Source organism: Hemibagrus wyckioides, linkage group LG17 (assembly GCF_019097595.1).
Source record: "Hemibagrus wyckioides isolate EC202008001 linkage group LG17, SWU_Hwy_1.0, whole genome shotgun sequence".
NCBI lineage: Eukaryota > Metazoa > Chordata > Actinopteri > Siluriformes > Bagridae > Hemibagrus > Hemibagrus wyckioides.
Genome location: NC_080726.1, coordinates 23,864,997 through 23,937,085, shown reverse-complemented (window position 1 = coordinate 23,937,085; position 72,089 = coordinate 23,864,997). Strand labels below are relative to the sequence as shown.

At 42.3% G+C, this 72,089-nt stretch overlaps 3 protein-coding genes across 6 annotated transcripts in view; 2 read left to right on the top strand and 1 right to left on the bottom strand.

Annotated features, from left to right (window-relative positions):
• Positions 1-7,055: 7,055 nt before the first annotated feature.
• On the top strand, positions 7,056-24,006 carry ypel2b (yippee-like 2b). The gene is made up of 5 exons (XM_058414480.1): positions 7,056-7,624; positions 19,604-19,835; positions 20,152-20,195; positions 20,461-20,569; positions 21,885-24,006. Exons 2-5 carry the CDS (start codon positions 19,719-19,721, stop codon positions 21,972-21,974), a joined length of 360 nt encoding a protein of 119 aa, XP_058270463.1. The 5' UTR covers positions 7,056-7,624; positions 19,604-19,718; the 3' UTR covers positions 21,975-24,006.
• A 5,065-nt stretch (positions 24,007-29,071) lies between these two features.
• Positions 29,072-69,001, bottom strand: hip1 (huntingtin interacting protein 1). Of its 4 annotated transcripts, none has more exons than XM_058413767.1 (31): positions 68,679-69,001; positions 50,494-50,557; positions 49,083-49,225; positions 48,199-48,255; positions 47,265-47,345; positions 46,997-47,073; positions 46,704-46,765; positions 45,961-46,101; positions 45,131-45,188; positions 44,959-45,034; positions 44,667-44,810; positions 44,243-44,340; positions 43,316-43,388; positions 42,997-43,180; positions 41,563-41,651; positions 41,094-41,210; positions 40,792-40,893; positions 39,426-39,620; positions 39,141-39,288; positions 38,744-38,830; positions 38,386-38,493; positions 37,643-37,782; positions 36,285-36,395; positions 36,131-36,189; positions 35,855-35,948; positions 35,659-35,759; positions 34,477-34,582; positions 34,262-34,385; positions 32,802-32,863; positions 32,591-32,708; positions 29,072-31,274 (listed from the first exon to the last, which is right to left on the bottom strand). In XM_058413767.1, the coding sequence occupies exons 1-31, from the start codon at positions 68,796-68,798 to the stop codon at positions 31,264-31,266; spliced, it is 3,150 nt and encodes a 1,049-aa protein (XP_058269750.1). In that variant the 5' UTR covers positions 68,799-69,001; the 3' UTR covers positions 29,072-31,263. The 4 variants fall into 4 exon arrangements, with proteins under 4 accessions (XP_058269750.1, XP_058269751.1, XP_058269754.1 ...); XM_058413768.1 differs by having other exon boundaries at positions 37,643-37,779; XM_058413771.1 differs by lacking the exon at positions 68,679-69,001 and adding an exon at positions 58,036-58,504.
• Positions 69,002-71,759: 2,758 nt separating this feature from the next.
• The window catches only part of clptm1 (CLPTM1 regulator of GABA type A receptor forward trafficking), a 16,887-nt gene continuing 16,557 nt past the window's right edge, over positions 71,760-72,089 (top strand). Inside the window, exon 1 of the mRNA XM_058413038.1 lies at positions 71,760-71,900. Coding sequence (XP_058269021.1) covers positions 71,847-71,900 — 54 coding nt within the window. The 5' untranslated portion in view covers positions 71,760-71,846. The remainder of the gene's footprint in view (positions 71,901-72,089) is intronic.

The window sequence follows — 72,089 nt, the reverse complement described above, 5'->3', positions numbered from 1 at the left end:
ACGTTTACGGATGTTTTGGGCCAGTGTCTGTTAAATAAGAATTGAATATTATTATTATTATTATTATTATTATTATTATTATTATTATTATTATTATTTATGGCCTTTTTAATATCAAGCCATGTAGGTTAAATATATAATTAAACAATGAGCTCAATGCTGGATATATTTTAAACGGTATATTTTTAGTGGCAATTCTTTTCTTAATTTGTTTGTGGACCTTCTTTTGTACTTTGTCTTTGTGTGTATATCATTTAACCATGACTATATTCAAAATCTGTGTTTTTCTCCCTCACAATACTGCCATTATTGTGTGTTGTTGTTGTTGTTGTTGTTGTTGTTTTCAGCCATCGATAGTGATTTGTAAATCTTGTCATCAGTGATATGAATGAAGGCACAGAGTTTACGATGAAATTCTTTTCATATATGGTGCCGCCTAAAGTATGGAGAAAGATCTGCTTCTGCCTTTATAATAATGACCACAAGTGGGCACTCTGTCATTTTTTTCCCTTTTCTTTATCTGGGGTTCATTTCACTGGATGTTGAGTGCTGACAAGAGTGTAATAGAATAACATTGGACTGGAGGGTAAATGAAGTTATGAATGCAGCATTACAGTACATCATTCCTATTTTTAAACAGTTTGTCTTTGTGGGCAATTTGTTTAGTGAAACACCTAGGATAGAGCTTGTATTGGTGTGATAACTTGTATTCATCACAGCAGACGCCACTGAAACATCAGCACAGAATAAAGAGAAGGTTCAGTCTTACTCTGGGATCTGTCTTGATGAATATTTATAATGAAATCCTTTATTTTCTATTTAAGGGACATGTACAGACATCTTCGGTTTAGTGCAATACAAATATAAAATAAAAATGCCATTAAGTCGCCCATTAAAACACGAACACACAACAAAAATCAGGTTTAAATTTTATTTTAGGTGACGTAAATTAAATCGGATACCTGTGTGGTTTGTGTTAGTATTATTTTGATGACGGGAATACTTTCTGGATGTTCTGAGGCATTAAATAAAGCTTTAAGCAGTTAAAATTTCCTGATTAAAATCGTAATCACTGGTAAATTGCTAAGGGTATAAGACGAATGAAACATTTTAATGTAGCTGCTGCTGCTGTAGGTAACTAATCCACCTCAGGCTGGATAACAGTAATGGCACCACACTATCCTGCTGTGTTTATTTTCCCATAACAGCACTTCCCTTTGAGTTCTATTTCTCAATCGTACCGCAAGTCTCAAATCTGATTGGTCCGAAGATGTTGATTAAATTTTCTGTAACATCAGTGCCAGTATATATAGTATAGTAACCACTCTTACACAGGGACTGGTATGAAGGACGTGCCACAAAGACTAATACTATAAATAATCTAGAATAAAAACTCAGGTTATTGCCAGGCAGGAGGCAAAGAGGAAGGCCAAAGTAGAGGTATATGGATGTAATTAATGAGGATATGAAGCTAGTGGGTGTGAGTGTTGAGGATGCAGAAGATAGGGATAGGTGGAGAGAGATGATTCACTGTGGCCACCCCTGAAGGGAAAAGCTGGTTATGATGTGCTATCATTGGAATATAATGCATTTTGGGCGTGGAAACACTATCCCATCATCAATTCGTTTCTTATTACTGCATACCCTGTGAAGTTTTAATAATCAATTATTTTGTGTTTCAAGATATACACCAATCGGCCATTAAAACACAGACAGATGAAGTGAATAACATTGTTTATCTTGTTACAGTGGTGCACTGTCAAAGGTTGGGATATATTAGGCAGCAAGTCAACAGTCAGTTCATGAAGTTGATGTGTTTGAAGCAGGAACAGGATCTGAGTGATTCTGACCAGAGCCTAATAGTTACGGCTAGACGACTGGGTCAGAGCATGTCCAAAACGTCTTCACCGCAGATCTCAGTCTGATGGAGTATCTGTGGGATGTGCTAAACAAACTAGTCTGATCTATGGAGGCCATAACTTAAGGACGTGTCCAGGTGTGGATGCATGAAGCATGGCTTCTGTTTGGTTGGAATGAAAACCTGCACCCACACCAGCCCTTTCCGGATAAGATTGGACACCCCTTACTTAAAGGTTTTGCTTTGGTGGCACAAAGGAGACCTGTACTATGTTGGGAAGGTGGTTTTAATGTTATGGATGATCAGTGTATGTGCATTTCCTGTCTTGTAGCGAGAGTGATTACTTTCCCAAAAACCATTTTGCTATGAACATTTGTCTATGGCTTTTGTTCCTGTTATTCTTCCTGCCTTGTGTAAATACACTATATTGCCAAAAGTATTCGCTCACCTGCCTTGACTCGCATATGAACTTAAGTGACATCCCATTCCTAATCCATAGGGTTCAATATGACGTCGGTCCACCCTTTGCAGCTATTAATAGCTTCAACTCTTCTGGGAAGGCTGTCCACAAGGTTTAGGAGTGTGTTTATGGGAATTTTTGACCATTCTTCCAGAAGCGCATTTGTGAGGTCACACACTGATGTTGGACGAGAAGGCCTGGCTCTCAGTCTCCGCTCTAATTCATCCCAAAGGTGTTCTATCGGGTTGAGGTCAGGACTCTGTGCAGGCCAGTCAAGTTCATCCACACCAGACTCTGTCATCCATGTCTTTATGGACCTTGCTTTGTGCACTGGTGCACAGTCATGTTGGAAGAGGAAGGGGCCAGCTCCAAACTGTTCCCACAAAGTTGGGAGCATGGAATTGTCCAAAATGTCTTGGTATGCTGAAGCATTCAGAGTTCCTTTCACTGGAACTAAGGGGCCAAGCCCAGCTCCTGAAAAACAACCCCACACCATAATCCCCCCTCCACCAAACTTTACACTTGGCACAATGCAGTCAGACAAGTACCGTTCTCCTGGCAACCACCAAACCCAGACTCGTCCATCAGATTGCCAGATGGAGAAGCGCGATTCGTCACTCCAGATAACGCGTCTCCACTGCTCTAGAGTCCAGTGGCGGCGTGCTTTACACCACTGCATCCGACGCTTTGCATTGCACTTGGTGATGTATGGCTTGGATGCAGCTGCTCGGCCATGGAAACCCATTCCATGAAGCTCTCTGCGCACTGTTCTTGAGCTAATCTGAAGGCCACATGAAGTTTGGAGATCTGTAGTGATGGACTCTGCAGAAAGTTGGCGACCTCTTCGCACTATGCGCCTCAGCATCCGCTGACCCCGCTCCGTCAGTTTACGTGGCCTACCACTTCGTGGCTGAGTTGCTGTCGTTCCCAAACACTTCCACGTTCTTATAATACAGCTGACAGTTGACTGTGGAATATTTAGGAGTGAGGAAATTTCACGACTGGATTTGTTGCACAGGTGGCATCCTATCACAGTTCCACACTGGAATTCACTGAGCTCCTGAGAGCGACCCATTCTTTCACAAATGTTTGTAAAAACAGTCTGCATGCCTAGGTGCTTGATTTTATACACCTGTGGCCATGGAAGTGATTGGAACACCTGATTCTGATTATTTGGATGGGTGAGCGAATACTTTTGGCAATATAGTGTATCAGACCTTTTAAAAATCTCCTAGTTATCTTAACAATTTGTGACAGCTACAGGTAACCTGTGCTCCAAAGCTGGTGATAGACTCCTATCAACATCTTATTATTCAGCTAACTACTTTGTGAAATCATCAGTTTCCACTACAATGGCTTCAGGTAACTAATAAGCTGTAATGCATGGTGCATTATTATGCTCTCTACAAGTCAAAGATGGCCATCAGTTCAGTTCAAACTAATACCTTTCATTGGAATTCTCAGCCCTATAGCCCTAGAGCTGTTTCTCCTTCTTTCCATGTCTGGCAGACATCTTATCATGGAGGGCAGGTCATTCGCTGAAACTTAATCCTAGCAAAATTGAATTGCAGTTCATTCCAGATGATCTTCAGGATCTTGTGCTCTCCCTGGACAACTCGCTGATCTCACCTTCACATACACCTTTGCACCTACAAACTGCATGCAACCTTAGGCTAACCATGGACAATCAACTGTCCTTTTTCTCTCACATTGCTAATCTGACATGGTTATGTCACTTTCTCCTTTGCAATGTTAGAAGAATTTGTTCACTCAGGTGCTTGTTCAGTCTCTTGTCATCCTGAGACTGGACCACTGCAACTCGTCCTGGCAGTTCTGCCTCTGACCATCAGCACTTTTCAACTGGTCCAGAATATAGCCGCGTGACTTTGCTATGCTCCCTCCACTGGTTTCCAGTAGCTTCCGAAAATGGATCAGCACCCACTTACCTCAAATACCCCACTGCGCTCTTTCTGATCTTCCAGCACAGCTCGTCAGGTCCACCATCTCTCAAGGTACAAGGAAGTTACGCATCAAGACCCTTCTCTGTTCTGGCACCTAAGTGGTGATATGAACTTCTCGTAGATGTCCAAACAGAGTCACTGGCTTCAAATAATGTCTAAAGACCTACCTCTTCCTGAAGTATTTAAACTAGCACTTAAAAACGTAAAAATAAAACGTGATGTTTGTCGACTTTTCTTACTCTATTACCTCCCAACAGAGTTTTTAGACTGATGGTCTTGTTAGTCTGTGATGCAGTGTATTTATTGATAGAACCTTCACTTCATCTGTCTGATAAGGGTGTTTGCCAAATGCCTTAAATCTAACAGTACATATGTTGACACTCTTCACACACATTGTGATGCTCAGTCTCACTGTAAAGTATAAAAAATGCTCTTTTGCATTGAAATACACACCACCATTCATCAGCATAAAGATTTAAGGATTGCTTTAGTCCACTCTGTTATCCAAAAATGTGCCAGACATTATTAAACTTGCAATACATTTTTGGGCAGACTGCTATGAACTGCTAAGAATGCTTGGATTGTTAAGCACAGCTTTAATAGTAGTCCCTTTAATGTCCCTTTAACATGAGTACAATTGGCTATCAGCCTATGGCTAAACCCAAAATACCACAGGCAGAAAGAGCAAGCATTTTCTCCAGAAAGTGTTCTGCCTAGGAGCAGTACCCCACTGGAGGGACTAAAGCTGGTCTGAGATAGATAAAGTGGCACATGAAACACATGAGCACCACAAGCCTCAAATTCTACCAGTTCTGAGACAACAGCACACTCTAATCCGCATGTATAATGCTGTAGCTGCACATCTGTCAGGGTGGCTTGAGATCAGATGTTCTCCTTGTACTCACATGGGCCTACAGATGATTAGTCTCACTGAGAATTACCGGAATGGCACAATGTTACAGCAGATGCACATATATGAGCTTGGCAAGGCACAGGGTGACCTCTTGCTATTGCTAAAATGACTCATTTGACCATGTTTTACCCTGACACAGCAGTTCACACTGGACCAACACCTGTTCTGTTGATTCTGCCAGTGTTTCACACAGTTCAACAAATCAGACCACAGAGTCCTGCTTGAGTCCCTGTCCCGCTGATCTCGCTAACAGACGAAGAGTTTCTACCGCTGCAAGATTTTTTGTTTTAATTAAAGGGGATCATTTGACACCCTCAGCAAGGGATAATACACCTATGGGGTTGGCCTTTCAGAGGGAAATGCAGGAACGGTTCTGCAAATAAACAATACAAGAAATGCTATTGAATGGAAAAGTGACCCAGTAAATTGGGGCTTAAAGCTCTCAGGTTTTGGAAATGGTGGACCCAGTGCACTGTTTGGTGAGTTTTACCATTCTCATGGAACTGCCCCATAAGGGGAAAATCTCCATCTAAGCTGAAAGTACATGGGAAGTACTATGGATGATGTCTCCCTAGGCACAGCCATTCTGAAGGAGCTGAGGCACCATTGTCCACCATGCATACCCAAGGGCCAAGCCTAGGACTTTACCCTTGTGTTAGAGCCCCTTAGGTCCTTTCCTTATAAGCACATAAAGTATGCTGAACTAAAATAAATTGATCTATAGACTGCCTTCTTGCTAGCAAGAAGAATGAGAGAGCTGCATGCACTGGCAATAAACCAGATGATGAGGAAGTGATCTTGTGGCCATCCCAAGGTTCCTGCCTTGGTAGGTACAGTATCACCCATTCACACCATGCTTGGCAGTTAGCAGGGGTGAAATAAAAAGCTAGTTATGTGACTGTGGTTCTATAAACACCGGATAACTGCCAGGATTCCCTGTCACTTGGAACGAGCATCGACCTGGCAGGAAAGTGTCAAGGATATATTATAGTAAAATACCACATCTCACAGTCACAATCTTACATCTTATGGTTGCAACAAGCTATACAGGTGTCAGAACAGCTCCTCCAGTGGTTACGCCATGTTCTCTGTATAAAACAATTGGTGTGTAGGTGTGTTGTAACAAACCAGAGCTCCTAGACAATTGGTGAGAAACAAATATATTGAAAAGCTCCATAATAATACCACACTAATTGAACAGAATAGACTTTAGAGTATGTTCAACAGGAAATTGCATCATCTGTATTCCATGATCTTGAAAAAATTCTGTTTTTCTGTTTTACTTCCTTTATTCATTTTACTGCAGAGAGACGTACAACTCTTTTTATAGACCAAAAGTAAATTATTAGTTAAAATAAACAAATTAAGCATTAGAGTTATCATCCTTAATGTCCTCGTCTCGTTAGCAAGAACGCTAGTTTACCAAATTTTGTGTATTTGTTCATTCTAAACTTCAAGAAATAAACAGCATTAGCAACAATCATCAGTAAAGAAAATTGATTATAATAGATTATTAACATCTTTTTGATAGATAGATAGATAGATAGATAGATAGATAGATAGATAGATAGATAGATAGATAGATAGGTTTGGCTGGACAGATGGGCGGACAGACAGATAGATAGACTTTATTGATCCCATAAAGGGAAATTCTTGAATAGTTTGAATAGCTGAATTAGAACTAGATTACCTAGTAATTAATTGTTAACTGGATGCCAAGGGATGGAGTAACTCGTGTAATGCGCAGTAATATAAACAAAGTGCGCTTACTGGTACGCTACGACCCCTTTGGCCTGCCATAGAAAAGGAAACATTGGCGATCTCCGCGCGCGAGACTTTTTGCTCTCTGGTGTTTCTTTCCGCGCGCGTGGGTGGCTCGTCACGTGCTCGCACGTTATTTTTGACAGTGATTTAACGTCACACTGTTGCCCGTGCACACGCACGAGCGCACCGTAAGCCAAGCCGAGTCGGACAGAGAAAGTTGTGAACGAGGATGCGCTAAGAAAAGGAACTTCTACACGGTCAGGAACCCGGGACAGAGACAAGCCTCGCGTGCATACGTTTCCATGGCGATAGCGAGAAATATAAAATTCGGCACGTGACCCTTAACGACGGATAGACGAGGAATAAACCCTGCTCGGAGAGACAGGCCACTGATGAGCTTCAGTTTTTGTTTTTAACCTCCCTTCGACCAATCAGCGCCGTGTTGCTAGGCTGGCCCTTCCTCTGATTGGTGGACACGGATGTCAATCTGTGTAGGTGAAGCGCAGGATGATTTCTGCTCAATTACATGAAACACCCCAAAACACGTCGGCACCAGCAGCCCGGAGGAAACACTGCAGAGGACCACACGGCTTCTCCAAAACATAAGCTGCCTTTCCTTTACAGCAAAGGTCGCGGTGCCTTTCAGGAGTCTTCTCTACTTTTCAGAGGTACATTCTAACGTCATTTATTAGTGCTGAACTTTATTCTGGCATGTTTTATGAATCAGTGACGTTATTCTCAGACTTGGTTGTTGGTCAGTTTGTTATGATGATGATGCTACCTGAATCCACGCAGGTGTTGGGGGGGGTGTTTTGGGTGAATAATTTCGCAGTGGTGCTGTTTTTAGGGATACTCTTAAAGAAGGGGTTTCGTTTTAAATACCATGCTTCATACAGAGTGTTTACCATTGGATTAATGAGTGTTGTTAAGTGAATATATCAAGATGAACAACTCACTGCGTCATTTCAGACCCCCCCCCCCTCCCCCGTTAAAGCCACTGTGCAGAGATCGGTGTTCATCATTTTGCTGTTTCTGCACTGATGAGTTATAAACACACACACACACACACACACACACACACACACACACAGCAGTCAGCCTGTAGTTTATAGAGCTGGGCGCGTGCACTGCAACATCGACCCCGAGGGATGAAGTGCGGTGTGTGATTTTCGCGTCGGTTCAGCCATCCAATGGTTTTCAAACCTATTAAATCTTTCACAAAATTCTTATTTTAACCTATTTTACTCTTCACTTGAACCTTTTATATCCAAACCAGGCCTTGACATCATGTCAGCTTGAATTTAGCATGTTCTGTCGGGTGGAAAGTTCCAGAAATAACTGTAATGGTTTCAATAATATGAAATATTTGAGTAGTTGGATTTATTTCACAGTCCACAGCTTCATAAAGTATGAGAAAACTCCTTTTGTAATCCTTTTGTATTAATTCCTCTCTGTTTATATTTTGATTTATTTTCTTGTTTCATATATATATATATATATATATATATATATATATATATGTGTGTGTGTGTGTGTGTGTGTGTGTGTGTGTGTGTGTATGTATGTATAAAATATACTTAGTGAATAAGACTGATGATCTCCTCATCATGGCACCTGTTAGTGGGTGGGATATATTAGGCAGCAAGTGAACATTTTGTCCTCAAAGTTGATGTTAGAAGCAGGAAAAATGGACAAGCGTAAGGATTTGAGCGAGTTTGACAAAGGACCAAATTGTGATGGCTAGACCACTGGGTCCGAGCATCTCCAAAACTGCAGCTCTTGTGGGGTGTTCCCGGTCTGCAGTGGTCAGTATCTATCAAAAGTGGTCCAAGGAAGGAACAGTGGTGAACCGGTGACAGGGTCATGGGTGGTCAAGGCTCATTGATGCACGTGGGGAGTGAAGGCTGGCCCGTGTGATCCGATCCAAACAGACGAGCTACTGTTGCTCAAATTGCTGAAGAAGTTAACGCTGGATAGAAAGGGGTCAGAATACACAGTGCATCACAGTTTGTTGCATATGGGACTGCATAGCAGACCGGTCAGGGTGCCCGTGCTGACTCCTGTGCACCAGCTGAAAGCACCAGCAATGGGCATGTGAGCATCAGAACTGGACCACGGAGCAATGGAAGAAGGTGGTGTGGTCTGATGAATCATGTTTTCTTTTACATCACGTGGATTGTGTGTGCGTCTCTTACCTGGGGAACACATGGCACCAGGATGCACTATGGGAAGAAGACAAGCTGGAAAACCTTGGGTCCTGCCATCCATGTGGATGTTACTTTGACACGAACCACCTACCTAAGCATTGTTACAGACTTAAAGGCTCTGCTGCTAACATCTTGGTGCCAGATACCACAGCACACCTTCAGGGATCTAGTGGAGTCCATGCCTCGACGGGTCAGGGCTGTTTTGGTAGCAAAAGGGGGACCAACACAATATTAAGCAGGTGGTCATAATGTTATTGGTTCTATATATAATTTGTGCGTTTGTCTATGTATATAAACCAGATACCTTTCTTTCTTTCTTTCTTTCTTTCTTTCTTTCTTTCTTTCTTTCTTTCTTTCGCTCTCTCGCTCTCTCGCTCTCTCTCTCTTTTCTTTATTTCTTTCTTTGCAATTTTTAACTTGTGGTAAATAAAGAGATGTTTAAAAGTCTCTCTCTCTCTCTCTCTCTCTCTTTCTTTCTTTCTTTCTGAAATGATAGTGAATACACTCACAACGTCATAACTTTGAGTTCTTCTTTTGCGGCAGCTGCAGCTTTGCAGACGTTTGGCCTTCTAGTTATTTCCTGACCTTATAGTTAAGCTCAGTAGGGTTGTGATCTGGAGATCTGTACTGACCAGTGCATTATTAAAGCCTGTAATCTGGTTTCCTGATTGTTGAACATTGGACTCTTTAAGCACTCAATTCTTGCAGCTTTGCATACTTTGTGGAAAAGGGGCGGGGCTACCAGACATTGACTGATTTTTCAAGATAGCTGACGGCACTCTGATGGAGAAGACACACCTCTTGGAAATGTCTGTTAAATTAGTTTCATAAATTCACCATATTCTCTAAAGTTAGCAGCGTCACATTACATGCTTTTGATGTGATCTGATCATTTGAGATGATATGACCCTTCTATCATTCATGCACTGGACGGTAGTGCGTAATGTAAGTGCACAGTGTGTAGTACATCATTTGGGACACAGCTTTTTTTAGAATTTGCACCAAACAAGCACTGACCACAAGACATGGCATCATTAAATATATAGTGGTAATCTTTCCAGATTATTCTTCTTTGCACCCCAGTCTTACCTTCACCAGTGCAGCCCTGTACCCTAGGAGGCATCAAGCACTCCTTCAGCATCTTTTCATTTGCTTTACATCTCGCGCATGTTCTCCTTTTATATGTTCAGCTTTTAAAACTTTCCCTCATCCATACCCCCTTCCATTCATCTTCTATCCATAGTCTGTGTTGCTTTGGCCATTTTTACATTTTTACCTTATTTTTTGGTTTTTTAAACTCTTCTCATAAGGCCAGCATGGCTGAGTTGGGGTTTTTTGTATTCACTGTTGCAAATGACACTGGTATTTGGCTTGTACTATTTAAAGCAGCAGCCAACTGAGGACCTGCAAGACATCTTTTTCTCAAACTTCAGACTCTGACATGCTTAACCTTTTGTGTTGTCGTGTATCTGGGCCTTCCTTTTAGTTTTACTCTCCTAGTCCAGGCTAGTGTGATCTCTTCTATCGAGACAAAACATTGGACACCTTTGTACGAAGTCTGCGCACAGAGTAGACGTCATTTCACAAGACAACAATAGACCGACTTGTTTTTCGAAGGATGCCGTTTTTGTTTTGCTCCATTTCGAATGTGGAATCGGAAACTTTTAGAAATGTCAGAGCATTTTCTGCCTCGCAAGCCAAGGTAAGACAGTTACTTTACTGAAAAGAATAACAGGCTTCAGCTGCAAATGTTCCCATAATTCCTGAAGCTTCTTTGATAACCTATTAGCATATAGACATAAAAGATGAAGGACTGAATAATTACAGACGAGCTCTGAGGGTTTTGCCTTTGGGACACCTGAAGTAGCAGGTGATAAACGTCAGGCAGTCAAATCTGAGCTGTCAAATATGATGTCATAATAATGAGTATTCAAGTTATTTTAGCTGTATTGTAAATCGGTTTAATCCATCCAGTCATTTTCTACACCGCTTATCCTACTGGGTCACGAGGAACATGGAACCTTTACAAGGAGACTCGAGGCACAAGGCAGGGTTCGGTTAGATGCTTACAATGCATGTCTATGGACTGGGGGATGAAGTACACAGAGGAAGCACTCCCCCAAAGCATGGGGAGAACATGCATACTACACACACACACACACACACACACACACAGCAGAGGTGGGAATCAAACCCCCAACCCTGGAGGTGTGAGGCACCAAATTGAGTTGATGATACCTTGATTAAAAAAAGACATACTAAAAAAAACAAATACTACCATACACTTATATTGGCAAAAGTTTTGGGACGTCTGCCTTTACATGCACATGAATGTAATATGGAGTTGTCCCGCCCTTTGCACCTATAACAACTTCAACTCTTCTGGGAAGGCTTTCCACAAGGTTTAGGAGTGTGTTTATGGGAATTTTTGACCATTCCTCTAGAAGCACATTTGTGAGGTCAGGCACTGATGTTGGATGAGAAGGTCTGGCTCTCAGTCTCCTCTCTAATTTATCCCAAAGGTGTTCTATGGGGTTGAGGTCAGGACTCTGTGCAGGTCAGTCAAGTTCCTCCACACCAAACTCACTCATCCATGTCTTTATGGACCTTGCTTTGTGCACTGGTGTGCAGTCATGTTGGAACAGGAAGGGGTCATCCCCAAACTGTTCCCACAAAGTTGGGAGCATGAAATTGTCCAAAATGTCTTGGTATGAAGCCGAAGCATTAAGAGTTCCTTTCACTGGAACTAAGGAGCCGAGCACAACCCCTGAAAAACAACACCTGAATTCAATGATTTGGAGGGGTGTCCCAAAACTTTTGGCAATTTATTGTAATTCTAAACCTAATTCCATTCTACATACAGTCAGAACAGCCACATACTACACCAAGGCTAGGTCTGAGAGAACATGCTGTCGGTCTTAATAGTGTGTCAGAATCGTCCCCTTTCCCATCTGTAGAGTTGACTACTGCATACTAAATAGTTTAAAGAAAAGAAAAAAGATCACAGATTCAATACTGATAATTCCACAGTCCAGGAGAGCAAAAAAATGTCCATGTTTTCTCCCCTGTCAATCACAGTGACAGAAATACATATAGGGAAAGAAGGATAGCTCTTTGCATCTCCAAAACTGCCGCTCTTGTGGGGTGTTCCCAGTCTTTAGTGGTCAGTATCTATCAAAAGTATCCTTTAAGTCCTCTAAGCTGAAGGACATAAAGGATCTGCTGCTAACATCTTGGAAGTTTTATCTGGAAAGTCCAGGTTTTCATTCCAACCAAGCAGAAGCCACACCTGAGTCTAACGAAAGCCAAGATCAACTGATTTATCAGGTGTAGCTCCTGCTAGATCCAACCTAATGTGTCAAAGGAATAAAAAGATCTACGTCCAATAAATAGCCAGAATTTTATAGGCTACCTTTAAATCATAAGCATGAACATTTTTGAAATATGTTTGTAAATAAATCTCTGCTAAGGTCAATACTGAGGTGGTCCATGGAAAGGTTTAAGGGTTCCTTTCCTGATTTTGAGTTTTATTTATTTTTGTTGTTGTTCCTCAGTGTGCAGGCTAGACCATACATACAAGAAAAACCTAGATCCCGCTTCAGTAGGAGATGAAGGACTCATCTTAGTGGATGCAACTGTCGAGATTTTGCCCATTTAGCCGAACGGAACTCAGAGGGTCTGCAAAGTGCACACAGGATAATTCATTTCAGATCAGAACTATTTTATATTGAAGTCCACGATCCCGAGAGCACAAACAATAAATAGCCCAAGGTCAAGCACAAAAAGCACTTAACTTCTAGTTCCAGAGAGTAATCAATCAACATGGTGAGCAGGACAGGCCCGGGGCAGAGCACAGAACAGATAGAGCCAGAGGACAAATCAGGAAAACTGAGACGTGTAGCAAGGGTCAGGCCCGAAATAGCAACCAAAAAGAACTGGCACTAGAAGTGACACAAACCACCAGGTAACCTGCAAGACTTCACACCTAACCTGCTGTCTGTGTACTTTATATACTCTAAAGGCAGGAATTTCCTTTAGCAACCCAGGAAGAGAGCTGAAACTCCACAGAGGCTGCCCTCTGGTGGCATGGTGAAGAATTGCCCCAACTAGAAGTGAGTTTTATTTATATAGAATTACAATTTTGCATCCTTTTCTTATTTAATGCAGCAGTTTTTATCACAAATTATATTGTCCGCAATCTTCATGAAGAACACAGCTGGAGCTGGATGCCTCGGGATACTCGCAGGTTCGGCCTCTTCTTACTGAAGATCCGAAATGTTCATGAAGAGGAACTCAACTGGAGCTGGCACAATCTCTGAGATGTCTCGGGATGGGTAGAAAAAGAGAAGCAAGTGAAGTAGGAATTAGCATAGCTGCTGTTCATCATATTAGCAAGCACTAGATGTGTTTATGCCTGGCTAAAGAGATATGTCTTTAATCTACATTTAAAGTGTATCTGAGCCCTGAAAACACTGTTGGGAAGGCTATCCCAAAGTTCCACATGTCTTTGGACTGGAAATCCAGCATAACCAGTGGAAACCCCCAATGCTAGGAAAACCTGCTAACACTAAGCCACTGTATTCTTCTTTTTTTTTTTAGTTTTTATTTTGTTCATCTTTAAGCTGCAGGCACCATATTTTCCGACAGACGTTTAAATTGTCCACCCTAATAGCTGTCGCTATAGTTAGAGTCTGTCATTGATTCCCGATACTATCCTCAATCGTCCCCAGCCTAATACACACTGCCTGCTGACCTACAACCCACAGCCACGAAAAGAGATAAACATGTCGCTCATCCTCCTCCACACACACACACACACACACACACACACACACACACTCAGAAACTGCCGGAACGGATAAACATGGTAAAATATAGGAAAAGTGAACGAATAAATGGGCATGTGTTCACAAACCCCAGAGCTAAACTACTTTCAGGACCTTTGTTGATGGGTGTGTAACGCACAGATTTCCAAATTTTAATATAATCCATTTCCATACAGCCAGAATAAGCATTACATGAGTAAGTGCTTTAAGTGTAAATTTTCCCCTGATTAAAACATTCAGCATTAGAAAAGTAAAGCCTTTGTGTGATCCGTTCTCTTATACATTATATAAGGAAACAAATGCTGAACATCAGAATGAGATGAGATGAACCTTTATTAATCCTCTGTAGGGGAAGATTTCCCCACCTGACCATGATAGAACCCCCCACATGACTTAAGGCATGAATCTGTGGCTGAAGAAAGATGACAAGGAATATCCATGATAGCTTTCAGCTGCTTTTCATCCTCATTTCAGTCACTGCCTCCACACTGTCCAGTTCCATATCCACCACACAACTGGCCTTCCTCACCACTTTGCTGGCACCACCAATCTCAGTGCCACCTCCCCAGTACATCACAGCAAAGAAGATAATGCTGGCCACTACAGACTGGTAAAACATCTGTAGCAGCCTAATACATACATTAAATGGCCTGAGCGTCCTGCTCAGGTTTTTACATTTCTGGCATTTGGCAGGCGCCCTTATCCAGAGAGACTTAAAATATATCTCCTTTTATACAGCTGAGCAATTGAGGGTTCAAGGGCCTTGCTTAAGGGCTTAGCAGTGGGCACTTGGTGGACCTGGGATTCAAACAATCACCTTCTAATCAGTAGTCCAAGCATTAACCACTATAAGCTACCACATCCCATCATATTTTAATTGCCTAAGCAGTTGATAATTTGCACACCGAAAAACTGTCCCCATCTCCATTTTGTCCCCCTTTTATGGTGACATGGTCAGGGATCTCTTCCTGTGTCTGATATCCACTATTGGTACTCTGTACTCTGGTTTCCCAATGTTGGGCTGAAGGTGGTTGTTGTCACACCAAGAAGCTTTCAATAAGGTCTGATGAAACATAAGCTGTCTCTGGTGTGATGTCTGAAGCACCTCTGATTCTGCTCTGGGGTAGTTGGTGCTGTCCGAGTCACAGCTCTCTCTCAAGCTCTGGAAATGTTTGGGGTTTTTTTTTTTTTTTCATGTATCCTGGGTTCTTGACATCCGAAAACGTCTCATGTCTGCTGTGATGAACTTCCTAATTGCTGCATTGATTTGAAGCCATGAGAGAGTTTACACTCCTGTTTATTCAGCACAGATGGGACACATCAACCAACTCTGGGCTTTAATAAATCACATTCAGACAGACAGAAAGAGGAAACCTGTATGTTTTATATTAACATCCACCATCATGGATGACATGTTTACCCCAGTGCAATTCTATTTATATTGCCCCTTGTTTCCTCTTGTCACTGTCACAGACTGTAATGGTTGTGTGAAGGGCTTTTTTCCACGAGGCTTTAGGACTTGCCTCATTGTCTCTGCAGTGATGGGTGGAACATGAGGACACGGACACGCTGCCCTCCTTGCCGTTGTTATTTCTACGAGCAGTGCTGCTCCGGTTACATAAGGAAGGTTGTTGTGCTCGGGAGGAGCGTACACAGTGCAGACTGCACCACCCATCACCACTGCATCAGCCACTGACCGAGGTGTACTTCAAGGAACAAAAGCAGGACTGTGAATAAAAACTGAAGTGGCTTAATTTTTATACAGTACTTTTATACATTGTTTTGTGAGCATGACTAGAGGTTTTGTGTGTGTGTGTGTGTGTGTGTGTGTGTGTGTGTGTGTGTGTGGGGCAGGGGGTGGGGTTGGGCTTTGTGATGGGCCGTTGTTCTGAGATGCTGTTGTGATGAACATTGATGCTCTGAATAGGGCCACAGTTGTCTCTTGTATGAGGGTTGGATGAATTAAGAGTATAAAAATGAATTTTTAAAATATATTATTTTATAAAATAAGTTTATCATTTATTACTTCTGGCTATGTTCAGTGTATAATTTATTACTCAAAACAGGCAAGGTGTTCAGGCATAATGGTGATGGTAACAAAGGGCACTTTCACACTGACAGTGAATCAGATCACATGATAAACTGGGAATGTGAACGCTGTCATGTGGTCAGGAAGTGCAGCACGGTACTGAACCCCAGACTCCCTGTAGGATATGGTATCGAGGAGTTCGGTTGCACTGGAACTGTGTCGCGATTCCCGTGAATGTGAACGCAACTTGAGCTCGGGTCCGCACTCGTTCAGGAAGTAAAGTAACCTGTTTGTGTGCGTGTGTTTTAGTCGAGGATGATATCCCTAGTTTCCACAACACACGTGTAGCATGAGTGCAGGGGAAAGCCTTTGGACACAGAAGAGGAGATGAGACTAAACATGCAAAATAGCACCAAAACAATGACCATATGGTGAGTGAATGCGGTTATGCTCTTCATGCACATTTGTGATGAAGTAAGATGAACACGAACGCACTGGGGTTCGATCGAATCAAGTGAGCCAGAAACCTGAACAACGGGAACACAATCACACTCGATTCGGACCAGAAGTATGCTCTGACATGAAGAAAGTAAATCAACAGTTAACATGAACTTGAACACCTTGTGCTTCCACTATGGTCCACTAATCCACTCTAAATGACCTTGGAACCTGTTGGTTAAAATGAATTGCAAAAATGACTGAGATGCAAGTAAGTTTTGATATAAGGTTTAATTTCTCCAGGATTGTGACTATCCACAGCTAGGATGCTAAATAAAAATCTTCTTCTCCTTAGTACTCCTCTCTGTCTACTAATTCAGATTTAGAGCTTGATTTAGAAATGCCCTTGAAGAATTTATGAAGATGCTGTACAAAAATGTGCTCTTTGACTTCCGTTATTGATATTTTTTGACCACACTGCCGTATTTATGACCGAAAGCTTCTGGAGTTACTGATGATGTTGCAGAAATGTTTAGTGCATTTAAGCAAACGTGTGCTATATTCAGTTGTTAAAAAAGGTCTACGATCATCAACGTCATCTCAGATATTGGCCTCCTGACTCGCTTAATATCTGCATCAGCATCTGCTGCTGAAAAACCCATATGGGTCGACCGCTGGTTGAGATCTGGTGACTGCGAAGGCCATAGCGTGTCATTTACATACCCATCAAAGCCCTTGTGCCCTGCAGATGGGACGAGGTCATCGTTAAAGGAGAGAGCACCAAATCAGGATTGATATGCCGTGACCTTTTTCCTTTTCAGTGGAAGTGGACCCAAGCCGTTCCAACAACAGAGCCAGTGGTTCTTCCTTTTCCTTTTACCCATTTGTAACTCGAGACGCTGGCATCATGAGTCGGAACAGGCACTGAGGAAACGCAGGCAGACAGGATGGTTCAGTGACAGATTTTCTCCATATCCAGATGTCACTGTGGAATCAGGACTGCTGGTAATCACTGAGCATAATCAGATCCAGGGGTTCGCTTTGATATTCTCCACTAGTGTATAGTGTTGACCCCAGTACAGGCTCGATTCTTTACATCCATTTGTGTTATTGGGAAGGTTTGGGAGTAAAGAATCTCAAAGGCAGTCCACATCTGAGACATAAAACCAGTCAAATCATCCGAAAGTGCAATCACGCCAGGTCTTTGTTCCACACTGCTGAGATCTTTTGACCCTGGATCAGAGACGGTTCTAGATTTTAGCAGCAGATTAGTAAACATTCTTCTCATTTTAGTTCAGAGTGAATTTGATTAAGTTGATTCGAGGGGATTTAATCATCTCCCCATTCTCATTAACTGCACCACATTTTCCTTTTAATCTAATTTCTTGCTTCTGCACTAGCGGATATTTGTGTCGGCTGAGGAGCTCTAGGGACAGTCCTTAAGTTTCCTCGCCTCTAAAAACATTGCAAAAAACATTATGAATTTGCCTTCATTCAAAATTAATTGCTACTAAAAGGGTTGCCATTTTCTCTTTTAATTACAATGTGGGATTACATTCTGTCAGTAATTACAGTCCAGTGTTCTTATTATACCGGCAAAAACAACACGTCTTTTCTCTGTGCTGCCTGAGAGCATATTATTGGGCTGCTAATATTTCAGAGCTAAACTGTAATGAAACACCCCTGGCTTCTGGGCAAAGTGGAGGTAGGGTTCTGGACTGAACGAGTCCTGAAATACCCTTACAGTGATCAGCTCAAGGCATACTGGGGACACAGCAGGACACAGCGAGACCCAGCAGGTCGCCCATGTGCCTGTAGGTTTGTTTGTGAATGCATCAGTTTGTGCGACTGCATGTGGGAGAGTACTGTGTGTGTGTGCGAGTGTGTGTACGCAAGCTCTCAGTGGACTCTTTATGCCCACGCCTTTCCTGGGAAACAATAGAGAAATTACAAGAGCTGCTTTTCCACACAAGCATTGATTCGTAGCCCCAGTGCTTTCTCCTGCTGCAAAGATCTCAGCATCTATATTTACAGTTACATGTATTTACAATTATTCACAGCACAGATGCTTTTAGCATTGCTGCACTGACCAGAAAGCTATCTTTCTCTCTCTCTCTGTTTCCACAGGCTAATGTAATTGTTAACCACAGCTCATTGTGGCTAGTGTGGTTCTGCCTCTCAAAACGTATTCCTGCAGTATTGGCCATTATGAGGAACGCCATACTAAAACCGAACCTTTGTTTGGTACAGAACATCAGTTCTTTCTGGCATGGATTGCACAAGATTTTAAAAGCATTCCTTTGAGATTCCATGTTGATATGATTGTATCATTCACTTTAAATCTGGAGACTGGTGCAGCCATTGAAGTACAACAAACAATAGAGACATTTGCTTTGTCACATGCCTTGACACATGTAAATTACAACCGTAAAGGAGTGCACATGGTCAGCAACAATACTCTGACAAGCTGTGGCATTTAAAGGATGCTTGTTTGATACTAAGGGGCTGCCAAGCAAACACCATTACACCACCACCAACTGTCAACACAAGACCAGCTAGATCTATGGATTCATGCTGTTGACACCAAATTCTGACCCCCACCATATGCATGTAGGGGCGGAGATTCTGATTCATTAGACCAGGTCACATGACTGTTCTTAATTGACACGAATGGAACTCGGTGTTTGTCAGTGCTGTTGGAGCTCATCCACCTCAAAGGCAGGGGTAGGGGTAGGTTTAGGGTTTCTAGAAACACTAGACTGTTGTGTATGAAAATCCCATGTCAGCATTTTCTGAAATACTCAAACCAGCCCTGTCTTGAATCAACAACCAGTCTGATTCTGCTCTTGACCTGTGTTATTATATGCATTGTGCTGCTGCCACGTGATTGGCTGTTTGGATAACTGCATGAGAGGATGTACAGGTGTTCCTATTAAAGTGGCCAGTATTTTTAATTGGTTATCTCTATCATATTCTCACCAACCCTAGCTGTCTGTCTCACTGATACTGTTTCTATGATTCTTCTAATCCACAACAAGCATCTATTTCAGCGTTTCTTTCTCTCTCTCTCTCTATCGTGTGTGTGTGTACATTATCTGTGTAAGAAGAGTGAAAAAAGCATATGTAAAGACCCGCTGTTCTCCACAGGTGTGTGTGTCCCACCCCACGCACCACCACGGCCCTCACGTGTGTGTTGCGCTGTTTCCCGTGTGAGCCATCCTGGGCCGGGAGCCCCTTTGTGCAACGTGCACCAAGCCCGCCTATGCTCACTATGACGCGCTCCAAAACTTTCCAGGCCTACCTTCCCACCTGTCACCGAACCTACAGCTGCATCCACTGCCGCGCACACCTCGCCAACCATGACGAGCTCATCTCTAAGGTGACCTGGACTTTCTGTAGGGGAGTTTCTTACCAAACTCGGTTAGGAAGAAGAGCAAAGATTTCTTTCTATGCAATTATTCATTTTTTTAAAGTCAGTTTGATAAACTGTTTGTCATTATGTAAAGGGAAGACTGAATACATATCAAACTGAGGTGGCAGGCAAGAGCAAACATGATCAGAGCAGGGGAGATGACAGCTTGAGGTCAGACTAGCAGATGCTGCACAGCTTGTTGTCACTGTTTAACAAAATATGGTTTGGATGGACAAATGCTGTTGTAAAATGCTTATAAGCTGTTCTATTGCTTTTCTTTCAGTCCTTTCAAGGAAGTCAAGGCAGAGCCTATCTATTTAACTCTGTGTAAGTATATAGCAAGGATGTTTAACTCCGGGGACAAATTCCAACACAGTTTGCTCATTTTTATTCTCTAATACTTCACAAAACCTGGTCATTCATTAGGGATTTGAATCAGTGTGTGAAAGCGTGGTACTTATCAAACTGTTCTGGACTCTAGCCCCACAGTAGAGGAATAAGGTGCCTGTAGAGGATAATATATGATTGGTCATATGCTCTTATGTATATCTGCTTATTTGTCAGTGTGATCTAACTGTCTGTCTCTCAATAGGGTGAACGTAGGCTGTGGTCCAGCAGAAGAGCGAGTGCTCCTCACCGGCCTACACGCAGTAGCAGACATCTATTGCGAGAACTGCAAAACTACACTAGGATGGAAATATGTGAGTGTAATGACATATACAGCCATGTGTACACCACTGATGTGTTCACAAACATTTGACCCATTCTTGTATTTGTGCTCTGGTATGTTCATAAGTCTGGGAGCGTATTTCGATTTACTACCGTCATGGACACGCATCAGCTGATCTAGGATCCCAAAATAGATAACAACCTACTGTACACCATGCAAATATTAGGAAGTCTACACTCAAAGTCAGTCCTGAAGGGGCTTGCATTCTTCCCTCTTCGTACGGTGTCTGTTTTCACTCCACAGCTTAATGACTTGCTGATATTTTTATGTGTCGGTGTTCTGTATTTCTCTCCCTGCTTATCAAATAAGTTATTATATATAGAGAAATGTAGAAACAAACAAACCTCACATTTGTACACATTTTTTATTTAGGAAATAAATTAATAAGGCTGTCAGATGTAAATGTTGAGTCTTCTATTAAACAGGAAAGAAGAACATTTCAGAGTTAGTGACTTGTGTTGAAAGTTTGTCACTAGCTATGTGAGGAAAGATGTCCATAAGCAGGTATTCTGGGAAGTCCATTCAGATTAATGAAATGACCTGTATACTGTTAATGCATCCAAGGTAGAGCAAAGCAAAATAACAGATCCAAAAACAATTAGAATTCAGACAAAGCGGAAAAGCTAGGTGTAGTTTGTGAATGGAATTCTGACCTCTGATTGGACGAGACATTTGTCACTTGGGATTTACAAAAAGTAGGAAATCTACTGTGTATCTAATTTTATTTCTTGTACATGTGTGGAGTTCTGCCTTCACATTAAACCATTTTTTCAGTAGTGCAACTTTAAATCTTTTAAAGAAAATAAACACATATATTTACATTGATAAGAAAATGGAGTTCATTCAGCTCTACTGTGAGGAAGGACGTTCATATGGCGTGATTTTGGATATACTGATAGCGTATAATGCAGTAAAGATTAGTTTGCGATCTCTAAAAACACACCAGGTATGTTTGGAAGACCAAAGTATTCCAGATTAAAAGATGTGAGGAGCGCTATAAGAGCAGAGCTGTGTTCATACACACACCAATCCACTTTCTACTGCTGCAGCTACTGCTGGACTTCCTGTAGATCCTGAGTGACCGATGTCTCGTCCAATCAGAGGGAGGAATTCCATTCACAAACTATACATACCTTTTCTGCTTTGTCTGAATCGTCCTTGTGTTTTCTGATTTGTTATTGTGCTTTGCACTTCTTGGCCATTGTATGAACAGGTTTGTATGCTATAGAGAAACACTTATTCTTGGACATACAACCCTCTCTCTCCCCGTCTCTCTCTCTCTTTAGGAGCACGCCTTTGAGAGCAGCCAGAAGTACAAGGAGGGTAAGTTTATCATCGAGCTGGCCCACATGATAAAGGACAATGGCTGGGACTGAGGTCTGAGGGAGCTGTGATGGAGTATGGATGAAGCCAGTTCAGATGCTGGCTGTGTGGGTAAACAAGTGACGCTGGTTTCATGTCGCCTTCTCTCTTGTACTCTATTCAACATTACACACACACACACACACACACACACTCCTCTTTCCAGGGTTGCAGGTGTAGCATCAGGGGTTCTGAATAAGGTACAGAGGAGAGGCAGTCCTAGGAACAGTGTGTGTGTGTGTGTGTGTGTGTGTGTGTGTGTGTGTGTGTGTGTGCGTGCGCACGTCCTAGTGGATATGTGAACACATCCAGTAAAAGGTGTGTAGACATGTACACTCACCTAGATATATACACCCAACTAGTTACTTGCATGCCCGCCCCCATCCTAGCCCAAGACAACCCAATGTGTTTGTGTGCATCTGGGTTCCACTCTAAACTTGGCAGGGCCATGGGGTCACACAGGTAGTCTATATAGGAGAGTGCTAAGGTGATTATCCCAAATCCAGCTGAGTTTGGCCACTGCCAGCTTGGGCCAATGACGACGGGTCTCTGAACGGGCCTCTGACGGAGACAGCCAATGAAAGAGGCCCTGATGAGGGGTAAAACCAGTCATATTGGCAGGCAGAGCTTTCTAACGAGACCGCCCCGTCTCACCGTTTATAAGACACTAACATCTAGCTCTCCTTTGACCTTACATACAAAAAGCGAATGTTAACCAGGAAATGGAACTGGACACACGTGGTTGTGTCCAGACCTTAAAAAATCCGTTAGCCGTTAGCTGCCTGTGCTAGCCCTGCTTTTGTTGTGTGATTATGTTTTTAGGAATTACTGCTGGGCACGACGACGACAAGGTTTTCCGAGCTTTCGCACGACAGGTACAATACTGGAATACTGCCTCCTTTTTTTAAACCTGAAATATAACTCCAGAGATTTAAAGCCAGTTCACAGTGACACCTCGTAGGTGTGTCTCCATGTCTACCAAAGAACCCGTCCATCTATTACTGGTTACACGAACGGCGGATAGGCCGTAGTGACCTGAGGGGCCCTGTGTTTATACCATAGTGACCCTGATCAACTGCTGCAGTGTGATGCAAAGACATAAAAACCTTTCCTAACCATTTTCATTCGTTTATCTTTTCATATGCAGTGTGTGCAAAAGGGTGTAGTGAAGTAATGTGTGTATATATACACGTGTATATACATATACATATAAAATGATGAGGCAGTTTATTAGTTTTCTAGGCTAATTCGATTAATCATACTTCCAACAAGCAAGCAGCACAAAGGCATATCACAAACATGACATCAGTCTGTAACCTAGTTCTCTTTTCTGCAGCTCTCAGGCCACAGGCTTCAGTACTTTGAGTTCTCACTCAGCACTCCTTATATAGGTTTGGTATGGGTGGTGGAGCTGGCTCGGATGTAGCCACCGGTTAAATACGCTGTTGAACTATAATCATAAAGCTCCATACAGTTATCATGTGTATTCCTGTCATTGTTGCGCATTTCCAGCATGTATTCTGTTCACTCCTGTTAAACCAGATTATCCAAGTGATTATAGCATAAAGCTATTCCAACGCTTACAGGTTTGGGTGATGATCCAAAATTCAAGTTGTTGTGAGATCATGAAAATACCCATAATGCTGTAGTGCTGCATGTGATAGTCTCTGTGTGCACAGATGAGGATCAGGGTTAAGGAGTTGAAAGTAGCCAGCTTTTTGTCTCTGAAAAGTGAAATGCATTCTCTTTCTTTCTTTCTTTCTTTTTTGTTTTGTTTTGTTTGTAAATGACAGATATTAATATATTTAAGCACTTACATGTACATTAAAGAGAGGTATCATTATTTAGGTTGATCTGTGTGTTATTTATGGCTTCGAACATCATACTGTGCTTTGTGTCTGGAGCCCTAATCGGGTGTGCAATATTTGGCACGTTTTTTTACTCTTGAAAACGTTTCAAGCTGTGTGTCTTTTATAAAATCATGACTATATATTAACTACTGCTGGAGATTGATCTAAATTAAAAATAAAAGATATGGTAAGTCGACGCATTTGGTGTGGTTTTGTTTTTTTTAAATGAAAATGCATTGCAAATACAGACTCGTAAATCTGTTCTACGTTTTTGGACGAAGACTGCAGGCTGGACTCCACTCCAGTGCCATCAGCTCATGCGAGGTTCTCCGGGCTCTGGACTGCGTTTTCCTGTTTACAGCTGCACTGGGTTGCACTGCAGATCAGGTCTCCTAGCAACTGGGTCTCTCTCTTCTCAAGTTGCAGAGGAGGAGTGTGTGTGGAGAGAGAGAATTGGCGTTATTCATTGTCTGGGTCCAGTATTTATCAGTCGTACACACCACACACACACAGAGCCCAGAAAGTGAGGCTGTCTGACGTCTGTGGGAAGGAGCGTGGGTGATGTATTTGCTCTTTATTTCATGGTGCCATCTGTGCAGGGTGAGAGATGAATGGCGAGGGCTCTCACGGTTAGATGAGCGATGTGAAGGCTGAAGTTTAGAGTGTCTTTTTTAGCCGTTCAGACACTACTGGATGATCGTATCCAGACTTGCAGTCCATTGTGAAAACACTAACCTTGTAAGTGCCTGATGCTACAAGCTTGGAATATCTACATTTGGGGACTTTCTTATATTTCTCTGGAGAACCTCTCAGGCTCTGTCAGAGTTGCATCAGTGTACCAGTCATTTCAGATCCCTCCAGAGATCTTTCATCAGGGTCACTCAAGGTCATTGACGGAAGCCACTTCAGTATTGCCTTGGCTGTGTGTTTTGAGTCACTGTCATGTTGGAAGGTGAACCCAAACTTAGGTCTAGATCTTGATTCCTACCGAGGAAGTCAAAGAAGTGAAAAACGTTCTGAGACAGCATGAGGACGAAAACTTTAGAGGGACCAGATTCAAAGGGGAATCGATCCTTTTTTATGTTTTGAAAAAATGATATAACAACATAAATGTGTTCAGGTGTAGAAGACTGTATTGAATGTGTTGAAAAGATGTTCAGTATAAACATACAGTGAACAGGAGTCTTGGGATGACTATAGATTATAGTTCAGGCCTACATTTGCCTCGTCTTAGATTATATTAAGGCAAGGTTGAGACTGTAGCTGTGACAAACGCTCCATATCAGGACAGTGCCATCACCATAGTGCTTCAGTGTAGGGATGGAACTGGTCACTTCACCCTGGTTTTGTTCAGATGTTGTGTTAGTGTTGGGCCAAAGTGTTTAGTTTTAGTTTCATCATATAGAATCTTATACATGGCCTGAGAGAAGTGATGAGTTCAACTTCAAGTGAACTGTCGAGTTTCTTCTGCTGTCTTGACTCTAAAGCAGTTACATCAGAGAGACTCTACGCTCTTGGTCAATTTCTTTCTGACCGAAGCTTTTCTGTATGGTCACGTTTGCTGTGCCCAAGCTCTACAAAGCATATTTAAGAATGAAGGACTTGTTTGGAGTTTTCAAAGACTTCAGTTCAGTTTCAAAGTTTTCAGTTCCCTTCCTCATATCTGTGCTTCAACACAACCCTGTCCCGAAGGTCTACAGACGAGTCCTCTGATCTCTCAGCTTGCCATTTTTTGTTCTGACATGCAGAGGTGTAAAGCTTGCAGAAATCAAGCTTTACAAACAAGCAAGCTTTAAGAAGCATCACTTGAGCATACACTGATCAGGCATAACATTATTGTTGATGTTGAGCAGGAGTGTACTGGTTAAAGAACATATTCAGGGGTTTCCAGATTAGTGTCCATGCCGCTTGGCTCTACAGACTGATGGAGCAGTGCAGAGTGGACTGCAGGATACACTCGCTGGTCTGCTGACGAAAACAAAACCATGAGCATGGAGTGTTTTTCATGAGACTGCAGTCGAGTCGATTGTGTATCGGCTTCTATGAGGGGTCACGGTGTCACACCGAAGACTTTGAAAATAATCTTGTGAAACATTACACCAGAGATAAAGATAGAAGGATGGATGCAGTTGTGTCTACGTAACACAACAATCTGGTCTGGGATCACTCTGTCTTGAAATCTCAGCTCAGAAACTAAACTACACTGACCTAATAATTCCTCATAACCCCTTGGTTGCTGTTGTAGAAAAAACTCCATACATTATTTAGTGTCCAGTGTCACCAAAATGGGGATGAGGTTCCCCTCTGAGCCTGGTTCCTCTCAAGGTTTCTTCCTCATATCATCTCAGGGAGTCTGTCGCCTCAGGCTTGTTATTAGAGATAAAATAGTAACTTAAACTTAATCTTTACATACATATATAAAAATTTTTCCCCTTCTCTGTTTCTCTACTTCTGTAAAGCTGACCATGTGACCATGTCCATTGTTAAGTGTGTTATACAAATAAAATTGAATTGTCCTCACTCTGTTGGATCTGGATTTATTCTTCTTCCACAGTTTCCTCTCTTTTTTTCCCCCAAATGAAGTTTGAAGCTCTCACTCAGCAATGCCACAGCTGTATGTTCTCTTTAACAGTCTCACTGGTACCTGGGATAGACATGTTTGTCGAGTCAGATTCACACTGCACTTCTAAATCCTTTCCTCGGATGGCACGTTCCTGTCACGTTTTACAAAATACTAGACATCCAAAATGTGCAAACAGTGCAGCTGGAAAATCCTACCCTGACTAAGAATGATTAATAAATGTTCCTTTAACTCCAGCTGTCTCGCTCCTGACACATTCTGGGCTCCACCTTACTTACCTTGCCATCCTGTGGCCCGAAAACGCCCGTGGATGCTGTTCGAGCTTGTGTATGTTCTGTGACGTACGAGCGTTCAGATCCACGTCACAAAGCTCACGAAGCCCTGCTTACTTTCCGTTTTCACACCAGATTGGCGAAAAGTGAAAGAATGTGGCAATACGGATGTGTTTGAGTTACTCAAGTCTTTTTAGAGAGGAAAGAAAAAATCATGGCAATTATGTGTTCAACTTCAAGGACAGACATGTTTCTACTGAAAACGGAATTCAGGATCAGCTAAAATATAAATAAATAACCAGACATATCGGAGTGAATACCGTCCTGATGCCGTCTTCTGGTTGGAGCCTCTTCACTTTGTGGTGCTCACTGCTCCATGTGGACAGCCTGGAGACCGCAGTGGATAGTATTGCTTGAAGACCATGGCGCCGGCTTTGAACTTCTGTTGCTGTGGTCAGATCTCCATCGTTTAACGTTTGATGGATGTTAAACCTATCACGAATTCAGAAATGACTCTGATGCTCCTATCATCATCAAGTAGCTCAAAAGCTCCTGCTCACACACCTGCACTTCACTGTATAGAATAGGTTTAGAATCTCACTCTGCAGTGTCACCCAGAGGAGGATGGGTTCCTCTCAAGGTTTCTTTCCTCAGGGAGATTTTATTTTTTTTGACACCATTGCCTCTGGATTGCTCGGGTTACTGATTGAAAGGTTGGGGATTCCAGCCCCAGCACCACCAAGCTGCCACACTTTTGAGCAAGTCCCTTAACCCCCTCTACTCCAGTGCGCTGTATCATGGCTGACTCTGTGCTCTGATTTCAAATATGAGAGAAATAATTAGAAGCCATCTTCTTCTTTTTAACAGTTGAACATGTTCAGTAACTTATATGGATCACTGAGTAACTGAGAGAGTTGTTGTGTGTTGTTTTATAATGTGGGTGAGATGGAGGGTTTTTTAACCTTAGGGAAAAATGTATTAAGTGTAAATAAATTTATTAAGATGCTCATCTAAGATCAGTAAACTTACAAACATTCTGTAGCACTTATCGTACACAGGGTCACAAGGAGTCTGGAGTCTAGCCCAGGGCAATCAAGGGGCACAAGGTGGGGGACATAATGGACAGGGTACTAAGCAATTTAGAGATCAGACTATGTCTTTGGACTGGGAAGGAACTGGTGTATCTGGAGGAAACTCCACACACAGTCAAGCCCCAGCACTGCCAAGCTGCAACCATTGGTCCCTTGAGCACGACCCTCAACCACCACCACCCCCCAACCACCTCCCTCCCCACCTCTAGGGGCACTGTCATGGCTGACCCTGCACTCTGACCCCAACACTCCAAGGCAAAGAATTTTGCAGTGCTGTAATGTACATGTGACAAATAATGGCTACTTAATTTAACACACAGGGCAGGAATCGAACCCTGACCCCAGAGACACGAGCTGCAGTGCCCCTTGATGTTCAATCAAAATTAAAAAAATAATAATAACAATAAAAAAAACCCATTATAACCTGAATGGATTAGGGTCTTTTCTGAAAGATCGATTCAAAATGTCTGAGCTGAAATTCTAATCCCCAAGTCACAGGAGCCCAAAGGAACCCAAGAGTAAAGTCCAGCAATTCCGTTATTGAGCCAAAAATCTGCATTACTCCACTAATTATCCCCCTTATCCCTCTTTAACATATTACACCAGCAGACATGTAGCCTTTGTTATATTTCAGGAGCAGAGCAGTGAGAATTGTGCTATGGTCGTATTATATTTAGAGAAAGCATGGTAGATCATTTCCAGTGCCCGTGAAATCCCACAATGCACTGCAGGAACAGAACATCGATAATGCACTCTATCAGTTGGCACACCGAGTCTTCAATGATGCTTCAATGGTCCTGGGTGAGGAGGCTGGTTCTGCCCCCTGGTGGTGACTCGGAAGCTTGCAGTAGGAGAAATAAAAGCAGCTGTAGTTCAGTAGAGACGAAGAACAGTCAAGAAATTGTGGGGATCGTCTTGTAGAATCATTCCTGTAGAATAAATGTATGACTAGAAACATAAATAAGCCAGGATGGGTAAGTAATTATTTAGTACTTGCACAGTTAATTTATTCGTCTTCAGGAATTCCTTTATTGGGGTCGGGGTAGTGAGCTGGTAGAGATCTGGAGTCTGTTCTGGGAACACTGGATGGGATGCCACTCCATCATGGGATTATACACACACACACACACACACACACACCTAGAGACAACTAAACCTAACCAATCCACATACTGGCACATTTTCTTGGGAGGTGAGAGGAAACCGGCAGGAACATGTCCACACCGACAGACCAGTCATTCTTATATCATAATTTACAGGAATAAAAAAAAAACCCCAAAACAAAACAGAATGCTATGAGAGATGAAGTGAAAGGGCTTAATATTTTAACACATTACTATATTTATTGAAGGAAAAAAAAAAGAAGAAAAAGAAATAAACACACACTCAGTTTAGTACATCATACAAAGATATTGTCCAAAAAATGTTACTGAGTATTTCATATATCATATATCTGACTGTCTAAAAGTGAGAGGCAGTTGGAAGGCTGGTAAGACTATAAGACATGAACCAGAACAGACGGTGAGACTGGAAAAAACATGTGGTGGTGTCAATAAACTGATTCAATTAAATACCCAGTGTTACAACTTACAAAAAACAGCAAAAGCAGTGCAACAGGACAGGGTGGAAGTGTTAAAGACTTAGAAACACATGTTGGGCCTTCTCACTCACTCGCTCTCTCTCTCATACACACACACACACACACACACACACAGTCATCTCACACCTGGCATTAGTATAATAGCTTTCTGTTACTTGCACACATCTCAGTGTTAATGCTAAATGAACCCATGTTTGTCTGCTTGCTTTGCTTTATGTGGAGGATGAGGTACATGAAGACTTCCTGCAAGGACATAAAACTTGGAAATATTGAAGCCGAGCTGTTTTTCGGGGGGGCTGGGGGGGCCCAACTGTAGGCTGTGCTCATAAAACAGTGGTGGTCTACAAGGCTATCTGGTCTAGATTGCTTTAGCAAGGAGGGTTATGGGGAGTAGCACAACTTTATATCGCTATTTTAAAACGTTCGCCGTGTCCCTCTCGTCTCCGAGTGTCCCCTCTGTGGACCACACAGTTCGAGGAAATTGTGCTGGAAGCTCCAAATGCATTCAAATCGACAAAAAAACTCACCAGAGTGTATTTCCACATAAGGCATCACCAAACCGGGCTACCGGACCTTCATAATACCAGTCCGAGGCTACAGCCATTAAAGGTTTATTGAGGGAATGTGAACTTTAACCTTTTGGAAGGCACAGATGTCTCTCCTCGCATGTGCTGATGTCCTGCGTGTGGACGTGGAAAAGGAAGTACAAAGTGGAAGTCAACGTACACACCGGTGGTATTAACACTTGATCAGAGTGCGAATAGAGGCTACCAGCGGCGCTGCTAATGTCATCTAAGGGCACCAGAGGAAAACGGTTACTCGAGGAGAATGAAAAGAGCTCAGTGTCCTAGCTGCTCTTGTCAAACCATCCTCCTTTTGCAGCAGAGGGTCATGAAAACAGTCCATTTGTTTTCAGCCATGGACATGAAATTAGATGAGACGCGTCATGGTCCACGTCGTTGCTGACAGATCGCGTGTACACAATGGGAACACGGGATTATAATTCATTCCCTTTAACCAAAAATGGGATCTGAAACATTTTAAAACGGTTAAAAAGCCCAGTCGGGCTACTCTTGAGAAAAAGAAAAAAAAACACTACTGCTCAGGAAGCAGGGTTAAAAAACTACCAAGTGAAATAAAAACACTGCACGTACATACACGCAGAGGGAGCAAGGGAAGGAGAAGCTGCGATTAGTTCGGTTTGTAGACAGTCGCTAGTGTTAGTGCAGAGGGAAGCCTCTCGTGAGCCGTACACTCAAGTCCATCAGCTCAGAGTCTGGAGCAAGGCCACTGCAGGGAGGGAGGAGGGTTGGCAGGGGGCTGGTTGATAGAAGGCTCAGCAGCTGGTCTGAGGGGCGTGTGTTTGTCCACAACGTGAGGAATGAGTTCTGGAAGAGGTGGTGGAAGTCACACACTGCTGCTGCTGCCGCCTGGGAAGCGGCCGATCCGGAAGCTCACGGCACAGTGTCAGTAATTCCCGCTCGCCTCGTGTGACGCATGTCGTCTTGGAATTTTGAATGAAAACAAACAAACAAACAAAAAAAAAAAAGAGGTAGTGGATGGGGGGGGGGGGGGGGAATAAAAAAAGGCTGGCAGGTCAGTGATGGTGCATTTTCCCTCTGGCCACTAGGGGGTGCTCCAAATACGTTCCATGCTTCCTTTAAGGCTTCGTCCTCCTCTTAAGGTGACATTGTCTCCTCCTGTAAGTGTCCTTACTCCGCAACGAGGAGGAAGAGGAAGAGGAGCAGGGTTAAAGTAAAAGCACCTTTTTATTTGGCTTTTCATTCGTCATTAAAGGATAAAAAGGTCTGAAGAGTGTGAAGAGAGAAGGGGGAGGGACGTCGAAGAACAAGTGAGTGCCAGAGAGCAGGCACAAGCCCGGTCTGGGCTACTGCACCGGGGACACGCCTCATCCCGTTCCTATGGAGATGAGAAAAAAGAAAGAGCATGTAGGCGCATGTTAATGTCTAGATTCTGTTACACTCCCTATTAATTATGCACTCTTCACTTTTACACTCCCTCCAGCTCTATTCGTGTTGCGATGATCACACGAGCGCAACGATTTGAGCTCGCCGCCGTCGGCCCGCTCCACTGACAGACTGTGGAGTGATGTTACCATAGCAACAAACAAGAAAGATGCATTTTCAGCGACTGGGTTTAGGCAAATCAACCATCTGAACACTAGGATCTTTTTCTGTGTTGTAAAAGCATGCAGACCAAATCAGCAATCTGTCATGCAAACATTACATCAATATTTATTTGAGAAACACATTTTATCACATACAATGACAAAGAGGAAAAACGTAGGCATCGAACATGAGGAAACATCATTTATTTACTTGTTAGATAATCATGCCGGCGTGCATGACTTGGTGAGTTGCCTAATATTTTGCATATTAGTTTTTCAAAATAAATGTAATGCTTACACAAGCAGCTATTTAAAAAATTCCTGTAGGTGTGTAAATAAAATATGGCTTCAATATGTACATGCTAGACCTCCAGACCTCACAAGGTTACGGTATGGTCAGGGTGATGATTTATACTCCTGTGAGGACACTGGGGTGTCGTGCGCTGGCCGGTGTCACGTGTGTCACTCAGGAAAAATAGACGGCGAGCAAATCACGGAAACCAAACACAAAGGAGAGTTGTGTGTTTCGGTGCAGAAATGATAAACAGAAGGTAACACAGGCGTGACTTTGTTTTGAAAAGCTCCGGGGGTTAGGGGTGGATGGCTGGGTGGGAAGGAAACCTTGCAGGATCAAATATAAACCCAGTTAATGCTCACTGAAAGCATTTCTGACGGGATTTCGGTCCTTTGCTGAACACGGTGTTAAACGCTTCAGGTATTTAAAGCACTTGTGTAAATCCACAATTTCGGATTTTTTTTTTGGTAGTTGGAGAGTTTTCATCCATCCTGTCTACGGGGAAACTAACATGCATGAACTTGCAGGATTAAAATTGCCGATCTGATGAGCTACAGCTGGTATAATATCCTATTTGCAGTTTTCTATACATAAATCCGTTGCACAATAATGTGCTCATATCATGCAGGGACACACACTATCTACTCGTTCATTTACAGCCGTCCGTCACAGAGCAAACCCTACAGTCATCTACTTCTTTATCAGACTTTTTTAAGGAACTGTTAAGTACTTGTGGGTTAATCTAGATGCATACGTATATACCCGTGTTACTGGCACGGAAATGTTGAAGTCGAGAAGTTCAGTAAGCCTTACCCTCCTCTTCCTCGCCCCAACCTTCAGCCACACCGGCCAGCTCGTAGTGTTTCTTCCTCAGCTCACCGAGACGCTCCCGTTCCTTCTGCAGCTGCGTCTCCAGTTCCAACACACGCACCTGCAGGATATACAAGCAAAGGTTAGGCCTAGTGCGTGCTCACACACACGTATTCACACACATGCACACGTATTCAGATAAACACACAGATACCTGGGAGTCCATTTCTTTCCTCTTGATCTGTGTAAGTGTCATACTGGTGAAATCCATAGTGTCTGAAATGAAAGTCACAGACAGACAACTTTCAATCCAAATTTTGTTTTCAGCTATATGAACTATAGAAACACAACCACAGATACCACTGAGAGATTCTGTGGTTAGATGCTCCACCTGTAATGCTGTTTCACGTACAAATCTACAAGATTTCCTTCACACGGGCAGATAAATTGGCGAAGCTTCTGATTTCGGTTCAGATTTGCTGATCAGTGAGGCAGAATGCTCAGCAACGATACGCCAGTATACCTGTTCTCTTCTCACACAGAACACAGCTCTAGCTCAAGTGACAATTTGTGAAGTTGAAGGAAAACTGGCAATTGCAATAGATCACATGTATTTTTGAAAGAAATTCTGAACTGAAATAAAGCTACACTATATTGCCAAAGGTTTTGGGACACCCCTCCAAATCATTGAATTCAGGTGTTGTTTTTCAGGAGTTGGGCTTGGCCCCTTCGTTCCAGTGAAAGGAACTCAGCTTCATACCAAGACATTTTGGACAATTTCATGCTCCCAACTTTGTGGGAACAGTTTGGAGATCTTGACTGTCTTGCACAGAGTCCTGAGCTCAACCCCATAGAACACCTTTGGGATAAACTGGAGTGGAGACTGCGAGCCAGGCCTTCTCGTCCAACCTCAGTGCCTGACCTCACAAATGCTCTTCTTGAGGAATGGTCAAAAATTCCCATAAACACACTCGTAAACCTTGTGGAAAGCCTTCCCAGAATAGCTGAAGCTGTTATAGCTGCAAAGGGCGGGACAACTCCATATTACATTCATGTAATGGTAGATGTTCCAAACTTTTGGCAATATAGTGTATATTATTTGTTATGCACGTGTACGGTACAAACTCCCCTAAAGTCAGCAACCATCACGCTGGTGTGTTTCACCTACCATCTAGTCAATACAAGAATGTCAGTAATCAGTCAGGATCAGCTGACCATCACAACTTTGAACTGTTGATATCTAACAAAATGATAACATAGGATCAATGTATCATTCTAGTCTGTTCCGCACTAGTGCCTCTGAATTTCCCTGTTTGGGATTTTCCCTCTGGGCTTCATACAGTGATCTTTCAGTTTACTCGCAGGTTCAGGCACAATTTGTATGGAAATGACCTCCGACTCCATGAGGCAGGTTAACAATTACTATTATTAATCATCTCTCCTACAGGACTGCTCACTGTTATTAAAAAAGAACAATGAACCATGTTGTATCTAGATGAACAGCCGTGTGTGTGTGTGTGAGAAAGAGCAGGAGTTTCAATCTTTTATAGTTTTTGGGGTCACAATAATATAAATCCATATCTATGATTAATAGTAGAATAGAGACAGAGGAAATATGGGATCAACTGCCCATCACTCCACCCACTATCTGTGTAAATAAGCGCACACACTCACTAGTTTCCTCAATCTGGGATTTTCCAGACTTGGTTGAAGCCACAACGCCTGCGGTAGCTTGAGTGACTCCTCTAGACGCCTGCTGCAGACGAGCGAGGTTGGGACTGTCCTTGTCTGCCTTCACCTTTGTGTGTCATTGGGAAAGACGTAGTTAATCGTTACAGCTGGTTTCAATGGACTTTTCTTTCAGATCATTTACAGGAATTAGCGTGTACCTTTGAGGCAGCTACGAGCTGAGCTGTGCTAGCGGCTATCTCATGTGAGCACACCATCAGCTCCTCGAATTTCCCTTTTCCTTGGACCACCAGATCAGCTGCATCACTGCAAACACACACACCAAACACACGGACATTAAAAAACAGAGAGAGAGAGAAAGAGAGAGAGAGAGAGAGAGAGAGACACACACACACACAAATAGACAGACACACACAGATACAGACACACAGACATTAAAAAACAGAGAGAGAGAGAGACACACACACAAATAGACAGACACACAGACATTAAAAAACAGAGAGAGAGAGAGACACACACACACAAATAGACAGACACACACACATACAGACACACAGACATTAAAAAACAGAGAGAGAGAGAGAGAGAGAGACACACACACACAAATAGACAGACACACACAAATAGACAGACACACACACAAATAGACAGACACACACACATACAGACACACAGACATTAAAAAACAGAGAGAGAGAGAGAGAGAGAGAGAGAGAGACACACACACACACAAATAGACAGACACACACAAATAGACAGACACATACACACAAATAGACAGACACACACATACAGACACAGACATTAAAAAACAGAGAGAGAGAGAGAGAGAGAGAGAGAGAGAGAGAGAGACACACACACACAAATAGACAGACACACACAAATAGACAGACACACAGACATTAAAAAACAGAGAGAGACACACACACACAAATAGACAGACACACAGACATTAAAAAACAGAGAGAGAGAGAGAGAGAGAGAGAGAGAGAGAGAGACACACACACACACACACACAAATAGACAGACACACACAGACAGACACACACACATACAGACATTAAAAAACACAGACTGACAGACACAGACAGACAGCCAGAGACACACACACAGACAAAGACACACACAGACAGACAGAGACACACACAGAGACAGACAGACAGAGACACACACACACACACAGAGACACACAGACAGACAGAGGCAGACACAGACAGACAGACAGAGACACACAAAGAGACAGACAGAGACATACACACACACACAGGCAGACACACACACACACACACAAACAGACAGAGACACACACACACACACATTCTGTCAGCGGTGGAAAACTTGCTTGTGAGGCAAAACTCATACACACATCAGCGCAAACTTACACCATCACAGTGGCTCCCCAGCCCACAGCCTTGGACGCCGAGATGAGGCCTTCGGTCCAGCGGGAGTTCTTGGCATAGAACTCTTTTATTGTTGCTGCCCCCTGAAAAGGAGACACCGAGTTTAATCAGACCTGTACAAAGTCTCCAATGCTCTGTAGCTGGAGCGTTACATCGATCAAAAACGCCTCCCACTCACTCTGCCGTCTTCCACAATTTCACGCTGCAGGTCTTTAGAGGCCAGCACCAGCACTTTAATGGCCTGCATGAGCTCTGTGCAGGAGGCCAGAATCCTACAGGAAATAACCAGTCACACCGGTCAATTCTCGCTCACCAAAGAGCAGTGCGGCTTTACATCAACTGTTTTATCTCCATCCATAAAACAAACCTTCAATAAAGCACTTCCAAAAAAGATGAAGACACAGGAATACAAACAGCTAGAATATTGATTTAATGTCCATGGCCGGTGTGTTACCTTTCATTCACTTCCATTTTGACGCCGGTGTCGACCGTTCGGGATTTGTTCAGCATTTCCTGTTCAAGCGTGAAAGACAAAATGAAGATTTGTTATTTATTTTAAGAGGATTTGTTTACGTTGTTTTATAATCCATCAGGGACGAAGCGCTCACCTCTATTCTGGACACAGCAGACTCCACAGCTGCTGAGGTGGCTGCCATCTCCTGCTCCACCATATCTCCCAGCTCTCCCTGCTGCAGCTCCAAACCCCGCGGCCGCAACTTCTAGTCTCACGCAAGGAGAAACAAGAATGATCAAGAGAAAGCAGGAGAGAGAGAGGCTATGACCTCTGTATATTTTAAAGGAACACGTCGTGCTCCAATTATTTAAACCCTCTGCTGTTTGCAAGGCAACTGAAATAAAATCCCGTTCCCCCAGCCGACCCTACAACCTCTGTTGAATCTACACGGCTGCATTTGCCTTTGAGTCTGAAATTTGCATTGCACTCTGACCTTGATATTGCATTTTGTCTTTGACTTTCACATTTGATAGTCATAACTCATAATTCAAAACCGCTGCAAAGAAAGAAAGAAAAAAAAACAACCACACCCTTCTCTTTACACCTTGAGTTCAGCGAGTGTGTACACACGTCTGTGTACACAAAGCAGCCGTCTTACCTTTAAATCAGATGCTCTATATACATAAGTATTTGCTTTAGATGAATCACAACCTACATATACACCGATCAGACATAACATTATGACCGCTGACAGGTGACGTGAATAAGACTGATGATCTCCTCATCATGGCACCTGTTAGTGGGTGGGATATATTAGGCTGCAAGTGAACATTTTGTCCTCAAAGTTGATGTGTTAGAAGCAGGAAAAATGGACAAGTGTAAGGATTTGAGCGAGTTTGACCAAAAGGGCCAAATTGTGATGGCTAGACCACTGGATCAGAGCATCTCCAAAACTGCAGCTCTTGTGGGGTGTTCCCGGTCTGCAGTGGTCAGTATCTATCAAAAGTGGTCCAAGGAAGGAACAGTGGTGAACCGGTGACAGGGTCATGGACGAGTCAATGGCCAAGGCTCATTGATACATGTGGGGAGTGAAGGCTGGCCCGTGTGATCCGATCCAACAGACGAGCTACTGCTGCTCAAATTGCTGAAGTTAATGCTGGTTCTGATAGAAAGGTTTCAGAATACACAGTGCAGGACGGGTCAGGGCTGTTTTGGCAGCAAAAGGGGGACAATATTATAAATGTTATGCCTGATCGGCGTACATTTGCTTGCTAAATCTACAATAAATTGCACAATAAGTAGAAGTGGCCATGTTGAGCGGCTCTGTACCCACTAAAGACTAAATTTAAAAATTCAATTAGCCTTAAATGATCAACAGCAGGCCATATATTTGATTCGATGATCAATGGAGTTGCACTGTTGCATTTTAAAAACTAAGCATTGTTCATTGGGTTGGTTCACTCAGTGAGGCAGTCCGTTACCTTCATAAGGAGAGAGAGAGCAGATATTTACCTGCGCTGTGACCTGCACGTTGTCCAGAGCTGCTCTGAGTGCACTGCTGTCTGTTGTAGCCAGCGAGTCCTGCTCTTTCAGCTGAGCCATTAGAGCTAGGGCTTCGGTTCCACATATCTTCACACAAGATGTTAGTGCTGCTTATACACAAACATAAATACACAGACAACAGATTAGGATCAGGAGAGAGAGAGAGAGAGAGAGAGGGAGAGAGAGACAGAGAGAGAGAGAGAGAGAGAGAGAGGCAGAGAGAGCGAGAGAGAGAGAGAGAGAGAGAGAGAGAGAGGCAGAGAGAGCAAGAGAGGCAGAGAGAGAGAGAGAGAGCGAGAGAGGCAGAGAGAGCAAGAGAGGCAGAGAGAGCAAGAGAGGCAGAGAGAGCAAGAGAGGCAGAGAGAGCAAGAGAGGCAGAGAGAGCAAGAGAGGCAGAGAGAGAGAGAGAGAGAGAGAGAGAGAACAGAGCAGACAGCAGAACAGACTTGTTTGTATTTGTTTTCTTCAGTACACTCCCAGGTTACATCACAGACGACTCATAATGGTTCTGAAGGCACTTTGGTGTGGGATTAGGCATCTCGAATTAATCACCATAAATCTTTCCCAACTTCTCCAGTTAGAAAGTGAGTACAGTGTAACTCGAGGCTAAAGCTTTTGATGTTTACTTTTTTGTGCTAGCTTTTTTCAGTCAGTTTTCCATAAAACGTTGTTATAATCCAAGTGGATTCTAGTGTCCTGTGACTTCCACTCACCTTCAGCTTGGTCCACCGACACCATGTGTGCAGTGGCACTGCCTTGTATGATGGTATCACCCACCAGGTGGGCCAGCTGAGCCACGGACCGTACCAGCTCGGTCACATCTATCACACACACACATACACACACACACACACACAAAGGCAAGGTTCAATAACCACCAACCGCTGGCATCGTCCAGTACTGACTAAGCAACTGAAGAAAATTTAGATATCCATTGGCCGTCTAGCTGTGCATCAACAATATTACAATACACTCAGTAACTCATACCAATGCCAAACATTACACGCTACATTTGTCTGACTACATGAACAGCAGGTTAATCATATTAGCTGAAGGTTCTTCATAACTCACCTGTGTCATCAGATGCGAAGCGGTCTTTAGCTGACTGTAATCGGTCAACACACTCTACTGCAGTCTGGCACCTGGATATAAGGTAATCTACATACAGAAAAAGAGAGATTAGAGACTGAAAAAGACTTTCACTGATATATATCCAAACGTGTTATCAGGTCTTCTCTTTTCTATTACGCATTTGCAATACTGTAACTTCATATTAAAGCCAGTAAAACTGGACTGAGAAAGACAAAGAGAGAGCATCTGTCTGTCAGCTCTCAGGTCAGACAGCATTTACACACACCCTGCTAGACTTTTACAGATTTTATATTATGAGCAACGCTTGAGGAACTGTCAGGCTTACAGACTTAATGCTTGATAATTCAATAAAGCTAATAAAACTCTAGGTTCTAACCGGCTGAGCTGGTGCAGCTTATGTGCGCAGGCTCATCCAACTGGGCCAGACTGTCCTGGACAACCCTCTCTGCCTCCTCCAGTGCTGCCCTCAGAGCCGCCCAGCGTACAGAAACAATCTCGCTCTCCAGTGCTTGTTCACGACTCTCCTACACAGACACACGGAAACAGGCTGGACTCAAACAGCTAGTGTATGCTTCCTATGAAATCCTGTCCAGCCAAATGGACTTCATATAAATGTAAGGACCAATTGTTGACTCGCTTCAGCATGCAGGCAGGGTTTTACCTTCTCATTGAGCTGATTCTGTAGGGCTTCAGCAGCCTTCACACCACTCTCCCTCTCGCTTGCTAAGCTGCCCTGCACTCGCTCCAGCTCCACCGCCAGAGCCGCCAACTCCACGTCCTTCTGTGACACAGAGTCCATGAGTCCATTCTTCTCCATCTCAAGAGCAGCCAGCTGCACACTGAGCTCCTCACTTGACTGGGGACACAGAGAAGAGAATAATTAAAAAAAAAAAAAAACAAATTCAGGCTAGATTTTACACTATATTGCCAAAAGTTTTGGGACGTCTGCCTTTACATGCACATGAATGTAATATGGAGTTGTCCCGCCCTTTGCAGCTATAACAGCTTCAACTCTTCTGGGAAGGCTTTCCACAAGGTTTAGGAGTGTGTTTATGGGAATTTTTGATCATTCCTCTAGAAGTGCATTTGTGAGGTCAGGCACTGATGTTGTGATGACGAGAAGGTCTGACTCACAGTCTCCACTCTAATTCATCCCTAATTCTATGGGGTTGAGGTCAGGACTCTGTGCAGGCCAGTCAAGTTCCTCCACACCAAACTCACTCATCCATGTCTTTATGGACCTTGCTTTGTGCACTGGTGTGCAGTCATGTTGGAACAGGAAGGGGTCATCCCCAAACTGAAATGAAATTGTCCAAAATGTCTTGGTATGAAGCTGAAGCATTAAGAGTTCCTTTCGCTGGAACTAAGGGGCCGAGCACAACCCCTGAAAAACAATTCCTGAATTCAATGATCTGGAGCAGTGTCCCAAAACCTTTGGCAATATAGTGTATTTTAATAATCCTGTCTGTATCTTTCCAGAAAAAGAGAATGCCTTTACTATTAGTAGTCCCATTTGAGTCCTCCACACTGGTACAAACTAAACCTGGGAGAACACTGGATTCCACACGAATGATATAATTAATGAGTGTTAGACCGAAGATATGATGTGACAAGGCAGGATATTTATCTGGAGCAATATATCCTTTGAAGACCAGAACAAATCCCTTGAATAGTACTAAAAGAGAGAAATATCTTGCTTAAAAAGTATTTAGAACATACAACGTCAAACTGATCGTTCGTATAGGTAAGACTGATAAATTAGCCAGAGGAAAATATCGCATACGGACGTAACGTCTCCACACAGCCCTCGTTTTGAGAAGCACTCCACTGCCATGCATTTGTCAGATTAGTCAGTGGCAGCTGTCTCACCCATCACTGCCTCACGGTTACAGAGTGACAGCTACAACAAGGATGAGTAAGCTGAACTGCTCCCATCAGATTCGAAAAAGGAAAGATGACAGGTTTGAGGGAACATAAATGAGGGATGGAGAGGATGTGAAAAGAGGGCTAACAGAGAAGGAGCCCACCTTCTGGGAGGAAGCCATGCTGGCTTGGAGGGTTGCTAGTTCTGTTCTGCTGGCAACTAGGTCAGCCTGAAGCACATGGAGATGCTCTGCTTGGGTTTTCTCCTACACACACACACACACACACACACACACACACACACACACACACACACACAGAGGGCAGTATGAGTTATGTATACAAGGATACTAGCAAGCATGCACTGAGAACAATTTGTGGCATGTACAAAAGGACACTATAGACAGACATATAGAGGAATGCGTGTGTGTGTGTTCATTTGAGTGCATGCATATTCATGCACAACCTGTTGGCTGACTGCCTCCTGAGCTGTCTTCAGTCGTTCCTCCATCTCCCTCCTCACGGTCTCCACCTCATCCTGGGCGGCACGGGCCACCGTCATCTGCCGAGTCACTTCTGCATTCTAAAATAAACACACACTGTATAATTACAAAATCAAAAACCAAATGCTCTGGGTTTGTGCTGTGTTTGTTCCTCAAAAGAAAACCCTGTGCTTCTCATGTTTTCATGTTCAATCTTGTTTTTTTGTTCAACACTATTAAAATAAACATACAAGAACACAGCATAGAGGAGGTTTCAGCATAGAGGAGGTTTCAGCATAGAGGAGGTTCTGCCAGAATGCAGCTGTTTCAAAAATGGAGCAACAATTTCAGCTGGGTGACTTAATGAGGTAACTAGGTAAGGTTAGTAGGTAACCAGTGACGATTACCATGTAGAGGGTGTATAAGCTCTTTGTATGAAATATGACTTCATACCTTTCTCAGCAGGTCAGCGTGGTTCTGAACCAACTCTGTGTACTTCTCCTTTAACTTAGTGTAGCGCTGCTCATTCGCCTGGGCCTTTCCTGCATGCACGCACACACACACACAGACAACGAGAGAGAGAGTGTTAATCCAGACTCCTCTATCCACTAAAATGGCTTCCAGACTTGCTACATAAATTATAAAATACTATTAATGATCTATAAACTACTGAATGTTCTCACATCACTGATCTGCCTGCTTCAAAAGTTTAATAAGGTTTTTCCTACAAAGCCCGCAGTTATGGAATTAGCCTTCAATTGTTCAGGACTCGGACAGAGTCTTAATCTAGGATGAAAACCTATTCATTTAATCAGGCTATTAGTTAGTCAGGTAAAAGGGTGTTCAGGGGTTCAGCGTAGTTAAAGTGGGATGTGATGGAATGGTCTCTAGCCATTTTTGTTACGCTCTTATAGCTAGACCTGCTGGAGTCCCAGCTTGCACTTTGATCACAATGTACACCCTTTTAAACCATTTTAAGGAGAAAAAAAAAAGAACATGCCCAATAATCTATTCTCTCTCTGCTGAGATGTATGCAGACTCCATTGTGATAAATTCACCTTTATACTATAAACATATATCCATAATCCATATAACCCAACTACACAGAAGAGGAGTTGTTCTCTTTTGGCATCTGGTTCCTCTCGAGGTTTCTTCCTCATGTGTCTCAAGGGAGATCTTCACTGCCACTGTCACTGGTGGCTTACGTGTTAGAGATCTAAACCTATATGCTGATTCGTGTGAAGCCTGATATATGTAAAGAAATTTGTTCATGTGCCTCAGGATATCTTCCTACAATTTTCTGAAATGGAATATTTCAGCTAATATTTCAGGGATAATTCTGAGCTAATTTAGCTAGTTTAGATTAGTTAGATTTGACTCGACTAACGGTCTTCACAAATGTAATAACTAGTTAAGTTAGCTCAGGCTTTTGCACTGTATGCTCACATTTTGGTGGCGAATGACCATTTACTTTGACCCGGACTTACGGGGCATTAAAATGGACTCTGTGAATAGGCTTTGCTAGAATGTTACTAAGCACTGGTGTGTGGACACCTTATTGTTATTCTACCATTGCTACCAAAAGAGGCCATGTCTACAGCTGCCCATACAAACAACCAGGCAAATGTCCAGTGCTAGAAGTGCATATATGTTTCAGCACTAGTTAGGCATATCTGGTGGCCCTAGGGCTTAGTTTATCTGAAGGAAGTGATTTCCTTGTATTTGATTAGTGAGCTGTTCCAGTAAAGGCCATGATGGTCTCAGAGGAATCACTAGGAGGGAGCAATGACTATTGACTTTAACACCCACCCATGTTGAGAAAGTTCTCTGGCTGTGAGTGCATGATGAGTGCGCCTTTGCTAAAATTTTTTGGCAGGACAGTCTTACTTTCAATCTCAGTCAGGCTACGCTGTTCCTTCTCCGTGTCCTCTTTGACCCTGCGCAGGTCATCCAGTTCTGCCTTCAGGAACTCACTCTCGCTCAGGGCCTGCTGCTTGAGGTGGCTCTGCTCTGCTAACTCCGCCTCCAGTTCGCTGATACGCCCCCGCAGGGCCTGGCACAGACGGCCACTCTGACGTAGTCATGTCGGGATAAAGCAGTTATGAGTATCCAGCAAAAAAATCCTCTTGGCTCTTTTTTGACTTCTGACTGATGAAACATGTTTCATAATCTTTCACACCACACCTCCTTTCTCCATTTCACTAACCTCCAGCCTAAATGACTCCAACTCTTCTTTCAGGGCTTGGAGCTCTGCGGTCAACTGCTCGATGAGTCGGTCTCTGAGGGATTTAAAAAAAATTTATATTAGTACACCAGGATCAGCTGAAGCAGCTAGACAGCTTGTAAGAAAGCCCTGATTCGGCCCACGCTCCGAATATTTTAAGAGAAACAAATGATACTGACTGTACACATGGAGGCGGTTTTCCCAGAGACAGACATAACCTGGCTCTAGTCCAAATAAGGGATTCCCAAACTCTGAGCCCACGAGCACACAGTAATGCCAAGGCAAAATTACTCACGCATTTTTATTATTTTTTAGATTTTAACATAAAGTACCAATTAAAAGCTGCTTTATTTAGAGGTTATTTACACCTTCAGTTTGTTAGTGTGGGAATTACTAGCTGCAATAAGCAAAACAGGCGATAAACAGGTTTAACACACTGCGCAGACACTCGAGATTCTGAGCTGGTTTGAGAAAGGATGTCATCACTTTAGATTTGCGCTCGAATTTATTGCAAATTTCTTCTGAACTGCAGCTCGATTGTGAAAGCTTACATTTCACTTCCGCCTGCAACCTTTAAAAAATGGGAAATTAAAGTGATGTCGCCTTACTGACCACAATGATGAAGATGAAGGGAGTATTCTTGCTTCACTAAAATCGACTGGTCATACTTTTTAAAAAAGTACAATAATAATAATAATAATAATAATAATAATAATAGAAGCTTCATATTTCAATAAAGGCAATAGGAAGTAATGTGACAATTTCAACCAATCACGTTAAATCCGGCAAATCACCTTCATGCATGAGCTCGAGGCGGTTGAGGCAAACAGATTTAGAATGTGACTAGAGTCCTGTGTCTTAGAGATTTCCTTTATATGTAAAACAGAAAAAACAGACAGAATATCTTACTTGTCATCCTTGCGCATGCCATTCTGACTGTTGAAGTTGAAGGGATCAGTGGCCGCTGAGGTGCCAAAGAGGTCATCGAACCTGCTCTCCACGGCAGTCTACATGAGCAGATTCGAACACAAATAAACTTACTATCTTATCAGGATACGATCCAGATAAAAGAAATTTTAATCAGATTTTAATCGATTGTATAGCAGTGGATTTTTAATAAGTTCATAATATAAATGACAAAACCTTGAACTGAAACGTATTCCAAATGTTCAGGCCAGAAAACTCTATACTGTATAGTCAAGCACAATCATGTAACCAGGAGCAACAATTTTCAACAATTTTATTCACTGAGGAATCCACCGTATCTATAAGCATCCAGAACAGACTTAGTCATTTAGATTCACATCCAAGCGTGCACACGAGTGTGTAGTACCGGCAGGGACGGGATGTCCGTGTCCACGAGTTCGTCAGTCTCCACCATGTGCTCGCTTTCAGGGGATGAGGTCTCAGCTGGAATCACCACCACCGGGCTGATGTGCTCCGACAGAGCCGAAGCACGCAGGAAGTTTGGTGGATTCTGCAGAGTCACAGACCAAAAGAAGCGTGAGTCACTGGTCGGATCTCACAAAGCCAGCATCATGCAGGAGAAAACAAGACCGCTGCTGTGTCTGAGGATTATGTAATACCTTTCCACTGGGTTTTAAAGACGGCAAACATAGCCTTACCTCAGGAAGCTGTGGGATCTGTATCAGCCTTTTAAAATACTGCAGGTTACTGGAACGGTAGAAGAGACTCTTCAGCCTAGAGAGACATGAGAGAGAGAGAGTGGGGGAGTTAATATACATCAAACTGTGAGCCAAAAGGAGCACAGTGTGGCTCTGAATGAGAGGGACTCACTTTTTAAACTGCTCATGGAAGCGATCTCTGTGCCCCTGCAGTGTCTCTGCTGGAAGACCTGAATAGGGATGTGACAGATACACTTAGGAGTCAGGAGAGACTGGACATCACTGGATGTGTTAAGTCTTTTTATGAGAAATGGAAAGTGTTTAAAAGAAGATTTGTTCAATGTACAATGGACCTTCAGCATATGAATGTCCTCTCTCATGAATTTTCACCTTAAGAATTGAAATTTTGCATCGGCATACAAAGCTTTTTCGGCATACGAATGCACCGAACCGAATGCTGGCTGTTGCGTGTACGTCTGGGAGCCGTTCAAAACTTATCATCAGTTGAAAGCCAAGTGAACCAAAGAGAATTATTTTTCAGTGAAAAAATAGAGAATTATTTGTCAGTGAAAGAGAGTCAACCCACGATACCAACGTCGCCTTCGACATGAGTCCAAAAGCTAGGTGATTTTTGGGTGTGTTTTTTGTTGACAGATTGGTGGCGTCGGTGCTCCTGTTCTATTTTTAGCTCAAGCTTGGTGGCACGACTTCCTGTGAGGATCCCTGACATGGAATGCTTGGCTTGGGTCAGTTCTTTGTAAGCAGCCGTACAGTTTACATACGCTTCGTATCGGTCACATTTTTGGGCGACTGGAACGGATTATCTGCATTTACATTATTTCTTATGGGACAGATCGCTTCTCAGTACAAATTATCACCTTTAAGAACTCGCCTCAAGAGCGAATTAAATTCCTGTGCCGAGGTTCCACTGTGATTGTGCATCCTAAATCACATCCTTGCGTACTATTCTATGCCATTCAGTAGTTTAGAGCTCCGACTCACAAGAATGCAGTTTGAAGAGCAGCTTGACTGTGTAGTCGTACAGATGACTGCTGTCCAGAATGACTTGGATCAGAGGAGCCAGGCGACACTGACCCGCTGCCGTCACGGACACTGACCGGGACATGTCCAACGAGCTGAACACTGATGAGACACATACACAAACACACAATGAAATAAGAAATATGTTTACACAACAAAAAAAATTTACGTAGTATATATATATATATATATATATATATATATATATATATATATATATATATATATATATATATATATATATATATATATTTTTTTTTTTTTTTATTATTTATCTCAGTCAACAATCTTCATGGGCATCACTGCTCCAGTTCTTTAACCACCCCTATGATTTTATGTTCCTTTATTCATATCCACCACCATGTGTCTCTCTCCCAGCCTGCCCGCCCTCATCCCTGTTTTTTAGTATCTCTGTATCTTTGCCTTTCATCTTTCTCTTTTCCTCAGTGAATCCCTCCCTTTCACAGGTCCTATGAGACTATTTGCTCAGTGTGCAGAGGTGTGGCTTCCTGTCCCTGAGATTAGGAAAACACACACCATTTGCATCTGGCCAAAGCCAGACATATCAAACCCTCTCTTCGTACAGCACACAACGCCAGGGTGAAGCCCCTCTTCAGTAAACCCTGAGCATGCACAGACAAGCCTTATACATTTGACCTCTGCTGTGCATCAGAGACAGAGAGGGAGACAGAGCTGTAACTCACCAGCGAGAAACAGATTCAGCTCACACTCCAGGTAATCGAACATCTCCACCGTCAACTGGAAGCTATAATTCATAAAGAACAAAGGACACTTCAAATTATAATCTGACTCGGAGGAAATCGGGTTTACAAAAAGGCTGAGCTTTTCACGTTCCATATCCAGGCAGTATGTAATGAGAAGTGGACAGGTCAAAGAAGCTACAGTATTTTCATATATTATATAAATATATATATATATATAAAAATATAAAAAAAAAAGGCATGGTCACATGTACAGCATACAAAACAGAACTCACAAGTTATTGACGTCATTTTCTCCCGCCTCTTCGAGCTGTCTGTTTGACATCTGAAGGTTGCCGGGGAAACGAGGGTTCTAGTGTAATAGAGAGGAATATGTGGAGTCGTTCTCCGGGTTTTTGAGGGTAAAGTACAAACCATTACGTAAAAGCTCACGTGCATCGCCTGCTCAAATACTACGATTGACTTGACAAAAGGCTTATTTTGCTTTCGAACAGCTGTTAATAATATTACTGGAAAAAAAAATTTTGCACCCGTCTCACTCACTTTGATGTGAAACTCCATTTTGGTGATGAGTAGTCTGAGGTAGATGCTACAAAGCTTCCCATAGCCTTCACTCAGATGGCTCTGTGCCATGAAGAGAACAGAGAGAAGACAAAAAAGATTAAGATGGATAACAGCTCGACAGGCAGCGGGTTTTGGGTCCAACTTCCTCATTCCTCTGTGTTTGGGATACGACAAAGGATGCAGTTCACAGGAAACTTTATTCCTGACTCAATACATTAACCACATCATCAGCAAATACCCGCAGCGAGGCGACTAGAAGTGCCCCTTGGCAAAAAATGATTGCTAAGCATCCTATCCTTCCTGAGCAAAGCTGGCACTCATAAGGCCCAACTGTAATAAGAGATAGCAGAGCTGAAGAAAAGAAATGAACTGAACTAGACGGAAAAAAAACTGGGATCAGTATTGGGGTTGGTGATCATGGGTCTCGGGGAGAAGAGGGTAGTGTAACACCTTAGTGGACTAAAGTGAAATGGATAATGTCATCGTTTGCTAATTAAAACTCGTTTGCTCTCAGCTGAGGATCGGAAAGTTGACACGCCTTCACGCCGCTTAGTCACTGAGCCATCAGTCACCAGCTATCAAATGACCCCCAGTAACTGTCACTGACAGGAAATACCACGGCACATGCACTGATCCAAACACCGCCAACGCCGAGGCACACTGTATTTAGCAAGAGCCAAAGGAAGAAAACTAAAAAATGAATAAAACGTATAAAAAAAAACAAAAAAAACATACATAAAAAAAAATTCTATTCAGTTTTATTTGCATAGCACTTTTAACAAATATCTCAAAGCAGCTTTAGAGAATATAGGAAATATAGAATAAAAAGATTTCAAGATTTAATATTAGACATATTTAAATTTATTCCAGACATCAGGTCTAATATGATTCAGAAAGATGATGATGCTCTTACCCACATCCTGCTCATGTCATTTAGGTCCGCCTTGTTCCGCACCGAGTCTTTAATGACCTAATAAGGCAAAAAAATAATAATAATAATAATAATAATAATAATAATAAATAAAAAGTTAGACGAATCATAAGTACGTGTCTGTAATGGCACACTTGCATTCCTCATGCGCCCGTGAGATCCACAAGGCTATTAGGTTTCCCAGTTTGAGCCCTTACTGGGGCCCTTTGGCAAAGCCTTCATGTGGACCAGAGTTTCTTTGCAATAATTGTTTAGGAGCAGTTACACAGAAGACGTGTTTGTTGTGTGAGTACACAGAGGAACATGAAGATGAAAAGAGCCTCTTAAAACTAAAATGAAAAACCCCCCAAAAAATGACCTGATTATAATTTTAACATACTAAATAGACGGATACATGGAACATCATTGGAAAAATGCAAATTTCAGTGGGATCACAGTTGAATAGGTTTTTACTGGATGGTCTAATTTCTATTTAAATATGTTCATTACATTCATGACAGTCCTTCCAGCAACGTTATTACATGTGTGTCTTAACATACAGTGAGGAATATTTTTATACATATTTTTACAGGTTTTATATCCCTGAACATTCTCAGACCAGAGGACTGAGCCTTGCTGAAGTCACAAAATAGCCTGGCAGAAGAGAGCAGGAGAGTTTAGACAGCCCTTTTGGGACAGGGCTTTTCCTGGAATCGAAAAGGCTTTAGGACAGATTTGCTCTGCATACTGGTGCAGAAATAAATAAATAAAATAAAAAAATGCACACGGAGATGACAAGCAGATCGATAATATAATCTCAACATATTCTGCGTAAGACACAAAATGACCTGGGAAATGGACGAATAAATCCCCACACCAGTACTCACGTTTGGATGGCCATCTCTTAGAAGTTTGTGGAAGACGTGGCAGAATTTCCAGCAGAGAACGGCGTTGCTGGAGATCGGCAGGCGGTTGATGGCTGCCCAGAAAGTTTGAGCGCCCTTCTCATGATGGGTGCCCAGGATACAGGGTGGAAAACAGTTAAGAACAACAAAAGTAGGACATCAGGACCTCGCTCTAACCTTACTGTGCTCTCATAAGCCCCTGCAGGACCAGATCGTAATCCTGACTAACATGAGAATGACTAAGGAAGCACTGATGAGGTGAAATTGGGTTAGTTGGTGCTCCAGGGAAAGCCCAATCAGTGGCGGTTAGAAATTATAATAACAAATGTAAACCTTTATTTATTTATCTATCTTTAATCTTATTGTTGATTTTTAATGAAAGTGTTTTATGTAATGAACAGAAGTTTACAGATTCAGTCACTGAGGCTTGTTTACATTCCAGTCTCCCAGTCGATGTTTCACCCATTCCCCAAGTACATCATCATCATCATAAATTCATTCACTTCCAGAACAAAACTCTACAGATAATTTCCTCACCCCCTTTTAATCCAAGATGTTCATGTCTTTCTTTCTTCAGTCGTAAAGAAATGATGTTTTTTGAGGAAAACATTTCAGTGGACTTCAATGGTGACCGTGAGTTTGACCTTCCAAAATGCAGTTTAAATGCAGCTTCAGAGAGCTCTAAACCTCCATCCCAGCCCAGGAAGAAGGCTCTTATCTAGACAAACCATCGGCCATTTTCTTAGAAAAATTAAAAATTGTAAAATTGTACACTACGCTCGTCTAGTGCTAGGTCTGGGATACGCGTCCGCGACACTGCGTAATACATGACGGTACGTGCTACGTAATCATGTTGAAAGCTCACATGTGACATAGGCGGAGCTAAAGACTTTGTGTCATTCCATACGCAACAACTTGCGCTCCTCCTTCTCCACACCGGGTCTGTAGCTCCGCCTACGTCACACGTGACCTTTCAAAATGATTACGAGGCATGTACCGTCACGGACCCGCATCCCAGAGCTAGTGGTTAAGAAGTATACAATTTTTAATTTTTCTAAGAGAATGACCGATGGTTTGGCTAGATAAGATCCTTCTTCCTGGGCTGGGATGGTTTTGAAGCTGCATTTAAACTGTATTGTGGAAGGTCAAACTCACAGCCACCACACTGAAGTCCACTTTATGGAGAAACATCCTGAAATGTTTTCCTCAAAAAACAATTTCTTTACGACTGAATTAAGAAGGACATGAACATCTTGGATGAGAAGGGGGCGAGGAAATTATTTGTAGCGTTTTGTTCTGGAACTGTCCAAGTTGATCTTCGCGTAACAGTTATCTCTTTATGCGTCTCGGGTTTGGATTTGCTTCGGTTCCACCGCTTGATAGAAAAGGATATTTCTGGCATGCTTTTCTTTGACGGCAACCTCCTGTGTGTTAATCGCCTTGTTGATGCTCACAGCCTGTAGAGAGAAACACACAAACAGATTAGTTTAGTTTATTTCTTGGGGGTCAGGCATTTCACGCTAATGAGCGAGCAAAATGTCAATATTTTTTGGAGCTAGCGGAGAGTTTTACTGTTAGAGCGCTGCAGAAATAACAACTTAAACCCTACTGAGTTAATAGGGCACTGATAGCAGTGTCTAAAATATAAATGAATCTCATGATCTAAACAGTGCATGACTTCTAATATTTGAACTTCCTTTAAAAGACAGTTGTACTGCTTAGTAATACAATATGTCCAAGCAAGGGAGGAGGAAGGGTGTGTGTGTGTGTGTGTGTGTGTGTGTGAGAAAGATCTGAGGCCACTAAAGAGAGACATCTACAGAGCCATCAGCCATCTGTTACCTACACATATGGTGGTATATTCTCATCACTCTCTCCTTCTGGTGCCGAACATCAGCCTTGTGTTCGTCCGTCATTTTATCTACAGAGCATACACACTTCTCTTTCACATAAGCCTTAACAAAAGCATTTGTTTCATCCCGACCGTGACCTTTACAAAAAACTTTCACTTCTGTTTCACGGTGTTATTCTTGGATATGAAACCCCACTGACAGCGCTGTCATCATCTTTACTACAGCATATACGCAGAAATAAGGAACTTGCGCAGATATATATATGTATGTGTGTGAAATCTAACCAGTTAAATGGTTCTCAGAGGCAGGAATGTTTGTAACAAGCAGCTGGTAAATGGTGAGCTGCATGTTGTGATTCCACAAATGTTTTATCAATCACCTTTCTGACTAAGCTATTTTGTTGGAACCGTAGAGCGAATCGAAAACGATAACCTCGGGAGTCGAGGATGCTGAGGATTTTCACGAAGCTAAAGAGACCATGGCTCAGAAGAAGACTCTACTCTGTTTTCCGATCCTCTGCCTCGGCTCACGCTGCCAGACTCCTCCGCTAAAGGTGACAAGGCCAGGCTTTGTCTGGGCAAAGACGGATTTGAGGGATAAGTGTCTCATTAAGTCACAGCTGGGCTCTGGGAATCAGGGAGGAAGAGGATGGGAGGGATGAAGAACAAGGGTGTTGGCTCACGCTTCTGAACAAACAGCTCCTGCATATTTAAGTTGTTGCTCTCACAGTTCCAGGCCTCGGTGATTAACTGACCTCTACGGCTTCTTTGATTCACACTGGCTGGAAAAACAGACGCTATTTATGTTCCAATCAGAGCATAACTGAAACAAATTTCACACACCCTTCAAAATTGCACGTCATCTGAGAGGGGTGGAGGACGCTCAAAACAAAACTGGCCTATGGGTGATGATTAAGTTCCTAAATCACCAGAAAAATGATGCTTTTTGCCTCTAAATGAGGAAAAAAAGATCTCTTAGGATAAAGCCACAACAGCTAAAAAGCAGTACTATGGGGACAGATGCCAAAGCCTCCTGGCGTCCATTGTTGGTATCCAGGAACCATTATCTGCCTCGTAAGCCAGGGCAGTTAAAACAGAGTCAAATTCATTTGGAAGGGTACACAGGAAGGGTGGAGGGATAATGAGCGAAATATATTTGGCACCTTCTCCATCTCTAACAACTTTGTCCCTTTAAAGCTTCATATAAATACCATATAGTTCATCCTTCCGGTGCTAATTACAGTGCAAATGATTCTAACTGCCAACCAATGATTCCAGCATGCTATGCTATGGCTGGATTATTGAAGCATTTCCCCTCCAGTCGAAGCAGCCAATTAGATGCTTAATGGCTATGATGCTGGAAGAAGCCGAAGGAAAGCATCTGTGAGCCATCTACAAACATCTGTGCTTAGAAGCAGGCCTCTAATATGAAATAGCCAACGCATGCTATGAATCAAATCAGTGGCAACGAACGCAGACGCCACGCACCCGTGGATAAGAAGCACAGCTGTCCTTGGATGACCCATATGCCTGAAAAGGACACTGCCAAAAAAATTTCCCTGAATTTGTACAGTTTTTAATACCCAAGATAACCTTGCGAGTCTTTCCGACCTAAAACAGGAAGACTAACTGATCTGGATGATAATGTTACATGTCACAGGCTCAGAACGGCAGTAATAAGCTGTCCAATTTTAATATAAGCTCTACAAATCTGAAATGAAGGAATAGCACTTGAAAGAAATAAGACTACTGACCTTCTATTAGTCCAGTGAACAAATTTAATTTCCCCACTGGCTTTGAAATAAAACAAGTGCAGAATGTCTGATTAAACTCCCAACGGTTTCGGATGAGTCCTGTCTCACGTTCCTCAATGTCTTTACTACATAACAGCTCTTTTAGCAACTAGAGAACTGAATCACTCACAGTGGCTATGTGCTTTATGATGGGGAACTGAATAACATACTGAGACTTGGATTGTATTTTAATACATTTCTATTGGAATTACGGTACATGTACACAGAACATGGCAACACGGCGAAAACTGCTATAATAAGCGGTTTAGTTCCTGATCACGAACCCATTCCAGCTAATGAGTGACGCGAGTGCACTGTATATCGCCAGATGCTCCATATCTCTCCTGCCAATGCTCTGTAAAGTGCAGTTTCCAGTTCCATGTTGTACATTCACGTTTACTGCATTTGGCAGATGCCCACATCCACATTAACTTACACTTAACACCATAGCTGGACACTCCATAACTCCCCACAGACAAGCAAGTGAAGATATCGGCCGTCCTGGGCTCTGAAACAATAACCTTATAGTCAGTAGTTTAGGAACTGCTAGATATCACTGCGAGCCAAAGGCGACAACACCAGGAAAAGGGAAAACAAAAAACTTTAATAATACACACTGGTCACAATTCACTGATCTGGTCACACTATCGATTCACGGTACCAGATTTTGGATTTTAAGTTGATTTAATTCTCATAAGAACAAAAGGCTCCTTTCTTGGTTTCTGAATCATAAACAATGCAAATGCAATGCAAAGCACACATTTTTGTCTGCATAAAACTAAACTAAAGACTCTAACATTAAAGAGGTTTAATATTGTTCACAAGATCTACATCTTAAAAATGAATAAAGACAGAATAATAAATTCTGCTGAATAACTTTGACAGGATCAACAAAGTAGTCTCTGGGACATGGAAACTTAAAATAACTAAAGCTCCAAAGTCGGTTAAAATGACCTTGGCTGTAGTAGGAAAGCTACTGAAGAGATCTTTTTAGCCATTTTAACAGAGTCCTGTGAACCTGTAAAGCCTTATGTACAGGAGGTTTGAGCGCTACCTAGAAACGTTCTGTTCTCACAGTTTGATCAGAGGGTTTCCTCTTGTGGTTAACCTTCCAAGGTCTTTCCGGTTCCTAAGGGCGTCATTTAGTCATTGTGCACTTTAAAAATGTCATTTCAGTATCATCATCCAGCCAGTGTGAGAAAAAAGAAAACAACAACAAAGTATTCAACTGTCTGATTAGTGCATCGGTGTAAATGAAAATGAATCGAGAAAATGAAAGCTGCACTGAAATGAGGAAGTGGTCGTGATCTCAAAAATATGACCATCGTTAAACTGCTGTAAACAGACGATAACCCAAGAGGGAATCTTTAACGCATTTACGTACATATTAAATCATTCAAGGAGACATTTGTGGGTCATTTTCAGGCGGCCAGCTAAATGTCCAGGGAGATAATACATTAAATTGGTCAGTGTCAGAAAAAGGTAATGGCCGAGAGCCAAATTCGGCTTTATATCTTGGCACACCCACTCTTGCCCATTTCCTGTTGGCTAAGAAATGCATGCCTCTACCCATGTTCCTTTTTCTGAGCCAAACCAAACAATCTTCTCTTCAGACACAGCTTTCATTCCAGCTCAAACACAGACCTGGTGTAGATAATGAGTAATGAGTGAGGTAGAGGTCTGAGACTTTAGCTCTTGTATATGACGTAAAATCGAAAAGAAAAAAAAAAAAAGACTAAAAATAGTCCTTGGCTTCCTGAAACTCCACTCATTTAGTACCGACAAATCTGCAGACCAGTTTTCCACTAATACAAAACTCACTACTATGAAAAGAATAACGCTCAGTCTGTCTAAACACACACACACACACTTTACTGAGCTGCAGACTAAGACTGCCAGTGAGCCATTAGCCTTTTTTTTAGTTTATTTTAGACAGTACTCTCTCCAGCTACTGCTCCACCCTGTTTGAAAAAGGTCACTTGACTGAAAGGCAGCTGCTGTGTTGCTAAGCTGCTCTGGACTCTTTAAATGGGCTTTTTACGAGTCGCATAAAAACACTGAGTCAACACTATGTTATGTTTCAGGTGCAGACACATAAGACGGTCAATCCATATAGGTTGAGTCAGATGCTCTCGGTTCATATCACTGAAAAGCATCAAGAACCCGTACGAGGCGGGACTTTCTGTGGCTTCCGTCAAACATCTGCACATATTAAACGCAGAGAAAACTAAATGTAGACGGCACTCACGGTGTGGTTTGAACAAACAGACAACAGACCTGATCTGAGGACTCGCCAGCAGACTTGCTCACAGGTTATATGGCCTTGGGGAGAAAGTCAAAAGGGACCAGAACAGGATAATGGTACCATAATGGAATAATAAACCATGTGGGTCAGTTTTACAAGCTTTTAAAGCAAAAGCCTCTCTCTACATACACAGGGGTACAGGGCTTTTTCTACTTTCTTTGAATAATTGGATGAGCTTCTAAAAACAAAAAAGCTCCCACACTTTCTTGCACACAAAGATGTATGCAAGTCTCATGTGAGGTCTATTTCACTGATTTCTATATCAACTACAAATTTATCTGATAGAACAAAACAAGTTTCCCAAAATTGGTCATGCATTTTGAATGGGGTCCAGATGTGGCAACAAATAGAAACATTCCATTGAGTCTTGTGTTGTGTGGCATGGAGGCTGAGCAGAACTGCCACCACAGATCCGGCTAATAAATATACAAGACTGACCTAATGCCTTAAAAGGCCAAGACTGACTGAGGATGACTAAAAATGATAGTTTAGTTATAGTTGTAGTTGTAGTGTAGCATTTTTGGGGAAAGGTCCGCAAAAGGCAAAACTATCGAACAACAAACAAGAGTAGACTGCTGGTGGTACAAATTGGTTCGGAAATCTTCCTTGGAGCAGGTACACTACTGAACGAATTGGAAATGGACAATGGAAATACACTATTTCTTTAGAAATGGAAATAGAGAAAAGGTGTTCACTGGTGGCACCTTTAAAACCAGAAAGATCAACTGGTCCAGAACGTCCAGCAACATGCAGCAGACAGCGATGATTTATGCCCGAAGGACAGCATCAGTGCCTCGTGGAGATGTTCATAATAGCATTATTACACGTTATTACCATGACATTACCACTCACACGTATGGACGGCAATTAATGAGAGCTGAGCCATTTTCTATGGGTTGTTTTTCCCCCCTATGAATCCACATGCCTAGATGCACAGATAATAACAATAAGCAGTGTAAATGTACATAATACTAGCCCCTTTAAACAGCCTGCACAGATTGTCTGCATTTCATTATTCGTGCTGCGTTATGCTTTTGTCCGCTAGATAACAAGTTGCTGTCATTTTTTGTTTTTGTTTTTTTTTTGCCAGAGGCAGTCTCGGTCTGCAAAATCACAGACACGTCTATTCAGACTATATTGAAATCATTAGCAGCCCAGAGTTCGTAAACACACACACACAGGTATTTTGGTTTGTAATTTTCCCAGAGGATGAGGAAGAAAAACATTGACAAGTCCAATCCAGATGAAAATAAAACCACAGAGTCGCACCTGGAAATGATGAATTGTTAGCAAAAATCCCGATGTAAGTCTAAATCCTTTCCGAGCAGAGCTCAAGTCTATCACACGGGGATCTTCCACCTGCCACTGCATGTTTTCATAGCATTGTGAAACAATGCCTGACAGGAATACCTTTAGGAGCCAGACACTATATAGGTTGTGGGCAGGTTTCAGGGAGATGCCAGGATCTGAACCGAATCAGCCCTTTGTCCCAAAATCATGACGCGACTCAACAGGGTTTACGGCTGCACTGTGAGTGGACATTCAAATCGTTCATACCTCTTAAGTAACCATTCCATCCTGGTCATGTTACACTGGATCCCAAAACTGATCATGAACCACAGACATTTGCACAATTTTGATTTTAGCTAAACCACCCCGACGTTTCTGCCTGGATGAAACAGGAGAACCTGGAGGAAAACCACAGACTCCACACAGACAGCAACCCGAGCTCAGGATCGAACCAGGGACCCTGGAGATGTGCCATTGTACTAACTTAGCCAAATCAGTGTGCATTTCAAAAAGCAGTCAGAGATCACACAGAATGAGGAACTAGTTTTAGTCTCTTCACTGAGCATCCTCACAAATCCTCACGATGATATCCCTCCACACGCTTTGAATATCGGGAGAATGGTCTCACGCACACGACCGGAGCACCTCTGCGGTTCGTTTAACGTTTTGGTGGACGCTGGACTCTTTTTAATACCATTTAACATTCTAAGCCTTTATTTATAAATGGGTTAACACTATGTTAACGTCGTATTATGTAGACTGACAAGCTGCCTAGAGCCAGACTTGTGTTTGCTCACATGGACAGTCAGAGGAAATGGTTCTACTGCAAAAGTGTCAGTGAATACAGTGTTGAAGACTCATTCGATTTGGTGTTCGTTTGTGATTATTATACGTTTCTGTGGCAAAGAAGTTCATTGCCTACAGCTTTTCAGAGTAAATTATCTCATAAAACAGCCAGCTGAGGAATTGTATTCAGTTTGTTTTTGTGTACAGGATACTGTAATATCTTTATACTGTGTAAAAGTCTGAAGAAATTCCAAAAGTTTGCTAGAAACAACTGGCAGTCATCATAAAGGAGTAGGCCACAATAACACTCGCTTGAGATTTGTTAGTGAGGGTTCATAATAACCCCAAACCCCGAGGACAAGCCCTGTTGTGTAAAGGCGTATAAAGGAAGCCAGTTAGGAAGTTTCATTAGTAGGCTGCTCAAGTCATCTGGTGACAAAAACCGGCTCGTTATTAGGGCTGCACTACAAACACCAACACACACACACACACACACACACACACATATGCTTCCCACACGTCCATATAGCATTTATAACGCCGGCCCACGTTAGCCTGCTGGCTATGTCTCTGTAAAAGACCCGTTCATGGAGGGAAGATGATCAGAAATGCCGAGCTGTCTGGCTAGCTCTCACACACACACACACACACACACACACAAGCTACAATGTAGCAACAACCCGACTGAGGTGTTAAAAACACCACACACGCGCGCGCGCACACACACAACGTCTCGCGCCAGCAGCGATGAAACTGTTGACTCCCAAAAAAAAAAAAGCAAAACAAACAATTTTAGCAAAATTGCTACAAACAATGCAACAACCCCAGAAAACAAAATTCACCCCCCAGGCACGATTCCCTGACCTCCGAGAAACACGTAGGTGGAGGACAAGCGAGGCGAGCACTTACCATTTTACTCGAGTCCATAGTTGAAAAGAGGCGTTGTGGACGCGGTCACTAATTCTGAATCTATCGGCGGAGAGAGAGAGAGAGAGAGAGCATGGGAGGGAGAGGAAACCAGAGTGGAGAAAAGAGGAGAGAATGGAGGCGGAAAGCTCCGTTAACTCAACATGTGCCCGGGTTTATCATCACCTCACTCCACATCTCCGGTGCAAAAGAAGCGTCTAGAAAACCGAGACGGAGACTACAGAACCGATCAGAGCGATATTTAACCCGGTTCAGCTTTCGAGCCCAAACAGCCTCCATGCGGGCAAAACGGCAGGGCAAAAAAAACAAAACAAGTGCTCTGATAACATACACTAAACCGTAACAGCCCTTATCTCAGCTACAATAACCTCTTTATGATCCACTTCACGCATTATCACGTGTGCACTATGTACAGCAAATGACGCTATACGCCAATAAACAACAAATTGACTCGGATATAACATTACACTAATGCCTCAATGGCTTCAACTTTTTTTTTTTGTTAACGCCTGGTGTAAGTGAACGCTGCCCTCGTGTGGCTGCTATCCGCCTTAACTGTGTTTTTTTTTGTTAAAGCTTTAACCCCCATGAGAACATGTAAAATGTGCAAACCTTAAAAGTATACCCTGTCTGAGCGTGAATAACCTGAAAGACTAGTGCTAGAGAGGTCTAAATAAACAGAAATGTACGAGTTTATAAAAAATAAATTTCTAGATGCTGTCTAAACAGCCGATGGTGAGGAAGGCAGAGAGAATGAGTGTTCATTTTAGAGCTCCTTTATCTTCAGTGACCACTTTATCCTGGTCAGGATCAGACTATTAGAGTCAGCGACTATCCTGGGAACGCTGGGCAGTGAACATGCGCTGAATGGGTGCAGCTGATCCACTAAACCCTTGGCACATACCTTCACACTTCAGGAGGAAGTCTGTGTAGACATGCCAGTCACTGACGTGTTTGAGAGGTGGGAGGAAACCAGAGAACCCAGAGGAAACCCACAAGAACATGAGAGAACAAGGACAGAACATGGACTACTAATGTTGGACTAGTGATTAGAAGGTCCAGGTCCACCAAGCTACCACTGCTGGGCTCCTGAGCAAGGCCCTTAACCCTCAACTGATCCGCTGTATAAGATAAGATTAACTGTAAGCCACTCTGGATAAGGGTGTCTGCCAAATGGCCCCTGTTCTATAAAATATAAACTCATCATTATCCTTTGATATTTTTTGCTTAGAGTAATCTTTATATTAATTTATATTAAGTTTATATTCTTATATTCATTCTATTTACTCACCTCATTTACTGCAGTTTACACCACATGGTATTAGTTTAATGTAAAAGGCATCAAAATATTTAAGATACAGCTATTGAAATTGATGATTCAAAAAAATTCGGGAAAAAATGGAAAGAATTAACGACTGCTTGTATAGAACCAGAACCAGAGAGAAAGGAAAAAGAAGCAGCTTTCACGAAACAAGGCATGCTATTCACGGGTCCGTCACTTCACTTGCTGGTACAGTGGACAGTCAGCTAAGTGTTTTTTCTCTTTCCCCCCCAGAGATGTTCTATCCATCAAAACTGAGTCAGTTTATACCACAGATCTGATGAATGCTCACACTTGATTGCTCATTCACATTTACAGCATTTGGCAAGACACCCTCATCCAGAGTGATGTACAACAGTGCTATGAACTATATATATATACTAAATGAATGAATGAATGAATGAATATATTATTATAACAGGAAAAAATAAGAGCTAGATTTATTGTTTGAGGAAGAGGTAGGTCTTTATCTGTCGTTGGAGACGGTCAGTGACTTGGCTGTACGGACATCCAGGAGAAGTTCATTCCACCACCTCAGTGCCAGAACAGAGAAGAGTCTAGTTGTAGATCTACCTTTTAACCCGAGTGGGACCAGTCTGGTCAGAAAGGATTTGGTTACCCTTCTACAACAATAGTGCAACTTCAATTTGTTACAATTTTGTGATTTTGGGGAAGGGGTTGTGGTAGCTTAGGCACTAGACCCCTGATCAGAAGGTTGTGAGTTTGATTCCCAGGTCTGCCAATCTAACCAGAAACCAAATTTTGTTTTGTTTTACTCCTTTAATAAATAAAATTCATAACAGGTCGGGAACTGAAGTGCTCTGATAGACAAAGAACACTTTTGGATGTACTTCTATAAGAAAATCCGGTCGCTTAGTGGTTAGCAATGTTGCCTCACAACATGAAGGTCCTGGGTTCGAATCCTTTCTGTGTGGAGTATGCATGTTCTCCCTGTGTCTGCGTGGGGTTACTCCAGGTACTCTGGTTTCCTCCCAAAGCCCAAAAAGAGGTACATTAGGTTGACTGGTAAATCTAAATTGCCCATAGGAGTGAGTGTGTGTAGTTATCTGTCTATATTTGGCCCTGTGATGGACTGGTGACCTGTCCAGGGTGACCTGCCTTTCGCCCAATAAGTGCTGGGATAGGCTCCAGCAGATCCCTGTGACCCTAATTAGTAATGAAGCGGATATAGACAATGGATGGATGGATGCTATAAGAACATCATCAACTTTGGTGTGAGATCACACCCCACTACCCTGTGATTAAATATTTTCCCATAACATTGCTCAGAGTAACAGTGACTCACTGTGTATACATGTATTTAGCTTATTTTTAGAATGAAATGTTTTGATGACCGTAATAAAGCAAATTTTTGGGGGTAATGGTTGATGTTAGGCTTCACAGTATCACAGAGTCAACAGAGATAGATGATAATCTACCCCAAAGCTACAGGGACGGAAGTTACTATAAAAACCAACAGCAAGATAACAAATAAGATCACACAACAAACGGACAAATGGAAACACACACATACTATTAAGTAGCCACTAAATAATTAATTCATCCTGAGTTTTAAACAGGGCTCACATCAGGGTATAGGCATGCGATAGCAGACCAGTGTGATAAAGCAAACCAAACCTGTTCCTTCACTGTCTAACCAAAAGTATGTGGACACCCAACCGATCACACATATACTTGTGTTAAACAGCCCAATCCAGATTTAATCCCCCAGTTGCTGTTATAATATCCTCTACTCTTCTGGGAAAGCTTTCAACTAGAGAGTGGTTGTTGGGATTTGTGTTCATTCAGTCATAAGGGCAGGCGCTGATGTTGAGGAGATCTGAGAGTGCAGTCAGTACTCCAGTTCCAGATCAAGTCTTCAGTGCAGGGAAAATGTACAGAACTCAAAAATATGCTATAAAAATGGCATGCAACTTTGTGTCAACAGTCTGAGGAAGGTCCACATGCAGGTACAAAGGTCAGGTCTTCCTTTGGCCGTAGAGTGTATCGGATCCTAGAGGAACGTCTTATCCATTAAACCCTCCATTATCTCATCAAACGAATAAAGATCCAGTCATTAAACACGTGGATATAAGGCACTTGCAGCGCTGTAACAAATACATTATGAGCAAATACAAAATGAGCACATAATGTCTTCTGCTACAAACGGCTACGAATATAAACAGGAATACTGGGTGCATTACTGTTTATTTTTTTTATCAAGCTTGCCAGAAAGGGTATGTGGTGGATCAAGTCAAGTGCATCAAGAGCGGGATGCCACAGGACACAGCGAACTGCTGACAAGACAAAGCAAGGTTCAAATTTATCAACATCCTTAGTAACTGCCTGGACTACAGTGGTCTAAATCAGGCCAGGTTTATAAACATCTCAACAGGTAGAAGAAGAAGAAGAAGAAGAAGAAGAAGAAGAAGAAATTAAAAGGTTTAATTAAAAGAAATCTCATGTTTAAGCCTGTTCCTCAACTTATATATATATATATATATATATAAATAAGAGATTCTTACAGCATTTCTGGGGACATAAAGGTAGAGCTCAAAAACCTCCAGTTTATTCCGCACACAAAAAATTCCAAATACAGATACATATACGGGCTTATGGAGCAGTAAACAGATACTGTCTGAGAAACCCTTCAATCTTGCCGATCCTCTGTAATTACGACTGGCTATCACCCCTGAACCGAATGAACACACAGATCCATAACTGATTCTACTACAGCGGCGCAAAAAAAAATCTCAAAAAGTAATTCCCACTGACCACTATCTGGATCTTAAAAGACACAAGATTGTACCGTAGAATCAAACATTTATTACGGGACAAAGAACGACATCAGTCCAGCATATAAGAAATGTAAATAAATATATTCAAGATGCTAAATTAATCTCAACCCGGAACATTTTTTAAAAACATTTATTTACGGAAGTAAATTTGATTCATTTGGAGCGAGGCCCCTGTCCTGCACGTTAGTGTTTTCCCTTCTCCAACATTAATTAACAAAGAAGTGTTAATTAGCTGAATAGTTGACTCAGGTGTGTGTGAACAGGGGAAACACTACTGTACAATGTGCAGGACTGGGCTTAGGAAGTCCTGTGGGATAGACAATACATTTCAGCCTGGCCACAGACACTGACATTATTCTTGCTATAAAAACACACACACACACACACACACACACACACAAACACACAGGAAAAAAGTCATGCTTGCATCTGGATATTTCGGAAAAAGGAAGTGATATCAAGACTGCGAACTCTAAACACTGGAAGAGTGACTCAAACAGATTCCAGGAATGACAACAACATTAAACTCAGCCCAGAAAATAGTGTGATTAATCCTCCAACTCCCTGCTATTTGGTACGGGGCCTAAGAGTGAGGAAAGGAAAAGACAGGACATTTATTTTGTATATTATTTTTTAAATTACTCCCATTTTGACAAAGAATTCCCTGTGTGTACTGGTGAGGGACTGACTTACACATCACATTCATAACTATCATTTTCAACTACACTTCCATATTAATTTATTTATCCACACATTTTTATTCAGGTGTGTACGACGAGGCAATTCCATTTTGTATGATTATAAATATCATGCATTCACTAGTGTTATTAACGCTACACTGACTGTATGCAAAAGTTGTCTGATTATGGGTGTGGTGATGCAATGAACACAGGTTTTCTGCATCTCATGCACAGGATCTGTTAATCCACCGCCTGTGTAGTGAGGCCACAGGTCAGGGCCTGCATGTTTTTGCTGTCTCAGGACTTTGTGTGCATTCTTTCTCTCGCTCTCTTTCTCTCTACTACAATCACTGATCTAGCACACTGAGAAAATGATTGCAGGAACACAGGAAACAGCAGCAGAATGTTCAGAATGAATAGAGAAATACCCAAAGTGGCGGAAGAATTAATGGCGGAAGAGAGTGTTTGGGGTGATAAGAATGGCTGAATAGGTGACTAGGTGTGGTGATGGGGGGCAATGACATACTCCTTCTACTGGACTTAAAATAAGAATCGGAAAGATAAAGGGGGAATAAACAGTGGAGTTTTATTCAACATGGGGCCAAGAGGTCATCCTGGCTACACTGGGCTATTCTGTGTACTGGATGATGCTAAATTAGGACAAAAAGCAACAGGAAGTGATGTACAAAGACCTTAGCCAAACTCAGTATTTCATAATTGCTGCATTTTATTCTTAGAAAACTTTCCTTGTGTTAGATCAGCTTTTATTTTGTTCAACAATGGGTCAGAAATTTTACTTTGGTACTGGTAGCATTGCCTTTAAATGGGTGTAAGCCTTTCACAATAAGTTGCAGAAATTTTAGCGAGAAGACCGGTGTAACTGAGTCAAGCTTGCAGGCCTCCTTACTTGCACATGATTTTGAGGTGAGGGCGTTGCGATAGCCACTCCTATACCTTAATTTTTTGGTCCTAAAGTCCACTTTGGAGGTATGCTTCGGGTCATTTTTCATTTGGAAGAGCCATTTGTGACCAAGCCAAGGCTAAACATCTTGGCTGATGCCTTGAGATGTGCTTGAGTATATCCACAACATTATGCTGCCACCCCCAGGCCTCATGCTTGCACTGGTGTTCTTTAGCTTTCCTCAAACAGTTCAATTTCATCAGACCAGAGGACATTTCTCCAAAAAGTCCGATGTGCTCATACAAACTGTAGTGTCTTTTTATGGCGGTTTTGGAGCAGTGGGTTCGCCCTTGCTGAACAATCTTTCAGTTTATGTCTATATAGAACTTTTTCACAAGGTCCTTTGCTGTGCTTCTGGGATTGATGTGTACTTTTCATATCAAACTATGTTCATCTTTAAAGAAACAGAATGTGTCTCCATCCTGTGTCTCCATCCTGAGCTGTATGATCGCTGGGTGGTCCCATGGTGTTTATACTTATGTACTTGTTTTGCTTGTACTGATAAGCATAGTACCTTCAGGTATTTGGAAATTGTTCTCGATGATAAACTAGAATTGTGGGAATTTTTTAAGCTGAATTCTTTTAAATTTTCCCAGAATGTCAAGCACTGAGTGAGAAGGACGACTTGAAAATACATCCAAACCTCTGGAAGTGTGATTTGCCAAAACTATAGATCACTGTGGAGTGGTTAAAAAAATGTTTGAATGACTAAATGTGTGTAAAGTTCTGACTTTAACTGTATGTACATCCTTACATAAAACACAAGAAAAGGAAGTAAGCCAAAATGTGCAGAAATGTGGAGTCATGGTCCTCAATGCACATGATGCAGCCGAAGGGTTTTCCGTGCGGTCCACATCACCTTCACAGAGAAACAGAGGTTTCTGTAATACGATTAAGACCGAGTCTAGAGAACAAGTCCCACTGAACAGAAAGGGTCTAAGAACTCCTGGAGCAAGGAGCTTGATTGGATGGGGGAAAAAATGGGAAGAACTGAGGGAATGAAGCCTTTATTATCGCCACACACACACACCTTACAGCACAATGGAAATCTTCTCATCGCATATCCCAGCTGAGGAAGCTGGGGTCAGAGCACAGAGGGAGATATAACACAGTACCCCTGGAGCAGAGAGGGGTTAAGAGCCTTGCTCAATTGCCCAGCTGTGGCAGCTTGGTAGTGCTGGAACCCTGATCCTCCGATCAGCAACTCAGAGCCTTGAACCACCACTGCCCCCTTTTTTAATCAGCATTTTGTCTATCTGTGAAACCAGAACAACCTTACTCTGTGTGCTTACAACCTTATGGCCCTATAGTAAGAAAAAAAGCTCTAGAGGTCAAGGACTTTTAACAGGGACAGGACAGGAATGTGGGAACATGGCCTCTGAGGATAAGCTAAAATAATAAGGCCACTTTGAGATATAAATGCACTCAAGCATCAAAATAGAACGGCCTAAATTAGCCTGGCAGCCATTTACAGGAGACTTCTCGCCCGCCTGCATTTTAATAGTTTAGGCTACTAGTTACATTCTGCTAGGAGAAGGGCGGCACCACACAATTCGATCGATTTGCAAACCATTTCACTTCGGAACCACAACAGTTAAATATAGCCATATTGCCTCCTTGAAGAATTCATGAGCCGAGAGGTCGGGCTGGCCGGGTGCCATGTTTCTAGACGAAAGCCACAAAACAGAGCTCATGCCTGGAAGTCTTCCGTCCAAGCCCAACCGTAAGCAGATGCTAGGTTTCCAAGACCCACAAGGCCTAGTATCCTCATGTCATTACAGAGCTCTCTGGCAACAGCTTCTCATTTGTGTAAAATCACACCGCAGGGTCTCAGTCGTGTCCACAGACAAACAGAGAAGGAAGGAGAGATCATTACTGACAGTGGGCCGCATTTATCCTGTAAATTTGGGAAAAACATTGTATAGTACTCCTATTTGTGATTGAGAAGACTAACTCAGGTAGACCTCAACGTGATCGATCATATTTTTATTTGGGTTTGATCAAATTATATCTGGACTATACTGTCGAGTTTAAATGGCTTATTGACAGCAGATGTAGAGCAGTGTTTTATATACTGCACCGGGTTTAACATTGAGAGCTAGTCATTTTATAACATTGGTATTAATTAAAGAATGTAAAAAAATGAAGAAACACAAACCTTTGAATTAAAACAAAAAACCCTGATCAGTCATAACGAAAGAAATGCGGCTGTACAAACAGAGGATGAGCCAGTCTGTCTGCGCATTTTACTAAAAGATTGATAAATGGCTTGGTGTTTTCTCGTGACAGCACTTTGACTGAAGCAGAATCGATGGAATGCTGACTTGTAAATATGCTATAAGCATACATTTTTAAAAGAGAAAAAATAACATGCTCTGTGGTGTTTTAAATGATTTTAATCACTAATTACGTACTGAACCTTTCCGAAGGACGTTCACATAGCATGACTAAGCACAAGTCCAAGTTGTCGCACGACGGCCAGACTCATCTGTGAGATTGTACTGGATGGTGTAGAGCATGCACACAACTCAGAGTGACCCAGTGACCCCAACTCAACTGTACGTGCATCACATGAGGCCAGCGGCACTAATCCATGCCACTGTCCTACTTATACCCTGCCAGAGTGAGTATCTGTAAATGTGTCTGTATGTTCAAGTTGGTGCATCAAAAACACACACACACACAAGGTCTCACAAATTTAGGAAATGTTCACATCAATCATCAGAATGGGAAAAACTGATCTCAGTGATCAGATGGGCCGGTCTGAGTATTTCAGAAACTGCTGATCTCCCGGGGTTTCACACAACAGTCTCTAAAGTTTACACAGAATGGTGCGAAAAACAAAAAACATCCAGCGTGCAAAGGCTCTGCAGGCTGAAACACCATGTTGGTGAAAAGGCTGCACTAAGCTGACAGGAGGGCTATAGTAACTCAAACACTCTTCACAGCACATAAAACTTTGAAGTGGATGAGCTACAACAGCAGAAGACCACATCAGGGGCGACTCCTGTCAGCCAAGAACAGGAATCTGAGACCATCATGGACAGGGACTTACCCAAATGTGACTGGAAAAACCCCAGGTGACATTTTCTAATATTCATTGAGCCTGTGTCCATGATTGTCTCAGGTTCCTGAAACCTGATGTACTCACCATAGATGATTGTTTTTTTTTTTTTTTTGATTGATACCATTCTGTGTGAACTCTAGAAAGATTTTGTTAAAATCCCGAGAGATTCTAAAAAAAACCCAAACCAGCCCATTTGTAACTAACATCCTTGCAACGGATAAAGTCACTGAGATCACATTTTTCCCCATTATGATGTTTGCTGCAAACATTTATCTCTTGACCTGTATCTGCAGTATATGATTAGCTGATTAGATAACTGGTCAGGTCTTCTTAATTAAGTGATAGATAGATAGATAGATAGATAGATAGATAGATAGATAGATAGATAGATAGATAGATAGATAGATAGATAGATAGATAGAGAGAGAGAGAGAGAGAGAGATAGAGAGATAGATTCGATCGATCGATCTATATATACACCCATTATAAACACATGCCGTAAATTGGTATGCAGAAATATAGAAGTAAAAAGAAAAGAAGAAGAAAGCATTCTGCGGCAGTGTTTAAATCCTACTCCAAGCCCACCAGCACAGCTATGTAATGCAGCATGCTTTATGAAAAGTGTGACCTACTTTCCAGCTGTCTCTGGCTGGGGAGGGGGGAGTGGAGGACCCTCTGAGCGGCAGAAAGCACAATGAGAAAGCATTTTTTTTTTTTTTTTTTGGACCCCGCACTCTGGAATGCACTATGAGGTTTAGTTATCGTGATATGATAGCCACAATTCCCTAACAAGTAACACCCTTCACATATTTCGGGAAGATAAGGATTCTGCTTTCTGCCAAAAATAAGACACTGCTCCGTGATTATGTGCCTCAGATCTTCGCCATTGCTTTCTTGCCAGTGTGTGGGACTTACCACTGAGCCAGTTTGATTTTCCTGCTGGCTGTGATTGAGTCTACAGCAGGTATGACCAAATCTGGCTCCAATGAGGCCCAAAGAGACCAGAACGGCTTGTCCCGGATTAGTTTATGGATCGAATAACGTGCGCTTGAGCCGGAAAATCACCAGTCTACTCAAACCCTTGGTCACACCTAAGACTGACTCAAGTATTTCTACATCATCAGCAGCAAACGTGGCTCAGATATTAGATCATTGACTTGCATTATATGCTATAAAACCCTACCTAGCTGCTGATTTTGATAAGCTGCCTGGCCTACATGTTTAAAGGCCAATGTGTCTGATTGCACAAGTGCTGAGACAATTAAGAAACTAATTGCATCGATGAAGAGTCAGTACAAGACCATACAATAACTGTATAGACAAAGGTATAACACACAGTTGTGTTTTATCAGCCAAATTAGGACTGAGTCAGAGTAGGAAAAAAATAGGTCAATGACCAAAGATCCCCACCTTCAGCAGTCAATACTTCCTAAGTCCCAAGTCTGGACGGTTCTAATCACCCCACTGATTTTAGGTCTAACGTTATATTCCAACCTTCCTACTCATTTTAGTCTGTAAAAAGACTGTTATTAAAGTGGGATAAAGTGCAATTATGGAGTTATATGTTGATGTTAGTGGTGGACTTAGACAATGCCTGGAAACGGGCAACACTTATCTCAGCGGCTGTGATTTCTGAGGCTGGGCATGCAAGTAAACAATGTTGCAGAACAATTTCCTGTAAATGCATGGATCAGGACGCGCTTCCTGTCCTGGGCTTCTTGCAGAACAATGAATGCTGTCTTATCCCAATCAAGTACATGGGGTGGGTGTGTGTGTGTGTGTGTCCACGTAATGTTACCTGGCTGCGCTCGAAGTTTTCTCTCTCCACTTCCAGGCTGTTTGCTCCACCAGCCCGGCGGCTCAGCACTTTGGGAAGCGGGTTCGGGACTTGCTGCATGGAGCTCTTCATCCGGTCCATTTCCAACAAAGATTACTCAACCCAAACTAGCACTAGGTTACTAGGAATTAACACAAACACGACCCAAACACGCTGAGCGCAACGTTATCCATCCACGTTATCACGAACGCGCATTATTTGGCCGTCTCCGGTGAAAGTGTGAGCTAAATAAACAGGCACTAAAGTCAGAGTAAACACACGGAGAAGGAACGAGCGGATTCAACGCCAACGGGTGAGCAAATGAAGCAGCAGCAAGGGGTCCTCTAACGGCGCTCTACGATTGGATGAATGTTTGTTCGCCCCGCCCTTTGATGATCAGTTCTTGCATGTGATTGGTCGTCGTGTTCGAGTATTGGAATTAAAATATATAAGCCCTATAAAAAGTCTAAAGATCGAATGGAAACGAGAATAGAAGTGTATAATTCGTTTGTCTGGCTAATTTGAAAATGAACCGCAGATATACACCAACTTTGTAGAAACTGGAGCTCGGCTGTAACTCCCAGAATGTGTCTTTTCTGAACGAGTCGACTCTTTGAGTCGGCTCTACGAGTCGGTTCTTTGAGTCGGTTCTTTTTCTTCATAGACCTAAGTTTTGTCTTTTTATTTGTCACATATACATTACTGCACAGTAAAATTCTTTCTTCACATATCCTAACCTTGGGGGTTAGGGTCAGAGTCCAGGGTCAGCCATGATGCAGCGCCCCTGGAGCAGGGTGGTTTGGGGGCCTTGCTCAAGGGCCCAACAGTGGTAGCTTGGCCATTCTGGGGCTTGAACCCTGATCCTCCAGTCATTGACCCAGAGCCTTAACCACTTAAGCTACCACCACCCCAACTAGGCATTTTGTAAATGTTACTCTGTCTGTGTGATTTAATAACAAAAAAAAGTGTGTATGTTTAGTGAGTATTGCTGCCAATTCACAGATTTAGGGTATGAGTCTGAGTTTAGGTTACTATCTGTGCAGAGTTTGGAAATGTTTCCTTCAAGAAGGTTGGCTGTGTATGTTAAAATAGCCCTTGGTGTGTGTGTGTATGCTTTTGAATGGTGCCCTATATAAAACTTCATTCCCATCCAGGGTGTATTCCATCTCACGCCCAGTATTCCTGGGATAGGCTCCGGAGCCACCTCCTCCCTGGTCAGGATAAAGCGGTTACTGAAGATGAAGCTTGCAGGACAAAGAAAGGCCACATTCATAAACTTTTAGCAGCATACTGGGTAACATGGGGTTGCTAATACAGGCAATGTGTTCATTCTTTCATCATTAGTACTTTTTCTGTTCAGGATAAGATTATATTTTGGCAAATATAAATAAACACTAAAGGTTAAGGGTTTTAGAGTGATATTGCTTATAGAAATCTTTAATCTCTCTGCAAATCAGGCATTGCTTTGGTGCAGTGCAATAATAAGACAATTCAATTAAAAAAAATATTGAAAATACTACAATTATTGACCCTTTTATAAAATTTTTCCTGTTATCATACAAAAAACACAAGAACATTCAACACAAACAAGACAAATTGGTTGTAGGTGTCAGGTCAGGGCTCTTGGTGAAACCTCGCTTGGTGCACTGGGGCTATCATGCTGGAACAGGTTTGAGTCTTGTGGTGATCCATCTATCCATTTATTTCCTATATCCGCTTTATTCCTAATTAGGGTCATGCGGATCTGCTGGAGCCTACCCCAGCACACACTCACTCCTATGGGCAATTTAGAATTACCAATCAACCTAATGTACATGTTTTTGAACTGTGGGAGGAAACCAGAGTACCCGGAGTAAACCCACACAGGCACGGGGAGAACATGCAAACTTCACACAGAAAGGGCCCTGCCTGTTCGAACCCAGGACCTTCTTGCTGTGAGGCAACCGTGCTAATCACTAAGCCACTTGTGGTGATCAGTGATGTGAATTAGTTTCTCAACTACATTTAGCCAAAAACATCAATCAAAATACTACAATACAACAATATAACCGAAAGTCATGATCTTACACACGATCTGACATCTGACGTGAAAATGTAGTTTCTGAGACTCAAATATGTGTGTGACTTTTATCCCATGCTTGATGACATAATACGGCATATTAATCATGTAATTTGTTTAAAACTGTTCAGACAAACTCTTACTCAGATTTACTGCCAAGTAAAACAACAGGAATGCCTTGATATAGACACACACACATTAAAAAGAGCATGTAATTTATTAAAATATGAACTATTTGTGGTGAAATCGCAGTTTATGTAACTCTGGCAAATTTCACAATACTTCAACATTTTTCTACTGACTATTTTTAACATGCCACACATTTCGAAATTCAGCTGCATTCACTAGTGTCTGTCTGTCTGTCTCTCTCTCTCTCTCTCTCTCTCTCTCTCTCTCTCTCTCTCTCTCTCGTATATGCAATGACTCATGCTCGCCGCTAGGGGCAGCACACTACAGGGAAACAACGGTTCGATCCACCGGCTGTAAATTCTGATCTCCTTCCCCTGTGACCTGCATATTACTGCTACCATTACATCTATCAAGACTGTTCACCAATAAGGCACAAAGAATTCAAAACATTGAGGGGGAAATATAATTGAATTATTTAAGTAAAAAAAAAACAATTTATTGTTCTCCATTTGGAGGTCATGTAAAAAGTGAAGTGCAAGACAGTGCAAAAAAAAAAAAAAAAAGACAATACAAAACACTACAGGACAGATACAAAAAATAGCGCCACCCAGTGTACATTCTATATATTACACAGTACACTGTGTACAAATAAGAGGACTGTAAACAAAGAGGGTTCTTGTAAATATATATACACTTCTGTAATAGCTGCATAATTTGTGAACCCCCTGATATTGTGTGGTTAGCATTGTGTTGATTATATGTTCCGTTTTTATAATTTCATACAATTTCGAGCACACGTGATGAGTAATGAGTAGTGGTGTAACTATTGCGATCACATGCTGTTAAAAAAGATCTCGCGATCTATTGGAACAGAGGTATCCTAACGTTAGGCCCAAATCTCGCGAGATCTCCGGTTACATACCGAGAACGCCACATTACAGAGTAGGACAGAGACAAGGAAGATGGCGGCGCAGGAGACTCAAGCAGCACAGCAATCCACCGTGAGCAACGGCGAGGTAAGCGCGACAGAAATACTAAATATAGACATAACACACCAGACTCTATGTTCACATCCGAATTAGTCGTTTTATTAGTCCGTCAGGTAAATCTCTCAGCTTCACTAGTTTTAAGCCAAATTGATACCGGTCGGAATTAACGATTCCCCTGATTCACCGTGCACTTAGTCGCGTTGCATCAATCCACCC

Coding starts and splice junctions, on each gene's coding strand:
- ypel2b (XM_058414480.1), top strand. CDS start 19,719: ATGCTCACTATGACGCGCTCCAAAACTTTCCAGGCCTACCTTCCCACC. Junction 19,836..20,151: donor ATGACGAGCTCATCTCTAAG/GTGACCTGGACT, acceptor CTTTTCTTTCAG/TCCTTTCAAGGAAGTCAAGG. Junction 20,570..21,884: donor CTACACTAGGATGGAAATAT/GTGAGTGTAATG, acceptor CTCTCTCTTTAG/GAGCACGCCTTTGAGAGCAG.
- hip1 (XM_058413767.1), bottom strand. CDS start 68,798: ATGGACCGGATGAAGAGCTCCATGCAGCAAGTCCCGAACCCGCTTCCC. Junction 45,189..45,960: donor GCTCTTCAAACTGCATTCTT/GTGAGTCGGAGC, acceptor ATCCCTATTCAG/GTCTTCCAGCAGAGACACTG. Junction 37,783..38,385: donor GTCGGTGGACCAAGCTGAAG/GTGAGTGGAAGT, acceptor TTTGTGTATAAG/CAGCACTAACATCTTGTGTG.